The sequence below is a fragment of the Meles meles genome, chromosome 8 (assembly GCF_922984935.1).
Source record: "Meles meles chromosome 8, mMelMel3.1 paternal haplotype, whole genome shotgun sequence".
NCBI classification, from domain to species: domain Eukaryota; kingdom Metazoa; phylum Chordata; class Mammalia; order Carnivora; family Mustelidae; genus Meles; species Meles meles.
The window spans coordinates 80,487,508-80,559,596 of record NC_060073.1 but is presented as its reverse complement, the minus strand read 5'-3'; the positions used below and the strand labels follow the sequence as shown (position 1 = coordinate 80,559,596).

The 72,089-nt window shown below is 36.9% G+C and overlaps 1 pseudogene; it reads left to right on the top strand.

Moving 5' to 3' along the window:
* The first annotated feature begins 27,011 nt into the window (after positions 1-27,011).
* Positions 27,012-68,917, top strand: LOC123948806 (annotated as a pseudogene).
* Positions 68,918-72,089: the final 3,172 nt, after the last annotated feature.

Below are 72,089 nucleotides of genomic sequence, written 5' to 3'. Positions count from 1 at the left end.
CCAAGGCCCCCGCTTGTCTCTGCACCCCTATGCTGCTAAAGTCGTGAGTGATACTGGTCCAGGAAAGCCCGAACCCAGGTGGCTGCCATTGCTGGGACAGCTGTCTGGAGTCCAGGCTCACAGTGGGTGCACTTACACATGGCCCTTCACAGGTCACAGAAGCCTGTGTACCAAGGGACCCTGACCAGATTCCATGCTGGGTTCTCTCAGGCATGGGCTGGGTGTGTTCAGACCCCACAGTTGCACAGGTCACAGAAGGTTGCAGGCCTAGAGACCTCTAGCCAGCACCCACACAGAGCTCTCTCAGGCGCAAGTGGGAGTGCACCCAGCCTGAGTCATGGCAAGCAGTGGAAAGCCTTGGGATCAGGGACCAAGGACTAGAGGCCCTGCTGGACTCTCTCTGGCATGGGTGGTCACTGGCAGTAACTGTCCTGGGACCATGGGCTTAGGCCTGTGCCCATGACTGCCCAATTCCACCAGTTGCCGCTTAAGATCTTTTGCTGTTTATGTGTGCTTTTAACCAGACTCCAAGTTAATGCTGGTCCCCAATCACAGGGCACTTTTGTATTAGGGTATTACTTTCCAATGGGTTGATTCTGGTGGCTCCCTCCTTTTTCTGTTTATCTTCCAATATCAGTCCGACCGTTACTACACTGCTTTACTCACCACTGATGTTTTCTGCCCCTATAGAGGTCCAGAAGTGTATAAGCTTACACCTCAGGCTGAGTTCATGGGTGTTCAGACTGTTCTGGTTAGATATTTACCTCACTTTAGGGGACCAGTTGAAACGGGTCTCCTACTACTTTGCCAACTTTCCCCTCCCTCTGAAAATTTTCTCATCAGCATCCTTGCAGCCAAGTTAGAGTTAGAGTCATTTCAAAACTCATTGCCTGTTAGCTATTTGTATATCTTCTTAGGAGAAGTGTCTGCTCATGTTTTCTGACCATTTTTTGACTTGATTATCTCTTTTTTAGATGTTGAGTTTGAAAACTTCTTTCTAGATCTTGGCTACAAACCCTTTATCTGTAGTGTCATTTGCAAATATCTTCTCCCATTCTGTGGGTTCCCTTTTTGTTTTGTTGACTGTTTCCTTTGCTGTGCAACATCTTTTTATCTTGGTGAAGTCTCAAAAGTTCATTTTTGCTTTTGTTTCCCTTGCCTTTGGAGACATGTCTTGAAAGAAGCTGTTGTGGCCAGTGTTGAAGAGGTTAGTGTCTGTGTTCTCCCCTAGTATTGTAATGGATTCTGGTCTCACATTGAGGTCTTTCATCCATTTTGAGTTTATCTTTGTGAATGGTGTAAGAGAATGGTCCAGTTTCATTCTTCTGTATATACCTGTCCAATTTTCCAAACACCATTTATTGAAGAGAATGTCTTTCTTCCACTGGATATTTTTTTTTCCTGCTTTGTCAAAGATTAGTTGACTTTAGATTTGAGGGTCTATTACTGGGCTCTCTATTCTGTTCCATCGGTCTATGTGTCTCTTTTTGTGCCAGTACCATGTTGTCTTGGTGATCACACAATAGCTTGAAATAAGGCCACGTGATGCTCCCAGCTTTGTTTTTCCTTTTCAACAAGGCTGAAAGGCTATTAAGGGTCTCTTTTGGTTCCATACAAATTTTAGGATTGCTTGTTCTAGGATTTTGAAAAATGCCATTGATATTTTGATTGGGATGGCACTGGAAGTATAGATTTCTCTGGGCAGCAGAGTCATGTTAACAATGTTTATTCTTCTGATTCATAAACATGGAATGTTTGTCCATCTTTTGGGGTCTTCTATTTTTTTCATGAGTGTTTTGTAGTTCTTACAGTATAGATCCTTTACTTCTTTGGTTAGGTTTATTCCAAGGTATCTTGTGATTTTTAGTGCTATTGTGAAAGGAATTGATTCTCTAATTTCTTTTTCTACAGTTTCATTGTTAGTGTATAAGAAAGAAACTGATTTATGTGCATTGATTTTGTATCCTGCTATATTACCAAACTGATGTATGAGTTTTAGTAATTTAGAGATGGAGACTCTTGAGTTTTCCACATAAAGTATCATGCCATCTGTGAAGAGAGAGAGTTTGAGTTCTTCTTTGCCAATTTGAGTAACTTTATTTCTTTTTGTTGTCTGATTACTATTGTTAGGAGATATAGTACTATGTTGAATAATAATGGTGAGACTGGGCATCCATATTTGCAAATGTTGAACCACGCTTGCATTACAGGGATAAATCCAACCTGTTCATGATGGATAATATTTTAATATTTTATTAGCTAGGATCTTGTTGAGAATCTTGGCATCTATATTCATCAGGGATATTGGTCTGATATTCTCCTTTTTGATGGATTATTTGCCTGGTTTGGGGATCAAGGCAGTGTTAGTCTCATAGAATGAGTCTGGGTGTTTTCCTTCTGTTTCTATTTTTTGAAACAGCTTGAGGATAAAAAGTGTTATTTCTTCTTTGGATGTGTGGTAGAATTCCTCATGTAACCCATCAGGTTCTGGACTCTTGTTTTTTGGGAAGTTTTTGATCACTGCTTCAATCTCCTTACTATTGGTCTATTCAGATTGTCAGTTTTTCCTGTTTTAGTCTTGGTAGTTGATTGGTTTTCAGGAAGGCATCCATTTATTCCAGGTTGCTTAATTTATTGGTATATTGTTGTTGATAATAATTCCTGATAATTGGTTCTATTTCCTTGGGGTTAGTCATGATCTCTCCCCTTTCATTTATAAGTTTATTGATTTGGGTCCTCCCTTTTTTCTTTGGATAAGTCTAGCCAGTGGTTTATCAATCTTTTTAATTCTTTCAAACAACCACCTAGTACTCAAACCTAGGGGTATTAATATTCAACTCTGACTATTTTCAGCACTAACACAAATCATCTTTTTTTTTTAACCTATTATTCACTGCTTTATTGAGGAATACTGGACAAACAAAAAGCTGAATATATTTCAAGCATCACATCTGGTAAGTTTTCAGACATCATCCCAAAGTGTTTCTTCAGGACCCTTAGTAATCACTCTCACACATTCATTCCCAACGTCCCATCCCCAGCCAGCCATAGATTTGCTTTCTGTGACTATAGCTTAGTTTGTATTTATTGAGTTTTATATAAGTGGAATCATATGTATGTGTTCTTTCTTTACAATTTTTTTCCACTAAGCATAATTATCTTGAAACTCAACATTGTTGTTTGTATCAACATTTTATTCTTTTTTATTGTTGAGTAATATATTATTTTATGGACATACTGCAATTTGCTTATCCATTTACATGCTAATAGACATTGGAATTGTTTCCAGTGTTTGACTATTAAAAATAAAGTTGCTATGAACATTCATGAACAAATCTTTGTATGTAAATATGTTTTCATTTCTATTGGGCAAAATACTTGGCAGTGGAAAGACTCAATCATATGGCAGGTGTATAATCAGTATTTTTAATTATAGCCATTCTAATAGTATGGCTTAGCATTTCATTGTGATTTGGATTTTATCAGTGGTAATTTTGAACATCTTTTATGTGCTTATTGGCCATTACTATATCTTCTTTTGTGAAATATTTAAATCTTTACCCATTTCTCTATTTGGTTGTATATTTTATCATTATTGGCTTTTAAGATTTCTTTTTATATTCTAAACCTACATTTTTTATATCAGATATATGATTAATAAATAGTTTCTTCCAGTCTATGGCTTTTCTGTATATTTTTGAAAAAATAGTTTTTTATTTTAATAAAGTTTAATTTATAACTTTTTTTATTTTCTTGATCACACTTTTGGTGCCATATTTAAGAAATAGTTGTCTAATCCTAAGTCACAAATGTTTTCTCCTATCTTACTTTTAAAAGTTTTATGGTTTTGTATTTTACACTTAAAACTATGTATGATTCATGGGGCCTGTGTGGGTCAGTTGTTAAGTCTCTGCCTTCTGCTCCTGTCGTGATCCTAGGGTCCTGGTATTGAGCCCCTAGTTGGGCCCCCTGCTTGGCAGGAAGACTGCTTCTACCTCTACCCCCTGCTTTCTGTTCCCTCTCTTGCTGTGTCTTTCTCTGTCAAATAAATAAATAAAATCTTTTTTTAAAAGACTACGTGTGACTGCCTTCGGCTCGGGTCATGATTTCAGGGTCCTGGGATCGAGTCCCGCATCAGGCTCTCTGCTCAGCAGCGAGCCTGCTTCCCTCTCTCTCTCTGCCTGCCTCTCTGCCTACTTGTGATCTCTCTCTGTCAAATAAATAAATAAAATCTTAAAAAAAAAGACTACGTGTGATTCATTTTGAGTTAATTTTTTATCCAATACAAGTTATGAATCACAATTCATTTCTACAGTGCTATTCATTGTGTATGAGTGTTTTTCTAGATTCTCTATTCTGTTTCATAAGTCTATTTCTATATTTTTATGTCAATTATCACATTGTCTTGGTTACTGAAACTTTATAATAAATCTTGAAAATATGTAGTGTTCTTTTTTTTCAAAGTTATATTGACTATAATAAGTTCTGTGTATTTTCATATGAATTTTATAGTTAGCTTATTATTTTCTATAAAAAAAAGAAAGCCTGTTGAGATTTTGGTTGAAACTTTATTAAATCTATAGATCAATTTTGGGAGAACTGAAATATGAACAATATTGAGTCCAAACCATAAATATAATATATCTTTCTATTTATTTAGATCTTCTCTTAATGTTCTAATTTTTTATGAATGGATCCTTTATGATACATTTTCTCTACTTCTTATATGATTTTATTATTTTTTCACTTATTGCACTTGCTATAGACTCCAGTATAATGTTAAATAGAGTGGTGAAAGCAGACATCCTTGCCTGTTCCTGATTTTAGAGGAATAGCAGTCAGTCTTTATCATTAAGGTTTTTGTTTTATTTTGTTTTGTTTTCTTCTTCCTGAATTGACCCTTTCCCTCGTCTTATAACTAGCGAAAGGATTTTCTTCTTGCTTTTATTATCTGTGCCTATTGGCATTTTATTGGTTGCTCGCTTCTTTGGCACCCAGTTTGGGATATATGAGTCAGAAAGAAAAGCCAGGGAATTGACCATCATGTCATCCTTGGGTTTTAAGGTTTTGGATGCACCTTCTTTACTCCATATTTCAGAATCTTTTCTCAGTTATGTGTGTGTATATATATATATGTAGATATCTTTCCCTAATTCCTTCTACTAATTATATATATAATATATATATGTATATATATATACATATACATATATACATAATTATATATATACATATATATTATATGTATATATATTATATTATAATATAATATATATTATATATTATATAATAATATATATATAATTATATATATAATTAGTAGAAGGAATTAGGGAAAGATATCTACTCTATTTTTCTAGAAATAGAAGTCCCACTCAGGTATTTTTTTAGATATTTAAATGTTAACCCTAACCCATGACAGTCTGTGGACTCTGAGAAACAAACTGAGCGTTTTGGAGGGGAGGGGGATGGGAGGTTAGGTGAGCCTGGTGACGGGTACTAAAGGGGACACATATTGCATGCATATTTCATGGAGCATTGGGTGTGGTGCACAAGCAACAAATCTTGGAACACTGAAAAAATAAAATAAAATATTAAATTAAATTAAAATAAATGCTAAGAAATAAGCATGTATTTACTTGTTTAATGACCTTAGTATTTTCCTTTCCTTGTGTAGAAACATTTTTCCTCTGGCTTCTTTTTTTTTTTTTCCCTAAAATACTTGCATTAATATTTCTTGTTGTATGGATCTCCTAATTAATTCTTTCAGATTTCCAGGCCAATAAGAGGGATTATTCTACCTCTATTTCTAACGAGTTTTTTTAATGGGTGTTGAATTCTCATTTGAATTTTTTCTTTTATTACTCTAAATATGTCACTCCAGTGTCTTCTTACTTGCATTGTTTCCAACAAGAAATCTGACATCATCCATATTTTCTTTTTTGTTTATAACGTCTTTTTTTTTTTTTAATCTCTGGTTATGTGTAGGATTTTCTATTTATCACTAGTTGTTTTCATTATTTATTTATTTACTATGTTATTATTATTAGTTTCAGAAGTAGTATTTAGAGATTCACCAGTTGCATATAAACACAGTGCTCATTACAAGTGCCTTCCTTAATGCCCATCACGCCCCTTTGCCCCACTCATCTCCCCCCAGCAACCCTCAGTATGTTTCCTATAGTTCAACATCCCTTATGTTCTGCTTCATTCTCAGTTTTCATCTTATTTCATTTTTCCTTCCCTTTCCCTATGTTCATTTGTTTTATTTCTCAAATTCTATATATGAGTCATATCAACATGGTATTTATCTTTCTCTGACTGACTTATTTCAGGTAACATAATAGATCCTCTATTGCTCTATCCTCTAGCTCCATCTATGTCATTGCAAATGGCAAGATTTCATTCTTTTTGATGGCTGAGTAACATTTCATTATCTCTATCTATCTAATCTATCATCTATCTAATCTATCATCTCTCATCATCCACATAATCTGTTGTTTTCTGGATTTAAGCCATTCTGACTGGTGTGAGGTTTTGATTTTTATTTCCCTGATGACAAGTGATATTGAGCATTTTTTCATGTGTCTGTTGGCCATTTGTAAGTCTTTGGAGAAATGTCTGTATCTTCTGCCTATTTCTTGATTGGATTATTTGTTTTTTGGGGATGTTGAGTTTTATAAATTCTAGAAAGATTTTGGATACCAGCCTTTTATCTAATAAGACACTTGATATTATCTTCCCCCATTCCATAGGCTGCCTTTTACTTTTGTTGTTTCCTTTGCTGTGAAAAAGTTTTTATCTTCATGAAGTCCCGATAGTTCATTTTTGCTTTTGTTTTTCTTGCTTTTGGAGAATTATCTAGCAAGAATTTGCTGCAGCCAAGGTCAAAGTGGTGGCTGCCTAGGTTCTCCTCTAAGATTTTGATAAATTCCCATTTCCCATTTAGGTCTTTCATCCATTTTGAGTTTACCTTTGGATATGGTCTAAGAAAGTGATCTAGTTTAATTCCTCTGCATGTTGCTGTCCAATTTCCCTCAACACCATTTGTTGAAGATATTGTCTTTTTTTCCATTGGATATTCTTTCCAGCTTTGCCAAGAATTAGTTGACCATAGAGTTGAGTGTTCTCCATTCTGATCTGTTGATCTATGTGTCTTTTTTTTGTGCCAGTACCATACTGTCTTGATGATTATAGTTGTGGCAATACAGCTTGAAGTCTAGAATTTTTATGCCTCAAGGTTTGGTTTTCTTTTTCAACATTACTCTATTTGGAGTCTTTTGTGTGTTCCATACAGGTTTTAGGATTGTTTGTTCCAGCTCTGTGAAAAATGTTAATGGTATTTTCACAGGGATTATATTGAATAAACATTCAATTGCTTTGGCTAGCATATAGATTTTAACAATATGTCTTCTTCCATTCCATGAGCATGGAATGTTTTTCCATTTCTTTGTGTCCTCCTCAATTTCTTTCATGAGTGTTCTATAGTTGTCAGAGTACAGATGCTTTATCTATTTGGTTAGATTTATTCCTATGTATCTTGTGATTTTTGGTGCAATTATAAATGGAATCAATTCCTTGATTTCTCTTTCTTCTGCTTCATTGTTAGGGTATAGAATGCAACTGACTTCTGTGTGTTGATTTTATATCCTGTGATTTTGCTGAATTTCTGTATCAGTTCTAGCAGTTTCTGGGTGGAGTCTTTGGGTTTTCTACATAGAATATCATGCCACCTGTGGAGAGTGAATATTTGACTTCACCTTTGCCAATCTGGATGCCTTTTATTTTTGTTGTTTCTGTCTGATTGCTGAGGCTAGGACTTTCAGTACTATGTTGAACAACAGTGGTGAGAGTGGACATCCCTGTCATGCTCCTAACCTTAGTTTAAAAGCTCTGTTTTTCCCTTTTGAGGATATTTCCCGTGGGGGGGGTGGTTGTGTATACACACACACACACACACACCCTACTATATCTAGGATACTATAGCATCCTAATATATATATATATATATATTATATATAGTATATATTTTGTGATATTTATGTATATATTTTATGATATTGAGGTATGTTCCTTTTCTCACTACATTGTAGAGAGTTTTAATTAAGAAAGATGTGTGATGCATAAACAATGAATCTTGAAACACTGAAAAAATTTAATTATTTTTTTTTTAAAAAGGATGCAGTGTTTTGTCAATCATTGAGAGGATCCTATGGTTCTTGTCCTTTCTCTTATTAATGTTTTGTATCACATTGAGTGATTTGCATATGCTGAACCTGCTTTGCAGTCCAAGAATAAATCCCATTTCATCCTGTGAATACTACTTTTAATAATTAATCCTTTTACGAATTCATGTTCATTAATGATACTGGTCTGTGATTCTCCTTTTTGGTGGGATCTTTGGTTTTGGGATCAAGGTAATACTGGCCTCAGCACGAGTTTGAAAATTATTCCATTTCTATTTTTTGGAATAATTTCAGAAGAATATTATTAATTTTTTAAATGTTTGTTAGAATTCTTCTGGGAGACCAATTGGTCCTGGACTCTGTTTTCTGGGGAGATTTTTGATTAATGATTCAAGTTCTTAGTTGGTTATGAGTCTGTTTTGTTTTCTATTTCTTCTTAATTCAGTCTTGGTACTTTATATAAATTCATCTGTTCATAGATATATCAGACTATTTCATCATACAGCAACAGAACACACACTCTTCTCAGTTCACATGGAACTTTCTGCAGAATGGATCACATAGTGTGTCACAAATCAGGTCTCAACCAGTATCAAAGATTCGGATTATTCTCTGCACATTCACAGACCACAATTCTTTAAAAATTGAATTCAACCACAAGAAAAAATTTGGAAGGGATACAATACAGGGAGTTCAAAAAGCATCCTACTAAAGAATGAATGAAGGGCGCCTGGGTGGCTCAGTGGGTTAAAGCTTCTGCCTTTGGCTCAGGTCATGATCCCAGGATGCTGGGACCAAGCCCCCCATTGGGCTCTCTGCTCAGCAGGAAGTCTGCTTCCCCCACTCTCCCTGCCTGCCTCTCTGCCTACTTGTGATCTCCGTCTGTCAAATAAATAAATAAAATCTTTTTTGAAAAAGAATGAATGATTCTACCAGGAAATTAAGGAACTTAAAGAATAAATGGAACCAAATGAAAATGAAAACATTACAGTTCAGAACATTTTGGAGGCATCAAAAACAGTCCTAACATAGAAGTATATAGCAATATAGACCTTTCTCAAGAAACAAGAAAAGTCCCAATACACAACCTTACATCTAACGGAGCTGGGAAAAGAACACCAAATAAAGAAAGCCTAAATCCAGCAGAAAAAATAATAAAGATTAAAGCAGAAACTAATGACATAGAAATAAATAATTTTTTAGGTCACAGTAGATTAGATCAATGAAACCAGAAATCTGTTCTCTGAAATAATTAATAAGACCTATAAACCCCTAGCCAGACTTATCAAAAAGAAAAAAGGACCCAAATAAAATCATGAATGAAAGAGGAGAGATCACAGCCAACACCAAGGAAATAGAAATAACTTTAAGAGAATATTATGGGCAATTATATGACAACAGATTACATAATCTGGAAGAAATGGATGAATTCCTCTCACTAGTTTCCAGAGATTTGATTATGATATGACTTGCTCTCATTTTTATTATACTTTTGATCTTGGAGTTTATTAAGGTTCTTACAGTTTGAATCAGATATGGAAATTTTTTTCACCATTATTTCTTTGAAATTTTTTATGTCCCTTCCTCTTTCAGCGGTAGCAATAATATGATGTTAGACACTACCTTAGTCCCATAGCTCACTGATGATTTTTTAAATTCTTTTTTATCCTAATATTTAATTTTTTGATAATTTCTACTCCTATCTCTTCAACTTCAGGAATCTTTTCCTCTGCAAATTTCTAATCTACTACTTTCCCATCCAGTGTATTTTTCATTTCAGACATTGTGATTCTAATCTCTAGAGACTTGAGTTTGCTGTTTTTTCTATTTTCCATGTCACTGCTTAACTTCTTCAACATATGGGATACATTTATAATGACCATTTTTAATGTTCCTGTCTGCAACTTCTAACATCTCTGCCAGTTCTTGGTTGTTTTGATGGATTGGTTTTTCTTCTTCTTCATGACTCGTATCATCTTACATCTTTGCATTGCCAATTTTTATTAGATGCCTAGCATTCTTAATTTTGCCTGTCTGACTGCTAAATATGTTCTTATTGGTATAAATATTCTTGAGTTTTGCTCTGTGGTGTAGTTAAGTTACTTTGACCAGTTTGACCGTTTTTGGTCTTCCTTTCAAAAAAGTGTTAAATAGTATCAGAGCAGTAATTTATTTAGCCTAACTATCCTGCAGTTAGTAAGGAAGCCATTTCTGGTACTCTGTTCAATACTTCATGAATTAGAGAGTTTTCTAGTCTGGCTGACAGGAAAAACATTATAACAGTCCTTGTGTGAGTAATCAGCACTGTAACTTCTAATTATTTGCTTTAGGTAGTTTGCTAATATACATGACTTTATTAATACTCTGCTATATTCTCAAGGGGACCCTATTGAGCATTGAGAATTCCTTGTTCAGCTTTGTATTCTCCAGTATTCTGTTGTGCCAACTTCAGCTACCTTGATCCTTCTGGACTTTTGGGTTCATCTTCTCAACTCAAAGAATCTGTCATTCTCTGCCTAGTTTCCCCTACCCTCTGTTGTAGATACAACTATCTCCAAGATAGTAAGTTGAAGAATCTATTGAGCTCACCTCATTTGTTCCCATTCTCTTTCCTTTGTTGCCTGAAATTAAAAGCTTAACAATGTTATTTCACACATTGTGTCTAGTTTTTGGTTATTTAAGACATAGATATAACTCTAGTCCCTACTACACCATCTTGTCTAGAAATATAAGTCTCTTACTCTTTTTTTTTTTTTTGTATTTCAATTTTTTTTTGTTCTTTTTTTTCCCTTTTTATTAATTTTTTCAGCGTAACAGTATTCATTCTTTTTGCACAACACCCAGTGCTCCATGCAAAACGTGCCCCCCATCACCCACCACCTGTTCCCCCAACCTCCCACCCCTGACCCAGTCTCTTACTCTTTTACTGTTTATTTTTGTCAGGCAGAATTGAAGGGAAGAAAGAAAGAAAGAAAGATAGAAAGAAAAAGAAAGAAAACCTACATTTTCCAATTATTATATTCACAACATAACTTTCGGCCTGTAAGATTTTTATATGTTGGATAAAAAACAATTATGTCCTCTCCAATGCAGCAACTCCATTGTCTAATACAATTTCTAACAGATAAAATTCAATCTATAAATGATTGATTGAATAAATGAATAAATGAACAAACATATAAAATACTAGCTGTACTGGGGGCACCTGGGTGGCTCAGTGGGTTAAAGCCTCTGCCTTCCACTCGGGTTTTGATCCTGCAGTCCTGGGATCGAGCCCCACATCGGGCTCTTTGCTCAGTGGGGAGCCTGCTTCCCCTCCTCTCTCTTTCTCTGCCTGCCTCTCTGCCTGCTTGTGATCTCTGTCTGTCAAATACATAAATAAAAATATTAAAAAAATACTAGCTGTACTGGAGGAAAGTGATGCAAAGTGCATGTTTGGGTAACACATACTGATTTTAAATTTTTTTATACAAGAGAATTGAAATACAAATAAGGCAACGTGATGCCCGCAGTTTTGTTTTTCTTTTTTAACGTTTCCTTAGTGATTCAGGGTCTTTTCTGGTTCCATACAAATTTTAGGATTGTTTGTTTCAGCACTTGGAAGAATGCCCGTGGAATTTTGATTGGGATGGCATTGAAAGTATAGATTGGTTTGGGCAGTATAGACATTTTAACAATGTTTATTCTTCTGATCCATGAGCATAGAATGGTCTTCCCTCTTTTTGTGTCTTCTTCAATTTCTTTAATGAGTATTCTGTAGTTCCTTAAGTACAGGTTCTTTACCTCTTTGGTTAAGTTTATTCCCAGATTTCTTATGATTATTGGTGCTATAGTAAGTTAAATTGATTTTCTAATTTCACTTTCTCTATTTTCATTGTTAGTGTGTATAAGAAAGCAACTGATTACTGTTCATTGATTTTTTTTATATACTGCCACATTACTGAAATGCTGTATGAGTTCTAGAGGAACCCTCTTACACTGTTGGTGGAAATTCAAGTTGCTGCAGCCACTTTGGAAAAGTGTGGATATTCCTTAAGAAATTAAAAATAGAGCTACCTTATGACCCTGCAATTGCACTACTTGGTATCTACCCCAAAGATACAGATGTAGTGAAAAGAAGGGCCATATGTATCCCAACTTTCATAGAAGCAATGTCCACAATCGCCAAACTGTGGAAAGAGCTTAGTTGCCTTTCAACAGATTAATGGCTAAAGAAGATGTGGTCCATATATACAATGGAATATTACACAGTCATCAGAAAGGATGAATACCCAACTTTTGTATCAACATGGATGGGGCTGGAAGAGATTATGCTGAGAGAAATAAATCAAGCAGAGACAGTCAATTATCATATGGTTTCACTTACTTGTGGAGCATAAAGAATAACATGGAGTATATTAGGAGAAGGAAAGGAAAAGTGAATTGGGGTAAATCGGAGGGGGAGATGAAGCGTGAGAGACTGTGGACCCCAAAAAACAAACTGAGAGTTTTGGAAGGTTGTGGGGGGTGGATGGGTGATCCTTGTGGTGAGTATTAAGGAGGGCATGTGTTGCATGGAGTACTGGGCATGGTACATAAGCAATGAATCTTGGAGCACTGAAAAAAATTAAATTAAGTTGTTAAAAATTGAAATAGAAGTGGGAAAAAAAAGGAATGCAGGAAGGAAATGGAAGAATGATTTGCAGAAGTGATTAACTATTCCTTAAAATGAGGTGGGAACCCAGGCTTGCCAAAAATATGTACAACAGGATATAAGCCAAATTTTTAAGGATTGCCTCTTAGTCATTCCACATACTAAGGGGGGGGGGGGTGCATAGTGGCAAGTCCACCTCTTTTTTCAATTCTATCTTAGGTATGTCCTTCTTTCTCTCTCCCTCTTTTCCATGTCTGACATTATGTGTTTTATTTTTAGGGAACCTAAAACTCATTAGCCAACTATGTTGATATGGTTTGGTAGGGACTAGATACACTAAATACGAATATAACCAGAGCAGAGTGTATTATATGTAACTGAAAAAGCAGACAATTTTATATTTAAGTCCCTTCTATCTCTATGTTTCTCTTTATCTATGGGGATACAAAGGGAAAGTGAACAGTGCTCTGGATTACACTAGGGTATGTTATTTCATTTACAACTTACTATTCATAGCAGCATAATTTCACGAACTTTTCTTTTAATTTGATGTTACTCCAAGGGATTATTTTAAAATGTTAATTTTCTATGGCTGTAAATGGAGGCCTATAAATAAAGCTTGGGGCAAAGTAACATTACCAAAATACTAACTGTACATATGAAAGCTTGTGGTCTGTTTTAGTTCTCTCAATTAATATAACACTATTCCCAGAAAAAAAAAAATAAAGCAAACCACAAAGATCGTTACCTGTTTGGAGTTAATTCTTCCATGAAAACCATGATAGCTCAGGACACACTTGTGTATTTTTTATACCTGCCCATCTTGATATATGCCTAATATTTTTTCTTGCCTTTAAATCTGTAAACATTTTATCCCGAGTTAGTGCTTATTTTTGATGCAATCAAATCCATGGCACACCTGTCACTGTAGATGAAAATGAAGTGAGTCATTTGGGAAGAGGGCGGTCACATTAACTCTTGAAAGACACAAGGGATAATTTATGAAATTGAATTTTTGAAGACATAATATGATGCCCTCATGACTGAAAAGAATTCATGGATATCCTGGAAGAGGTCATCTCTTCATTCTCACCAAAGTGTTGCAGAGCCCCTTAAATGCCAAATTAAACTGTAAAGTTAATGCTGTACAGTTTAGTAAAGTCATTATAAATGGTTGAAATGAGTCTTTGTAAGAAATATCATTCAGAATACTTATTCTAATGCTGTTTCTATTTGGTTGAAATCAGCCTCATTGAACAAGTTTATACATTCTTATTCTGTTTCTCTTTGGAAATGCACTTTTTGCACTTTTATCTTTAATGTAAGTACTCTCTGTGTTTTAGGGATTTAAATCTGACTCTTACTCCATTGATTTTCTGTGGAAATGACAATCTTCATTTTGACACTGAATTCTTTCCTTAGCTATACACTGAAAGGAGAAAAGAATATAAAAATGAATCATAATAGTCAGCTCTCTGATGGAGCAGGGCAAAAATAACACAGTATCAGGAGGGCACTTCATAATGATTAGGAAAAAACAATTTTCTCCTCTAGGTGAGTACTTTATCCCCCTAGGGTGTCTAACATGAAGAAGGTAAATTATTTTTCATGGTAACACTTGGTATCCAAGAGGACATAATTGTCAAAACACGTTGTTGCTATGAAAATGGTTATACCTCTTGCTGGTTACAAGGAGAGATCTTGGTTCACAGTTGAGCTGATCCCTTCAAAAATCACTCAGTCCAAGGTGAGAGGTTTCAGAGCAAAAGAGGAAGTATACAAATAAATAGATGATTTTTTAGGGGTAAGTAGAAATAAGATTTTAAGCCCCTCCAGTGCTTATGATTTAACTGCATGGTTCCTTGGAAACTGAGATTTTTTTAATATAAAATGGTTAAAAGGAAAGTAAGCTTTTCTTATTGGTTTATCATATTACAATTTAATCTTACACATATCTCATAACTAGATGTTATAGAGATGACCTTCTCTTGCTTTCCTGAAATCCCACATGTAGAAAAGGAGTTTTGTCCAGTTGAAGGCCCTGAGACAAACCTACCACTTTTGAAAGAGTTGCTCAACTCATTCTAAAGCCACTGATAACAAGAGAGCATTTCATTTAAAAAAAGTAACTTTATTTGAACTCTTTGTGACTGAGGAAATAATTTATCATTGGCCTGGGAAATCATTACTTATCCTATATCTTTTAAGACAGAGTAACACTGTCTGTTAATATTCACTTAGACATCTTGAAGCAAGTGGTGACAATACGCAGAGTCATCCAAACTGCGTGTCTAAAGCTCAGCTTTGACAATCTATCTTTCATAAACTATCAAGACTGCACTTCCATTTTTTTACAAGGCATGTATTAAACTCAAGGTTAACAGGATAGTGTGTTATATGGAGAGCTGGAGGCTTCATCTTTCATTCACTAATTCATTTGTTCATTTACTAAATATTTATTAGGAACGTAACATGTGCTAGACATTGTGATAAATGCTGGGGTTAGAATATAAACAACACAAACACAATCCTAGTGCTAGTATCCTGGAACTTCTAATTTAGTTAGGGACATGGCATTGAGAAGGAAATGACACAAATAATTAGAATCGTAATAAGTTCAATAGAGGAAAGGTAGAAGGTGCTGTAAATATGTAGTAGGGGAACTTAATTCAGTTTGGTGGAATGTCAACAGAAGCTTCCCTTTTTAAACTGGGTCCAACGAATGAGTGCTGGTAACAGGATGAGGTAGGGAAGAGAAATACTGGTAGATAAATTACGCAGAGTGCTAAGAGAAGAACAAGTTTGAAGTAGTCAGGGAATTAAAGAGAAGTCAACATTGTTGAGAAAATAAAATAAGAGATGAACAGTTTATTTAATCATCCTGTTTGTTTAATAAGCATTCATATAGCATTTATTCTGTGGCAGGAACAACTGTAAGTGCCATATAAATATTTACTCAGTTAATCCTTATAAAAATCCGATAAGGTATTATCCCCATTTTATACATGTGAAAACTAAGAGACAGTTTTATTATGAGAGCAAGGAACATATGGGCAAGAGAAAAGACATGTGACATGTTTAAAAATTTCTCCTTAGAGCAATAGGAATTTTAGAATGATTTTAAGCAGAATCCACTTATCAATTTTTTATTTTAACAATGTATCTCTGTTCAATGCCTGAAGAATGACACCAAGAGGTAGAGAGCCTAATAACAGTGTTTTAGGAATGGAAGGATCAGGACTTGGAATAGATGTGATCTGCAATAGTGAGAGGGAAAAGTCAAGAATGATATTTCAGGTTCTCTCATAAATAAAGAGACAATATACTGGATTATGGAACACAAACATTGTTTCTTACATGTTTGGGTAGTAGTGACAGAGAAGAACCAGACATTTTATTTCAGCTGAAATAAGTTTGAAGTTCCTAAGCTATATTTACGTGGATATGTAGTGTATATTTGAACTCTGGAGAATGAAGCTCAGAAGAAAGTTTTTTTTTTCTTTTCAGTACTTAAATTTATTTATTTTTTCAGCATAACAGTATTCATTGTTTTTGCACAACACCCAGTGCTCCATGCAATACGTGCCCTCCCTATTACCCACCACCTGTTCCGCCAACCTCCCACTCCTGACCCTTCAAAACCCTCTGTTTTTTTTTTCAGAGTCCATAGTCTCTTATGGTTCGCCTCCCCTTCCAATTTTTTTTTATACACATATAATGTATTTTTATCCCCAGGGGTACAGGTCTGTGAATCGCCAGGTTTACACACTTCACAGAACTCAGGGTAGCACATACCCTCCCCAATGTCCATAACCCCCTCCCCCTCTCCCAACCCCACCTCTCCCCAGCAACCCCCAGTTTGTTTTGTGAGATTAAGAGTCATTTATGGTTTGTCTCCCTCCCAATCCCATCTTGTTTCATTTATTCTTCTCCTGTCCCCCTAACCCCTCATGTTGCATCTCCATGTCCTCATATCAGGGAGATCATATGATAGTTGTCTTTCTCCGATTGACTTATTTCACTAAGCATGATACCCTCTAGTTCCATCCATGTCGTCGCAAATGGCAAGATTTCATTTCTTTTGATGACTGCATAGTATTCCATTGTGTATATATACCACCTCTTCTTTATCCATTCATCTGTTGATGGACATCTAGGTTCTTTCCATAGTTTGGCTATTGTAGCCATTGCTGCTATAAATATTCGGGTACACGTGCCCTTTCGGATCACTGCGTTTGTATCTTTAGGATAAATACCCAGTAGTGCAATTGCTGGGTAATAGGGTAGTTCTATTTTCAACATTTTGAGGAATCTCCATGCTGTTTTCCAGAGTGGTTGCACCAGCTTGCATTCCCACCAACAGTGTAGGAGGGTTCCCCTTTCTCCACATCCTCGCCAGCATCTGTCATTTCCTGACTTGTTAATTTTAGCCATTCTGACTGGTGTGAGGTGGTATCAATCCAATCAAGAAATGGGCAGAGGACATGAACAGACATTTCTGCAAAGAAGACATCCAGATGGCCAACAGACACATGAAAAAGTGCTCCATGTCACTCGGCATCAGGGAAATACAAATCAAAACCACAATGAGATATCACCTCACACCAGTCAGAATGGCTAAAATTAACAAGTCAGGAAATGACAGATGCTGGCGAGGATGTGGAGAAAGGGGAACCCTCCTACACTGTTGGTGGGAATGCAAGCTGGTGCAACCACTCTGGAAAACAGCATGGAGGTTCCTCAAAATGTTGAAAATAGAACTACCCTATGACCCAGCAATTGCACTACTGGATATTTACCCTAAAGATACGATAGTTCATTTTTCTTTTGTTTCCCTTGCTTGTGATGATGTGTTTAGTAAGAAATTGCTACGGCCAAGGTCAAAAATGTTTCTGCCTCTGTTCTCCTCTAGGATTTTGATGGATTCCTGTCTCATATTTAGGTCTTTCATCCATTTTGAATTTATTTTTGTCTATGTTGTAATAAAGTGGTACAATTTAATTCTTCTGCATGTTGCTGTCCATTTTTTTGAACACCGTTTGTTGAAGAGACTTTTTTTTTTTCCATTGGATATTATTTCCCCTGCTTTGTTGAAAATTAGTTGACCATATAGTTGCGGGTCCTTTCTAGGTTCTCTATTTTGTTCCATTGATCTATGTATCTGTTTTTGTGCCGGTACAATAGTGTCTTGACAACAACAACTTTATAATATAGCTTGAAGTCTGGAATTGTGATACCTGAAGTTTTGCTTTTCCTTTCTCAAAGTTGCTTTGGCTATTCTGGGTCTTTTGTGATTCCACACAAATTTTAGGATTGCTTTCTCTAGCTCTGTGAAAAATTCTGGTGATATTCTGGTGGAGATTGCATTAAATGTGTAGATTGCTTTGGGTAGTACAGACATTTTAATAATGTTTGTTCTTCTGATCCATGAGCATGGAATGCTTTTCCATCTCCTTGTGTCTTCAATTTCTTTCATGTTTTCAGAGTATAGACCTTTTACTCCTCTAACTAGATTTATTCCTAGGAATCTTACCAGTTTTGGTGCAATTGCAAAAGAGATTGACTCCTTGATTTCTTTTTATCTGATGCTTCATTATTGGTGTGTGGAAATGCAGCAGATTTCTGAACATTGATTTTATATCTGGCAGCTTTGCTGGATCCATGTAGGAGTTTCAGCAATTTTGTTAGAGACTTTCATGTTATCTATGTATAGTATCATGTTTTCTGCAAATAGTGAAAGTTTGACTTCTTCACTGCCAATTTGGATGCCTTTTATTTCTTTTTGTTGCCTGATTCCTGAGGCTAAAACTTCCAGCACTATATTACATGGTAGTGGTGAGAGTGGAAATCCTTGTTTTGTTCAACTATAGGAAAAAGTCTCTCAGTTTTTCCCCATTAAGGATGATATTGTCAATGGTCTTTAGTATATGACCTTCATGATGTTGAGATATGTTCTGAAGCCAACAATACCTTGATTCTAAAATTAGACAAAGACCTCACTGAAAAGGGAAATTATAGGCCATGAAATTCTGATGAACATAGATGCAAAAATTCTCAAAAAAAAAACCCCAATAAAATGCTAGAAACTTAAATTCAACAGTACATTAAAAGATTTATTCATCACAGTCAAGTGAGATTTACTCCTGGGATTTAGTGTGGCCCAGTATTGTCAAGTCAATCAATGTGATACCCCATATTAATAAAATAAATGATAAGTGATCCTGTCAATAGATTCAGCAAATGCACTTGACAAAATACAACATCCTTTCCTGACATTTATTTCTAAACTTCTTACTTGCTTGTTTCTTATTTATTCACTAATGTAGATGCAAAGACCATAATTAAAATGTATCCATATAATGATATAGTCCATAAAATTAGTGAGAGTTTTGAGACCACAGAGACTTTGTACAAATGATAGTATTGGGGATGTTTATGCTGCCTTCGTATGACTGGATGAGAGGAAAACATGTGGGAGGAAATGAGGCTAGAGAGAGGCAAAGTGATGATCAACAAGTTCCTAGTCATCATTTCATGTTCTTTAATAGCAGAAATTGTTGTTAGCTTATATTTTGAGTTTTCAAACATTTTAACAACAGTGGGAAAGAACCCCTTGCATCCTTACCTTGAACCTGTGAAGAAAACAATCCCTAACACAATTCACCAAACCACCTACAAAAAGCTTTCTCCTAAAATCAAGATATAGAGAAAACTGATGTATCATTCAACATATATGTTTAATCTGTGTATATTTGTGATGCATTCTTTTACTGGACCATATTCTTTTTTTTTTCCATTTTATTTATTTTTTCAGCGTAACAGTATTCATTCTTTTTGCACAACACCCAGTGCTCCATGCAAAACGTGCCCTCCCCATTACCCACCACCTGTTCCCCCAACCTCCCACCCCTGATCCTTCAAAACCCTCAGGTTGTTTTTCAGAGTCCATAGTCTCTTATGGTTCGCCTCCCCTCCCCAATGTCCATAGCCCGCTCCCCCTCTCCCAATCCCACCTCCCCCCAGCAACCCCCAGTTTGTTTTGTGAGATTAAGAGTCATTTATGGTTTGTCTCCCTCCCAATCCCATCTTGTTTCATTTATTCTTCTCCTATCCCCCTACCCCCCCCATGTTGCTTCTCCATGTCCTCATATCAGGGAGATCATATGATAGTTGTCTTTCTCCGATTGACTTATTTCACTAAGCATGATACGCTCTAGTTCCATCCACATCGTCGCAAATGGCAAGATTTGGACCATATTCTATACTGAAGAGCACTTTAGGTCATTTTTTTGAAGAGTACTTTTTGAAGAGTACTTGAAATGACCTTTGAAAAGAGGTCATTTTGCCAAACTACAAAATGGAACATCAAATGAATGGATCCCTAAAAAATGTAATTTGACCAAATTTACAACTTAATGGCATCTACTAGCATTTTCTGAGCAGAGAACAAAATCTTTGGAAGTCATCTTCTTGCTTTATTACCTTCTCTTCATTTAATTTCCTCCTTCTTTTCTAGATCTTCCAATAATTTTGTTTTTTTTTTCTACATCTTGTCCCAAGCCTTTTTTTTTTTTGACCTTTGAAAAGAGGTCATTTTGCCAAACTACAAAATGGAACATCAAATGAATGGATCCCTAAAAAATGTAATTTGACCAAATTTACAACTTAATGGCATCTACTAGCATTTTCTGAGCAGAGAACAAAATCTTTGGAAGTCATCTTCTTGCTTTATTACCTTCTCTTCATTTAATTTCCTCCTTCTTTTCTAGATCTTCCAATAATTTTGTTTTTTTTTCTACATCTTGTCCCAAGCCTTTTTTTTTTTTTAATCTCATCTTTGTCAATTAGTGGGTGTGTGATATCTTACTGGCATTGAAATGGAAGAAATCTATGTTAAAAAAGAAAAGACGTCAAGACAGGAAACAACGTGTGTTGGAGAGGTTGTGGAGAAAGGGGAACCCTCTTACACTGTTGGTGGGAATGCAAGTTAGTGCAGCCACTCTGGAGAACATTGTGGAGATTCCTCAAGAAATTAAAAATAGAGCTTCCCTATGACCCTGCAATTGCACTGCTGGGTATTTACCCCAAAGATACAGATGTAGTGAAAAGAAGAGCCTTCTGTACCCCAATGTTTATTGCAGCAATGGCCACGGTCGCCAAACTGTGGAATGAACCAAGATGCCCTTCAATGGACGAATGGGTAAGGAAGATGTGGTCCATATACACAATGGAGTATTATGCCTCCATCAGAAAGGATGAATACCCAACTTTTGTAGCAACATGGATGGGACTGGAAGATTATGTTGAGTGAAATAAGTCAAGCAGAGAGAGTCAAGTATCATATGGTTTCACTTATTTGTGGAGCATAACAAAGAACATGGAGGACAAGGGGAGATGGAGAGAAGGGAGTTGTGGGAAATTGGAAGGGGAGATGAACCATGAGAGACTATGGACTCTGAAAAACCACCTGAGGGTTTTGAAGGGGCGGGGGGTGGGAGGTTGGGGAACCAGGTGGAGGGTAATAGAGAGGGCACGTATTGCATGGAGCACTGGGTGTGGTGCAAAAACAATGAGTACTGTTACGCTGAAATTAAATAAATAAATTTAAAAAAACTTAAAAAAAGAAAAGATGTGTACATGCCTACAAGTGTGCACATGTGTATGTATGTATATATATATATATATGTACGTGTATGTATATATATCTCTACATGCGTGTATATATGACTGTATCAAATTTATTTATGAAAACTAATAAATAATCTTTCATTCAATGAACTTTATTTTTCTACTCAAATGGAATCTGAAGGCAGATTCTCAGGGTCTTGAATATGTGTTTTGTGCTTTGCGAAGTGGGCAAATGGCTATGAAAGGAGTCAGTTATATTTTTGCTTATTTATTCATTTGTTGTCTTCAAAGTTTTCAACTTTTTTAAAAATTGGAGATATTTAATTTTTTTCATCACATGTGCCCTCCTTGATACCCATCACCCATCACCACCCTTCCCACCGCCCATTCCTTCTGTAACCATCAGTTTGGTTCCCAGAACCAGAGTCTCTCATGGCTTGTCTCCCTCTCTGATTTCTTCTCTTTCTGTTTTCCCTTCCTTCCCATGTGATCCTCTGCACTATTCCTTATGTTCCATATGAGTGAAACACATGATAATTGTCTTTCTCTGCTTGACTTATTTCACTTAGCATAATCCCCTTCAGTTCCATCCATGTTGATGTAAATGGTAGGCATTCATCATTTCTGATGGCTGAGGAATATTCCATGGTATATATGAACCACATCTTTTTTATCCATTCATCTGTTGAAGGGCATCTTGGATCCTTCCATTAGTTTGGTTATTGCGGATATTGCTGCTATGAACATTGGGGTGCATATACCCCTTCTTTTCACTATATCTGTAACTTTGGGGTAATACCTAGTAGTGCAATTACTGGGTCATAGTGTAGCTCTATTTTCAATGTCCTGAGGAAACTCCATACTGTTTTCCAGAGTGGCTGTCCCAGCTTGCATTCCCACCAACAGTGTAAGAGAGTTCCCCTTTCTCCACATCCCCACAAACACTTGTTGTTTCCTGTCTTATTCTCTTTTGCCATTCTAACTGCTTACGGTTGTATCTTATTGTGGTTTTGATTTGTATTTCCCTGAAGGTTAGCGATGTTGAACATTTTTTTTCCATGTGACTTTTAGCCATTTGTATGTCTTCTTTGGAGAAGTGTCTATTCATGTCTTCTGCCCATTTCTTAAATATATTATTTATTTTTGCAGTGTTGAATTTGAGAAACTCTTTATAGATCTTTCATACAAGCCCTTTATCTGTAATGTCATTTGCAAATAACTTCTCCCATTCCATGGGCTACCTCTTAGTTTTGTTTACTGTTTCCTTTGCTGTACAGAAATTTTTATTTTGATGAAGTCCTTAAAGTTCATTTTTTATTTTGTTTCTCTTGCCTTTAGAGACATGTCTTGAAAGAGGTTGCTGTGACCAGTATCAAAGATCACACTACAAAGATGTGATCAATGTCAAAAATTTCAATGGCCTATGTTCTCCTCTAGGACTTTAACAAATTCCTTCTCACATTCAGGTATTTCATCTATTTTGAGTTTATCCTTGGGTATGGTGCAAGACAATAGTCATTTCATTCTTCTGCGTGTGACTGTCGATTTTTCCCAGCACCATTTATGGAAGAGGCTGTATTTTTTCCATTGGATATTCTTTCCTGATTTGTCAAAAATTAGTTGTGAGTCTGTTTCTGGGTTCTCTATGCTGTTCTGTTGAGCTATGTGTCTGTTTTTGTGCAGATAGCTTGCTATCTTAATGATCACATCTTTATAATATAATTTGAAGTTAGACATTGTGATATCCCCGGCTTTGGTTTCCTTTTTCAATATTCCCCTTCGAATTTGAGGTCTTTTCTGGTTTCATACAAATTTTAAGATTTGGTATTCCAGCTCTGTGAAAAATGTCCATGGTATTTTGATAGGGATTGCTTTGAAGTATAGGTTGTTCTGGGCAACATAGACATTTTCACAATGTTTATTCTTCCAATCCATGAGCATGGAATGTTTTCCCATTTCTGTGTGTCTTCCTCAATTACTTTCATAAGTGTTCTGTAGATTCTAGAGTATAGATCCTTTACCTCTTTGGTTAGGATTATTCCTAGGTCCTGGTTTTGGTGCTATCCAAATGGAATCAATTCCTTAATTTCTTTCTTCAGTCACATTGCATAGAAATGCATCTGATCTGTGCATTGATTTTACATCCTGCCACATCACTGAATTGCTATATGAGTTCTAATAATTTGTATGTGGTCTTTTGGGTTTTCTATGTAAAGTATCATGTTTTCTATGTAAAGTATCATGCAAAAAGAAAGAATTTGACTTCCTTGACAATTTGAATGCCTTTTATTTCTTTTTGTTGTCTGATTGCCTCAACAATCAGTTATACTTTTGACTTCATCAGGTAACTTCTTGGGCCTCTATTTCCTCTATTTCCTCAGTGATTTGGATAAGAGGATCTGAAAATCTCCTTTTAAATCTAACATCCTATGATTATTTTTAGAGTAAAATTACTAGCTATGATAAAAGTAAAATGAAACCATCTTTTATAAAGGTATAACATCTTTGAAGATTTTCCCAGAGGGGCGCCTGGGTGGCTCAGTGGGTTAAGCCTCTGCCTTTGGCTCAGATCATGATCCCGGGGTCCTGGGATCGAGCCCCCACATCGGGCTCTCTGCTCATCAGGGAGCCTGCTTCCTCCTCTCTCTCTCTACCTGCCTCTCTGCCTACTTGTGTTCTCTCTCTCTCTCTGTCAAATAAATAAATAAAATCTTAAAAAAAAAGATTTTCCCCAAAAATTGCTAATATGAGGGTATGAGATAGAGAGTATCTTAGGGCAAAACTACTTGATTTTTTTTTTACAACAAAGCACATGGAAGATTCCCGCCCCCTTAAAATACACATGAAAGTCAAAAGGACTAGTTAGCATTTTTTAAATATCCTGTTGCTTTCTCACATTAAAAGATAATAATTTTTTTTAAAGATTTTATTTATTTATTTGACAGAGAGAGAGATCACAAGCAGGCAGAGAGGCAGGCAGAGAGAGGAAGAAGCAGGCTCCCCGCCGAGCAGAGAGCCCGATGCGGGGCTCGATCCCAGGACCCTGGGATCATGGCCCGAGCCGAAGGCAGAGGCTTCAACCCACTGAGCCACGATGGATAAGTGTTTCCTCATTTCAACATAATATATGTGCTGCCGAAGCGAGCACCTCACTTCAACATAATAAAGGACATATATGAAAAACCCACAGCAAACATCATACTCAGTGGTGAAAAACTGAGTGATTTTATTCTATGATCAGGAACAAGAAAAGAATGTCCACTTTTACCACATTTACTCAACTAGTACTGGAAGATCTAGTTATAGCAGTCACTTGAGAAAAGAAATAGAACACACCGATTTTGTTAAGGAAGAAGTAAAATTTTACTATTTGCAAATTATATGGCACTATATATAGAAAACTGTAAAACTTCCACACACACAAAACATGTCTAGAACTGATCAATAAATTCAGTAAAGTTGCAGGATACAAAATTAAATAGAGAAATGTATTGCATTTCTATACATTAATAATGAAGTAGCAGAAATAGAAATTAAGAAAGAATCTCATTTACAGTTGCACCAAAAATCATAAGATACCTAAGAATAAACTAAACTAAAAAGTAAAACATCTATAGTCTGAATGCTATAAAATATTGATTAAAGAAATTGAAGATGATGCAAAAAAATGGAAATATATTCCATGTTCATGAAATAAAATGATTGTTAAAATGTCCATATTACCGAATGCAATCCAAGATTTAATGCAGTACTTATCAAAATACCAACACTTTCACAGAACTAGAACAAATTCTCCTAAAATTTGTATGGCATGACAAAAGATCCCAAGTAACAAAAGCAATCGTTAGATAAAAGAAGAAGGCTGGAGGAATCACAATCCCAGATTTCAAGCTATACTACAAAACTGTACTAATCAAAAGAGTATGACACTAGCACAAAAATAGGAACATAGATAAGTGGAACAGAATAGAGAGCTCAGAAATAAATGCACCCTTCTTCAGTCAACTAATTTATGACAAAGGATGCTAGAATGTACAATAGGGAAAAGATTTTCTCTTCAATAGATGGTGTTGTGAAAACTGAGCAGCTACATGCAAAAGAAGGAAACTGGATCCCTTTCTTATGCCATACACAGAAATAAACTCAAAATGTATTAAAGACATAAATGTGAATCCTGAAACCATGAAACCCCTAGGAGAAAACATGGACAGTCATTTAACATCAACAGTATAATCAGCTGTATAAATATTTTTCTGGATATATCCCCTTTAACAAGGGAAACAAAAACAAAATTAAACAATTGGGACTATAGCAAATAAAAAGCTTTTGCATAGTGAGGAAACCCTCATCAAAACAAAAGTGCAACCTACTGAATGGAAGAAGATATTTGCAAATGATATATATATAATAACGGGTTAATATCCAAAACATATAAGGAATGTATTCAACTCAACACCCCAAAACCAAATAATCTGATTAAAAATGGGCAGAGGGGTGTGCCTGGGTGGCTCAGTGGTTTAAGCCTCTGCCTTCATGATCTCAGGGTCCAGGGATAGAGCCCCACATCAGGCTCTCTGCTCAGCAGGGAGCCTGCCTCCCTCCCCCACCTGCCTCTCTGCCTACTTGTGATTTCTGTCTGTCAAATAAATAAATAAATCTTTTAAAAAATAAATAAAAATGGGCAGAGGGCCTAAACAGACATTTTTCTAGTAAGTCATACAGATGACCAATGGACACATGAAATGATGCTTAAAACTACTAATCTCCAGGAAAATGCAAATTAAAACAATGAGATATAACTTTACTCCTGTCAGAATTGCTAAAATAATAAAACACAAGAAGTCACAAGTGTTGGTGAGGATATATAGAAGGGGAAACCTCGTGCACTGTTGGTGACAATGCAAATTAGTGCAGCTACTGTGGAGCGCACTTGTGATGAGCACTGAGTGTTGTATGTAAGTGTTGAATCACTATACTGTACACCTGAAAATAATATTGCACTGTATCTTAACTAACTGGAATTCAAATAATTTTTTAAAAAGGAAAAAATATATTAACCTTCTTGGTGCATTAGGCAAATTTGTAAATTTGTAAATTTCCTTACAGTAACTGCCACTGAAAGCTCCTGGTCCCAATCTGCTTTTCTTTTTTCTGTTTTTAAATTTTATTTTATTTTTTCAGTGTTCCAAGATTCATTGTTTAATATTAAATTTAGCTCTGGACTACAGAAAGTGATGAAAGAATTTTTAGTTCCTCCACAACTCCGCTATACTGACTTGTTTAAAAAATCCATAAAACATTTATTATATGCCAATTTTGTTCTGGACATGGTGTTATTTATCTCTGCATTCCCAGTGTCTAAGAGAGAGCTTTTGCCCTAGAGGAAATGACATTTTTGTGGTTTTTAGTTTTATGAAATCCAAAGAAGGTCAACAAGAGCTGGAAGAGTCTGGGAAAGAAAGCCTCGTGAATCAACTGAGGACTTCAGTGGACTGTGTAGGTTTTAGATGCACAAAGGAAATAGGGAAGGCGTGCTATATAATTAGCATAATATATAGGGAAGCATGGGGATGCAACTGGTAATTGAAGACAGTAAGTTGATTTTAGAAGAAGGTGAACACAATATTAAGAAGTAGCAATGAAAATGGTACAAATGCATGGGGCACTGGGTGTGGTGCAGAAACAATGAACTCTGTTATGTTGAAAATAAATAAATAAAATTTTTAAAAAAAGAAAATGGTACATATTAAAATCATATTCAGAAGGGTTTTTTAAGGTTTTATTTATTTGACATGGATATAGAGAGTACAAGTAGACAGAGCAAGAAGCAGAGGTAGTGGGAGAAGCAGGCTCTCCCCTAAGTAGGGAGTCTGATGTGGGGGTTGATCCCAGGACTCTGGGATCATGACCTGAGCCAAAGGCAGCCACTTAACCAATTGAGTCATCCAGGTGCCCCCAAAAGTATATTTTAATGAGTTCATATGGCACTAGACTATGTTCCAGGGAACTAGGATTATTTGCCTATTTAATACTTCCTAAACATTTTCTGTTTGCATTGCATTGTGACAGAGTTTTGGAAAGAGATAAACAAGACACAGTCCCTTCCATTAAATATCTTAGAGTTTAATGGTCATAATTCAAGTTCTTTCTAAATGCAATATGGAACACCCTTCCCCATCTGAAACACTATTTTGGAAAGGTGGCAGAAAAGGAATTGGTGGGAGCTACATATGGGATGAAGTACAATTGTCCACCTGGTGAGAAAAATTGCCCTAAGCCCATATTATGTCCAAGGCTATTCTAAGTATCACATAATAAACATAACACTCAACATATCTTGCATTTTGTTAGCATTCACACATTCACTCATTTTTAATTTAAAGTTACAATCCTATTATATGTTAGGTACTATGCCAGATTCTGGGGGTTTTGAAATGATCAATATAGATTTAGTCCATATAATTCTTGAGTTGATAATCATGAACAGAAGGTGTATGAAGTGTTACAGGAATATACATAACATAAGTTTAGGATGGCATGGGAGGGATAATCTGGGAGGGTTTCTTGAAAGAATATAAACAGAGGATAAATTAGAGTTTCCTATATAAAAAATTGTTTGAAAATTGTCCTAGAGCTAAGGAATGTCATGTAAGAAGATCTAAAGAGGAGGTAAGTTACTTTTGATTAAACTCAGAGAATTTCATTGTAATATGAATAATCTAGGTCTTTTGTCCTTAAGTGTAGTGATATATTCAAAACAAATAAAATGCTAATACCAAAAAAATTGGAATTATAGTAAGTCACACAACACATAGTAAAATTTCTAATAATCCATTTTTAGACATTAATTCTTCTCAGGTCGCTTAGAAACAGTGCCTGAGGCAGGGATTGGGGTACATGGGATACACGTAGGGATTCTTCAGGAAGAACCAGTAAAGGAAAGCAGGATAACAAGGCATACAGAGCTGAGCAAGGATGTGTTTTCAGGTAATATATAGCTTTGGCCTGATCCACTGGGAGAGAATTCTGTAGCAATAAGTCACACCACAGAGTTGCCTTCCTATTCCCTCAAGAAAAATTTCTCTTTTGTATGGATAACAGCCATTAGCAGAAGGCATAACGTTGGAAGGATAATTTCCTTGTTCTGTATTATATATATTCTTTCACTCCTTCCTAGGTTCTCCATTATCTTGACCACCCAATGGTTCCAGAGTTATGTAAGACAGAATTAAATAATTAAAACTAAATAATTAGAATGTTGAGAGGGAAATAAAACAAGGATACAACTTATGCTGTGATGTTTTTGTCAGTCTTGCTGGAGTGCATGGAGAAAAGAATAGCACCCAGGAAAAACTTAGGGCAAAGTGGTAAATAAGAACCTGATGATGGGAAACATACAAAAACATCCAACTGGACCCAGGATGAATTTAGTAAAACAAAGTTTCTCAGATGGAGCTCTGAAATGTGAACTACTCTGTCCCAGTGTGGTTCAGAAAATTTGACAGTTTGTGTTGGCTACTGATTCATCCAAGTGAATCATGGATTTCTGAGAGAACCATAAACTTGGTTCTGTAGTTCTCTAAAGGTTAGGGCAAAGGAGAATATTTTTATGTTCTCGTTATTTAGGCTGGAATGACATACTCCTCCAAGGATTTTGTAGGGTCATAAAAAGAGTGAAGGCTGCTTGGAAGTGTGTTCTCTACATGTCTCCCATATTTTTACCATCCCCTCAAATTTGACCTTTCAGAAAGAAATCACTTTATGTATGCTAATATTTGAATATCAATTTGGGTTTTATTTTCTAACCACACCAGTTAGATATCTTCTTTATGGTTTGGAAATTTACTCAAGATAATGAAGTCCTTTTATTTTTCCTTAGAGCTGATGTACTTTTTGTGATGATTGTTAATTAATAAGACATCACACTTTATGGTAGTACATGGAGAACATAATTATGCTGTTTAGTCACCCAACTCTTAAAAAGTAGTAGTGATTTATTCAGTTTCCTGATTTCAGAAGCATGCGGTCAGATAGTATGTTTATAAAACATTCTGCTTTTGATACTGTTCTTGATAGGAAGAACAACAATATCTTCCTACTTCGGAGGAAATAAGAAATCAGTGAGAATAAATGGAACAAAAGCAAGTTAAAAGTCCTTATTCAAGAAAAAAACTACAAAAACTTATAAACTTGAGGTTTGCTGTCACAAAAATCCCTTAATTCTTTGAGAGGCAAAACTCAGTGTTTCGGGGCGCCTGGGTGGCTCAGTGGGTTAAGCCTCTGCCTTCGGCTCAGGTCATGATCTCAGGGTCCTGGGATCGAGTCCCACATCAGGCTCTCTGCTCGGCAGGGAGCCTGCTTCCTCCTCTCTCTCTCTGCCTACTTCTCTGCCTACTTGTGGTTTCTCTCTGTCAAATAAATAAATAAAATCCTTAAAAAATTTAAAAAAAAACTCAGTGTTTCATTTAATGAAACTGAATGACTAAAAGTCTGTATGCTTAGTTTTATAAAACATTTGCCACTCAATATTCTTACAAAAGATTATTAAGTACCCCATAATATTCCAAACATACTGCAGTTGTTTGGAAATAGAACAGATGCAATGGCCATATACAGACAGTTGGCAAAATAGTGTGATGTGTGCTTGACATTTTCATTCAGGCTTCCCAAGCATGTATGGGCAGAAGAATTGGTCATTTGGCTTTAAAACTGCACATGGAACCCAAACAACATGATATTAAACAACTAATGAGTCAAGAAGTAAATCAAAGAAGAAATTTAAAAACTGTCTTCAAATGGATATGGAAACATAATAATCCAAAATTTATTGAAGGAAGCAAAAGCAGTTTTAAGAGGAGAGTTTATAGCAATATACACTTACCTCAATATAAGAAAAATCTCAAACAATCTAACCTTATATCTAAAGGAACTATAAAATTAACAAAGTCCAAAGTTACTAGAAGGGAGTAAATACTAACAGCAAAAATAAATAAAATAGAAACAAAAATGAGAAAAAAATCAATGAAACTAAGAGTCAGTTCTTTGTAAAGATAAATAAAATTGATAAATCTTCAGCCAAACTCATCAAGAAAAAAGGAAAGAAGTCCCAAATCAATAAAATTATAAATAAAACAGGAGAAATTACAACTGATGTCACAGAAATAGGATCATAAGACTATCATGAACAATTGTATGTTAACAAAGGGGAGAACCTAAAAGAAATGGATAGATTTCCAATGTTGAATAAAGAAGAAATAGAAAATCTGAACAGTCAAATTCCTAATAATGAAAAAAAAAAAAGAAATTGAATCAGTAATCAAAATACTCTCAACAAACAAAAGCCCAGAATAAGATGACTTCATGGGTAAATTCTACCAACCATTTAAACAAGTAGTAATACCTATTCTTCTCAAACTATTTCAAAAGTTGAAGAGAAAGGAATGCTTCTGAGTGCATCCTATAAGGGCAGTATTACTGTGATACCAAAACCAGGAAAAGACACCACAAAAAAAGAAAAGAAAAGAAAATTACAGGTCAGTATCTCTGATGAACATGGATTCAAAAATCCTTAACAAAATTTGGAAAGCCATTGTTGACATTGCTGTTATGAACATTGGGGTGCCTCTGTCCTTTATTTTCACTATGTTTGTATCTTTGGGGTAAATACCCAGTAGTGCAATTGCTGAGTCATAGGATAGCTCTATTTTTAATGTCTTGGCAAACCTCCATACAGATTTTCCAGAATGGATGTACCAGCTTGCATTCCCACCAACAGTGTAAGAGGGTTTCCCTTTCTGCACATCCTGGGCAACAGTTGTTGTTCCCTGTCTTGTTAATTTTAGCCATTCTTATTGGTGTAAGGTGATATCTCATTGTTGTTTTGATTTGTAATTCCCTGACGGCAAGTGATGTGGAACATTCTTTCATGTGTCTGTTGTAATGAGATCAGATATTTTTCAACAAATGAATGGATAAAGAACATGTGGTTCATATGTAAAATGGAATATTCCTCAGCCCATCAGAAAGGATGAATTTGCATTGACATTGGTGGAAATGGAGGGGATTATGCTAAGTGAAATAAGTCAACCAGAGAAACAATTATTGTATGGTTTCATTCATATGTGGAACACAAAGAATAATGCAGATGACAATAGTGGTGGAGGAACTGAATGGGAAGAAATCAGAGAGGGAGTCAAACCATATGAGACTCTCTTGACACTGGGAAACAAACTGAGAGTTGCAGAAAGGGAAGTGTATTGGGGAACAGGGTAACTGGGTGATGGGTATCAAAGAGTGCATATGGTATCATAAGCACTGGGTGATAAACTCAACTAATGAGTCATTGGACATTATATCAAAAGTTAATGATATCTTGGTTAATTGAATTTAAATTAAAAGAAAAGATGTTAGAAAGCCTAATTAAACAAACATTAGGGGCGCCTGGGTGGCTCAGTGGATTAGGCCGCTGCCTTCGGCTCAGGTCATGATCTCAGGGTCCTGGGATCGAGCCCCGCATCGGGCTCTCTGCTCTGCGGGGAGCCTGCTTCCTCCTCTCTCTCTGCCTGCCTCTCTGCCTACTTGTGATCTCTCTCTCTGTCAAATAAATAAATAAAATCTTTAAAAAAAAAACAACAAACATTAAAATGATCATACACCATGATCAAGCGGGACTTGTTCCAGGGATGAAAGGATGGTTCAGTAGTTACAAATCAATCAATACACTACAACACATTAACAAAAAGATGGATAAAAATTATTATCTTAATAGATGCAGAAAAAGCATTTGGTAAATTTCAACATCCATGTGTGATAAAAACCTCAACAAAGTTAGTATAGAAGGAACATACCTCAACATAATAAGGACCATAAATGACAGATTCACAGCTAACATCATACTCAACAGTGAGTATCTTATCTCTAAGATAAGGAACAAGATGAGGATGTTTATTTGGACATTTTTATTCAACATACTACTGGAAATCCTAGCCATAGAAATCAGACAAGAAAAAGAAATAAAAGGTATCTGAATTGGGAAAGAAGTAAAACTCTATTTGCAGACATGATACTACATATGGAAAATTCTAAAGATTCCACTAGAAAACTAATAGAATTAATACATGAATTGAGGTAAAGCTGCATAACACAAAATTAATATACAGACATCTATCATATTTCTACATTAATAGTGAACCATAAGATGGAGTAATTAAGAAAATTTCTTTAATAATTGCATCAAAGAGAATAAAATTAACCTAGAAATAAATTTAACCAAAAGATGAAAGACTGGCGCTCTGAACTATAAGATGTTGATGAAAGAAATTGAAGAAGACAGAAATGCAAATCATGTCCAAAAATATATTGTTAAGATAACTATACTACCCATTGAATCTACAGATTCAAAGAAATCCCCATGGAAAAAAAAAACAATGACATTTTTCATAGAACTGGAACAAAATACCCTAAAATTTGTATCAGGCCATAAAGACCTAGAATATCCAAAACAATCTTGAGGAATAAGAAAACAGGTGGTGGGGCGCCTGGGTGGCTCAGTGGGTTAAGCCACTGCTTACGGCCCAGGTCATGATCTCAGGGTCCTGGGATCGAGTCCCACATCGGGCTCTCTGCTCGGCAGGGAGCCTGCTTTCCCCTCTCTCTCTGCCTGCCTCTCTGTCTACTTGTGATCTCTCTGTCAAATAAATAAATAAAATCTTAAAAAAAAAAAAAAGAAAGCAGGAGGTATCATGCTGTCTAATTTCAAACTGCACTACAAAGCTACAAAGCAGTATGATCCTGGCACAGAAACAGACACTTAGATTAATGGAACAGAATACAGAGTTCAGAAATAATCCCACTTTTTATGGTCCATTAATCTATGATGAAGGAGGCAAGAATATGTAATGGGGGAAAAGACAGTCTTTCCATAAATGATGTTGGGAAAACAGGACAACTACATGCAAAAGGATGGAACTGTACTACTTCCTTATACCATATATAAAAATAAAGTCGAAATGGATCAAATACTTAAATGTAAGACTGGAAACCATAAAACTCCTGGAAGAAATCATAGACAGTAAGATCTTGGATATCACTCTTAACAGTATTTCAGGGGATCTGTCTTCTCGGGCTAATACAACAAAAACACAAATAAATGGAGCGCTGGGTGTGATGCATAAACAATGAATCTTGGAACACTGAAAAAATTTTAAAAAGTTTAAAAAGCACACAGCGGGGCACCTGGGTGTCTCAGTGGGTTAAAGCCTTGCTTTTGGCTCAGGTCATGATCCCAGGGTCCTGGGATGGAGCTCCGCATCCTGGCTCTCTGCTCAGCGGGGAGCCTGCTTCCTCCTCTCTCTCTGCCTGCCTCTCTGCTTACTTGTGATCTCTGTCTGTCAAATAAATAAATAAAATCTTTAAACACACACACACAAATAAACAAATGAGATTACATCAAACAAAAGGCCATTTTACAATGAAACCTTTCATTTGCAAATGAAAAGACAACCTACTGAACAGGAAAAGATATTTGCAAATGATATCTAATAAGGGGTTAATACCCATAATATTTAAATACACACAAAACTCAATATGAAAAAAAAGTCAATTGAAAAATGGGCAGAATACCTGGACAGACATATCTACAAAGAAGACACAGATATACAATGCATGAAAAGATCCTCAACTCACTAATAGAGAAATGCAAAATCAAAACCACAATGAGACATTATTCTATGCCAGTGAGAATATCTTCTATCAAAAAGATAAGAAACAACAAGTATTGGCGAGGATGTGAAGAAAAAGGAACCCTCTGCCCTGTTGGTCTGAATACAAAATGGTCCTGCTACTATGGAAAACAGTATGAAGTTTCTTCAAAAATTCAAAAACAACCACCATACAATTCAGCAATCCCACTTCTGAGTATTTATCCAAAGAAAATGAAAAAACTAATTCAAAAAGATATATTCACCCCTATGTTTATTGCAGTATTATTATAATAGCCATGATATTGAAGCAAACTAAGTAGTCATTGATAGATGAATGGATAAAAAAGATGATATATATATTTACACATACACACATGGATACACACACATAGAATGGAATATTACTCAGTCACAATGGAGAATAAATTTATTATTTGCAACAACATGGATGAACCTAATGGGTATTTTGCTAAGTGAAATAAGGCAGACAGAGAAAGACAAACACTGTGTGATCTCACTTATGTGTGGAAACTGAAAAAAAGCAAAAACCAAAACACAGCACAAACACAAATATAGAGAAAAATCTGGCTTTTGACAGAAGGGAAGGAGGGATTGGCAAAATTGGTGAAGGGGGTTAAAGGTACAAACTTTTAGTTTTAAATAAGAAATGAGGATTTAATGGACAGCATAGGGAATATGGTTAATGATATTATAACAACTTTGTACGGTGACAGATGGTAACTATGTTTATTGTAGTGATCACTTCATCGTGTAAATAAATGTTGAATCACTATATTGTACACCTGAAATTAATATAATATAGTATGTCGACCACAATAGGAAAAATAAGAAAGCAGTTGAAGGCAATTGATCTGTAATGATTATGAACTTTATTTTCATAGGAAAAATGAAAATGACCTATTCAGGAAAATCTCATTCCACTAGACAAGATCTTTAAAACTCCTGTTTATAAGAAGAAAATCAGAAACACCATGCATGGAGTATCTGTAAAAAACGAACTAGAAAAATATACGTAAAAGGCAAAGGATGACTATCCTTAATATACTGAATTCCTGTTTATTAACTAGGAGACGTAATAACCCTGTGGGAACATCAAGAAAATGTATGAATAAATAACTCACAGAAGAAATAACAAATGACCAAGAAATTGACCGTGCCAAGATGTTTCTGCCAAATTGATTTTCACTTGCTGTTTCCTCTGCTTGAAACACTATTGCCTACAGATACCCACATGACTAACCTCACTTCCTTCAGGTCTTTATTTTTTTTAAGATTTTATTTATTTATTTGAAAGAGAGAAAAAGAGCATGAAAGGGGGACAGTCAGAGGGAGAAGCAGACTCCCGCAAGCAGGGAGCCCTTATGCGTTACTCGATCCCTGGTATCCAGGATAATGATCTGAGCCAAAGGCAGCTGCTCGACCAACTGAGGCCCCCAGGTACCCCTCGGATCTCTATTTTAATGTAATCTAGTCAGAAAAACCTTCTATAGCTACCCTATATAAAACATTATGCTCCCCAAGGCACTCTCCACTCTCTATCTTCCATTCCCTATTTAATTGTGACTCAGGAAGTTTAAAAATATCTGACACATGTTTTTGTGATTTTTTTATTATCTGTTTACCTGTTTTTTTATTGTCTATTCCTTGTTTCCCCGGAATATAAATCCCATGAGAATAGGGATCCTGTTTGTTTTACTTGCCACACTATTCCCATCTGATAAGCTAGCCTAATAAAAGCACTTAAAAGAGGTCTTGCATATTGTAAATATTCCAAAAGGAGTTTTGATTTAATGAATAAAGCTGATCTAACAATTAAGGTAATATTAAAATGACAGTGTGGTATATTTTCCTTGCCATATTGGAAGTTTTTTCTTTAAGATTAATACTATCTAGGAGATGCACCAGGTAATGCCAAATTACCCTCTAAAAAAAGAAATCAATTATAAACCCATTAACAATATATTAAATTAAAATTCCTTATACCTTTCAATACAGCAAAAGAAAAAGCAGAGATTTTTTTTAATGTAATAGTAACAGCAAAAACTTAGAAATAAACAATGTACCAGTGAGAAAATAGGTAAATTATTACATCCATATGATGGTATGGATCATCTTCAAGTTATTTAAATAATGAGGTAAATGTATTTTAATAATAATAGAACATTCTCTGAGAAATATATGTGAAATCAGAAAATCAGAATAATAATTCTGTTTATGAAAAAATATGTTTATATATAATATTTCCATGAATTCTTAAGAAAAATTCAAGAATGATATACACTAAAACATTTATAGTACTCAGTTTTGGGGAGAGAAAGACTTTAGCAGGGCTGGGTGTGGGGTGCAGACTGTACTTGGAATTGTTTGTTTTATATACTTTTCTATTTTCAATACAATTAGAATATATGCATCGCATTACTTATCTGAGACATGAGGGAAATGGGATCAAATAAGTTAGTATAAAATCTTCAACTAATGAAGAACACCTTCTATGGTGTTTTTAAAATTTATTTTTTTAATTAAATATAATTAACATACAGTGTTATATTAGTTTCAGGTGTACAATTTAATGATTTACAATTGTACAAAAAATAATAAAATACGTAGGAATAAACTTACCCAAGGAAGTGAAAGACTTGTACACAAGAAACTATTTAAAAATACTAAAGAAAGAAATTGAAGATGACACAAACAGAAAGATATCCCATGTTCATAGATTGCAATAGCTAATATTGTTAAAATGTCCATACTGCCCATTGTAATGCCTGTGAAAATACCAAAAATATTTTTCACAGAACTAAAACAAATAATACTAAAAATTGTATGGAACAACAAAAGGTCCCAAATAGCCAAAACAATTTTGAAAAAGAATAAAACTGGAGGTATCACAATCCCAGACCTCAAAATATACTACAAAGCTATAGTGATCAAAACAGTATGGTACTGGTACAAGAATAGAAACATAGGTATATGGAATAGAACAGAGAACCCCAAAATAAACCCACATTTTTAATGTTAATTTGTGATAAAGGAGGCAAGAATATACAATGGGCAAAGGATAGTCTTTTGAACAAATGATGCTGGAAAACTGGACAACTACATTCAAAAGAAGGAAACTGGGTCATTTTCTTACACCATATACAAAAATAAACTCAAAATGGATTGATGACCTAAATGTGAATCATGAAACCATAAAACTCCTAGAACAAAAAATAGGCAGTGATCTCTTTATATCAGCCATAGAAACATTTTTCTAAATATGTCTCTGGAGACAAGGGAAACAAAAAAACTAAACCACTGGGATGACATTTTAAAAATTGCAAAGGGAAAGCAACCAATAAGGAAAAAGACAACCTGCTGAATAGGAGAAGGTATTTGCAAATAATATATCCAATAAAGGGTTAATATGTGAAAAATACATGAAGAATGCATATAAGTCAACACCCCAAAACCAAATGATCTCTTAAAAATGGTCAGAGGATTAAAGATATTTTTCCAAAGAACTCATACAGATGGACAACATGCACAAAAAATTTCCCAACACCAGTAATCATCATGGAAATGCAAATCAAAACCACAATGAGATATAAACTCACACCTGTCAGAATGGCTGAAGTTAAAAAAAAAATCAAGAAATAATTTTTTTTAAAGGATGAAGAGAAAAGGGAACCCTACACAATTTGGTGCAAATTGGGCAGCCACTGAGAAAACAAATGGATATGTTTTCTACAGCTTTTACCACCACACCTTCAGGGCATGGGACCAAAAAAAAAAAAAAAAAAAAGAGACTTCCATTTTGCTGCATCAAAGAAGGGTTACAAGATATAGTCACTTACTAATAACTAAGGGAAATTGCCTCTCTTCACTTTGATGTTTTGTGAGATATTTATGGACATTCACAGGAACTGCTGGGTCACTGTGTTCTGTTTCCTGTGAACTTCCCTGATCCTTGGTCACTTGAGCATCTCTGAGAGTCAGATTTTAATTATAGAGGAATTTATTTCTTGCCAGAGAAAAGATTCTCTAAGATAATTCTAGTCATGTGAGGTTAATATTAGTAGATTTTAGGGAATAGTCTTGGAAAAGAATCTCCTTTGAAAGAATTCTCTTTAGATAATATCTAGGAAGAAAAATCAGGATGAACATATATTATTTATTACAAAATCAAGTGAGTCTCAGGGTATGTACTTTTAGAAGCCATGATATTTACAAGTTGACCAGATTGTGAATTCCTCTAATAGGATGAATGAACAACTTTCTCATTTGCCTGGGCCTTAGGCTTTTCCTGGGATGTAAGTCTTTTAGTGAGAAACTAAGAAATTCTCCAGCAAATTGGCACAAGTTTATTACCCTACAGGGTAATACCCTACAGGGTGAAGAACAAGACTAATTGGCTCAAAACTTAATTCAACAAGTATTTATAATTCCCTAATACCTATTGTGCAGTGTGTTATAAAACAGGGATTACAGCACTGAACAAAACATGCACCTATACAGCTTCTGACCTTGTAGAGTTTAAAGTCCTTACTTGAAGAAATAAAAGAGTAACACTAATTATACCACACTGATTTTCCAACTTGTATATGTAGTTTTGTTAAGTACTATTGTCACTCAGGGAGATAGATATACAGTATCTGGTGAAGAATTTTATGGACAGGAAAGGGCTTGAGCAGGTTCTCACAGATTGCTGTTTCCATGAGCACACCATCTTCCATATATTCAATTCTCAACAGATGTTTGTTGAATTAAAGTGACACAAACTTTTTTTTTAATCAGAGAGAGAGAGTGAGCACAAGAAGTGGAGAGTGGCAGGCAGAGCGAGAAGCTAACTCCCCATTGAGCAAAGAGTCCCATGCTGGACTCAATCCCAGGACCTTAGGATCATAATCTGGTCCAAAGGCAGCTGCTTAACTGACTGAACCACAGGGCATCCCTGACACAAATTTTTGAGCAGACTTTTTATTTTTTTAATTTTTAAAAAATATTTTATTTATTTATTTGACAGACAGAGATCATGAGTAAGCAGAGACAGAGAGAGAAGGAAACGGGCTCCCCACTGAGCAGAGAACCCGATGCGGGGCTCAATCCCAGGACCCTGGGATCATGACCTAAGCTGAAGGCAGAGGCTTTAACCCACTGAGCAACCCAGGTGCCCCTTGAGCAGACTTTTTAAAAAAGATTTTTATTTAATTATTTGACAGACAGAGATCTCAAGCAGGCAGAAAGGCAGGCAGAGAGAGGTGGGGGGAAGCAGGCTCCCTGCTGAGCAGAGAGTCCAATATGGGGCTCAATCCCAGGACCCTGAGATCATGACCTGCACCGAAGGCAGAGGCTTAGCCCACTGAGCCACCCAGGCACCCCAAGCAGACTTTTTATTAATGGTTTGGAAACAAAGAGGAGTTTGGCTTCTCTTTGGGGCAGGTGCTAAAATCTTGCTGTAGTTAAATGCTCTGAAATCTTGCCCTCTGACACTCCAATTCAAAAAAATGGAATTTTACCGTTTGTTTACTGAGAGATATTCCACTCTGGAAAACTGATTCAAGATAATTTACATTTGAGTCTTAGGTAGGTTACTTATGTACAGTAATCATGTGTGACTTTGGATGAGAGCAGCTGTGTAAACTGATAAACAACCAAACAGGTAGAGAACAGAGCATGCCAGGTTGGAGATTTCAGTGGATATTTTTTTACCATGCTGTAAGGGCCTGATGATTTACTCTTCGTTCTGAGCACCAGTATTACCAAGTGGACAGAATGTTGATATCACTGGTCAGGATCAGTACTATAATGTAATATAAAAAGTACAATATTGAAATGTGCGGGCAAAAAGTTAATGGTAAAGAGACAATTTTTTAAGCTTTTCATTTATTTTTTAAATTTCTTTTTAGTGTTCCAGAAATCATTGTTCATGCACCACACCTAGGGTTCCATACAATACGTGCCCTCTATAATACCCACCACCAGGTTCACCCAATCTTCCACCTCCTTCCCCTCCAAAACTCAGAGTCTGCAGTGAGCTCCTCAGAGTCCACAATCTCTCATGGTTCAACTCTACCTCCAATTTCCCCCAACTCCCTTCTCCTCTCCAGCTCCCCACATCCTCTGCGTTGTTCCTTCTGCTCCACAAATAAATGAAACCATATGAAAACTGACTCTCTCTCCTCTTATTTCATTTAGCATAATCACTTCCAGTCCTGTCCATTTTGATACAAAAGTTGGGAATTCATCCTTTCTGATGGAGGCATAATACTCCATACTATAATATGGACCACATCTTCTTTATCCATTCATCTGTTGAAGGGCAGCTTGGTTCTTTTCATGGTTTGGCGACTGTGGCCAGTGCTGCTATGAACATTGGGGTACAGATGGCCCTTATTTTCACTACATCTGTAATTTGCAGTAAATACTCAGTAGTGCAATTACATGGTCATAGGGAAGCACTATTTTTAATTCCTTAAGGAATCTCCACACTGTTTTCCAAAGTGGCTGTACCAAGTTGCATTCCCACCCACAGTGTAAGAGGGTTCCCCTTTCTCCACATCCTCTCCAACACATGTTTTTACTGTCTTGTTAATTTTGGCCGTTCTAACTGCTGTAAGGTGGTATCTCAATGTGGTTTTAATTTGAATCTCCCTGATCACTAGCGATGATAAACATCTTTTTCATGTGTCTGTTAGCGATTTGTATGTCTTCATTGGTGAAGTGTCTGTTCATGTCTCTGCCCCTTTTTTGACATGGTTATCTGTTTTGTGTGTATTGAGTTTAAGGAGTTCTTTAGACATCAGCCCTTTGTCTGTACTGTCATTTGAAAATATCATCACCCATTCATTGGGTTGCTTCTTTTTTTTTTAATTTATTTATTTTTATTTGTTTATTTACAGCATAACAGTGTTCATTGTTTTGCCATCACACCCAGTGCTCCATGCAGTACGTGCCCTCCCTATTACCCACCACCTGGTTCCTCAACCTCCCACCCCCCACCCCCCCCGCTTCCCCTTCATAACCCTCTGGTTGTTTTTCAGAGTCCATAGTCTCTCATAGTTCATCTCCCCTTCCAGTTCCCCTCAACTCCCTCTCCTCTCCATCTCCCCATGTCCTCCATGTTATTTGTTATGCTCCACAAATAAGTGAGACCATATGATACTTGACTCTCTCTGCTTGACTTATTTCGCTCAGCATAATTTCTCCCAGTCCCGTCCATGTTGCTACAAAAGTTGGGCATTCGTCCTTTCTGATGGAGGCATAATACTCCATTGTGTATATGGACCACATCTTCCTTATCCATTCATCCGTTGAAGGGCATCTAGGTTCTTTCCACAGTTTGGCGACCGTAGCCATTGCTGCAATAAACATTGGGGTACAGATGGCCCTTCTTTTCACTACATCTGTATCTTTGGGGTAAATACCCAGCAGTGCAATTGCAGGGTCATAGGGAAGCTCTATTTTTAATTTCTTCAGGAATCTCCACACTGTTCTCCAAAGTGGCTGCACTAACTTGCATTCCCACCAACAGTGTAAGAGGGTTCCCCTTTCTCCACATCCTCTCCAACACACGTTGTTTCCTGTCTTGTTAATTTTGGCCATTCTAACTGGTGTTAGGTGGTATCTCAATGTTGTTTTAATTTGAATCTCCCTGATGGCTAGTGGTGATGAACATTTTTTCATGTGTCTGATAGCCATTTGTATGTCTTCGTTGGAGAAGTGTCTACTCATATCTTCTGCCCATTTTTTGTATGGAGCCAGAAGAGACCCGGAATTGCTAAGGAAATGTTGAAAAACAAAAACAAAACTGGCATCATCACGTTACCCGATTTTAAGCTTTACTACAAAGCTGTGATCACCAAGACAGCGTGGTACTTGCATAAAAACAGACACATAGACCAGTGGAACAGAGTGGAGAGCCCAGATATGGACCCTCAACTCTATGGTCAAATAATCTTCGACAAAACAGGAAAAAATATTCAATGGAAAAAAGACAGTCTCTTCAATAAATGGTGCTGGGAAAACTGGACAGCGATATGTAGAAGAATGAAACTCGACCATTCTCTTACACCGTACACAAAGATAAACTCAAAATGGATAAAAGACCTCAACGTGAGACAGGAATCTATCAGAATCCTAGAGGAGAACATAGGCAGTAACCTCTTCGATATCAGCCACAGCAACTTCTTTCAAGATATGTCTCCAAAGGCCAAGGAAACAAAAGTAAAAATGAACTTTTGGGACTTCATCAAGATCAAAAGCTTCTTCACAGCAAAGGAAACAGTCAACAAAACAAAGAGGCAACCCACGGAATGGGAGAAGATATTTGCAAATGACAGTACAGACAAAAGGTTGATATCCAGGATCTATAAAGAACTTCTCAAACTCAACACACACAATAATCATATCAAAAAATGGGTTGCTTCTTTGATTTGTTGACTGTTTCCTTTGCTGTGTAGAAGCTTTTGAAGTTGACGAAGTCCCAAAATTTCATTTTAATTTTTGCTTCCTTTGCCTTTGGAGACATATCTTGAAAGAAGTTGCTGTGGTCGATGTCAAAGAGGTTACTCCCTATGTTCTTTTCTAGAATTCTGATGGATTCCTGTCTCATGTTGAGGTATTTTGAGTTTATCTTTGTGTATTGTGTAAGAGAATGGTCACGTTTCATTCTTCTACAAATACTTGTCCAATTTTCCCAGCACCATTGGTTGAAGAGACTGTCTTTTTTTCAACTGGATATTTTTTCCTGCTTTGTCAAAAATTATTTGACCATAAAGTTAAAGGTCCATACCTGGGCCTTCTACTCTGTTCCCACTGCTTTATGTGTCTGTTTTTCTGCCAGTACCATGCTGTCTTGGTGATCACAGCTTTGTAGTAAAGCTTGAAATCAGGCAACAAGATGCCCCCAGTTTTGTTTTTCATTTTTAACATTTCCTTAGCAATTAGGGGTCTCTTCTAGTTCCATATAAATTTTAGGATTGTTTGTTCCAGTTCTTTGAAAAATGCTGGTGGAATTTTGATCGGAATGGCATTGAAAGTATAGATTTCTCTAGGATGTATAGAGATTTTAACACTGCTTATTCTTCCGATCCAGAGCATGGAATGGTCTTCCATCTTTTTGTGTCTTCTTCAATTTCACGCATGAGTGTTCTGTAGTTATTGAGTACAGATCCTTTACATCTTTGGTTATCTTTATTCCCAGGTAACTTATGGTTTTTTGTGCTATAGTAAATGGAATTAGTTCTCTCATTTCCCTTTCTGTATTTTCATTGTTAGTGTATAAGAAAGCAACTGATTTCAGTACATTGAATTTGTATCTTGCCACATTACTGAATTGCTGTGTGAGTTCTAGTAGTTTGGGGGTCGAGCTTTTAGTTTTCCATATATAGTGTCATGTCATCTGCAAAGAGAGAGAGTTTGACTTCTTCATTGCCAATTCGAATACTTTTTATTTTTCTTTGTTCTCTTATTGCTATTGCTAGGACCTCTAACACTATGTTGAACAAGAGTGGTGAGAGTGGGCAACCTTGCCATGTTCCTTATCTCAAAGGGAAGGCTGTCGCTTTTTCCCATTGAGGATGATATTCGCTATGGGTTTTTCATAAATAGATTTTATGAAGTTTAGGATAGTTCCCTCTATCCCTATACTTTGAATCATTTAATCAGGAACAGATGTTGTTTCTTGTCAAATGTTTTTTTTCTGCATCAATTGAGAGGACCATGAGGTTCTTCTCTCTTCTCTTTTGATTTATTCTAACACATTAATTTTTCTGTGAATATTGAACCACTCTTGCAACAGAGAGATAAATCCGACCTGGTCATGGAAGATTATCTTTTTAATATACTGTTGGATCCTATTAGCGAGGATCGTGTTGAGAATCTTAGCATTTATATTCATCAGGGATATTGGTCTGAAATTCTTCTTTTTGGTGGGGTCTTTGCCTGGTTTGGGGATCAGGGTAATGCTGGATGCATAAAAAGATTCTTGGAGTTTTTCTTCTGCTTAATTTTTTTAAAGCAGAATTTGTACCTTTTATTATTTTTTTTTATAAACATATAATGTATTTTTATCCCCAGGGGTACAGGTTTGTGAATCGGCAGGTTTACACACTTCACAGCACTCACGATAGCACATACCCTCCCCAATGTCCATAACCCCCTCCCCCTCTCCCAACCCCACCTTCCCCCAGCAAACCCCAGTTTGTTTTGTGAGATTAAGAGTCACTTATGCTATGTCTCCCTCCCAACCGCATCTTGTTTCATTTATTCTTCTCCTGTCCCCCTAACCCCCCATGTTGCATCTCCACGTCCTCATATCAGGGAGATCATATGATAGTTGTCTTTCTCCGATTGACTTATTTCACTAAGCATGATATGCTCTAGTTCCATCCACATTGTCACAAATGGCAAGATTTCATTTCTTTTGATGGCTGCATAGTATTCCATTGTGTATATATACCACATCTTCTTTATCCATTCATCTGTTGATGGACATCTAGGTTCTTTCCATAATTTGGCTATTGTAGACATTGCTGCTATAAACATTTGGGTGCACGTGCCCTTTCAGATCACTATGTTTGTATCTATAGGGTAAATACCCAGTAGTGCAATTGTTGGGTCATAGGATAGTTCTATTTTCAAAATTTTGAGGAACCTCCATGCTGTTTTCCAGAGTGGTTGCACCAGCTTGCATTCCCACCAGCAGTGGAGGAAGGTTCCCCTTTCTCTGCATCCTCGCCAGCATCTGTTATTTCCTGACATATTAATTTTAGCCATTCTGACTGGTGTGAGGTGGTATCTCATTGTGGTTTTGATTTGTATTTCCCTGATGCCAAGTGATGTGGAGCACTTTTTCATGTGTCTGTTGGCCATCTGGACGTCTTCATTGCAGAAATGTCTGTTCATGTCCTCTGCCCATTTCTTCATTGGATTGTTTGTTCTTTGGGTGTTGAGTTTGCTAAGTTCCTTATAGATTTTGGATACTAGCCCTTTATCTGATATGTCGTTTGCAAATATCTTCTGCCATTCTGTCAGTTGTCTTTTGGTTTTGTTAACTGTTTCCTTTGCTGTGCAAAAGCTTTGGATCTTGACTAAATCCCAATAGTTCATTTTTGCCCTTGCTTCCCTTGCCTTTGCTGATGTTCCTAGGAAGATGTTGCTGTGGCTGAGGTCAAAGAGGTTGCTGCCTGTGTTCTCCTCAAGGATTTTGATGGATTCCTTTCTCACTTTGAGGTCCTTAATCCATTTTGAGTCTATTTTGGTGTGTGCTGCAAGGAAGTGGTCCAATATCATTTTTCTGCATGTGGCTGTCCAATGTTCCCAACACCATTTATTGAAGAGGCTGTCTTTTTTCCATTGGACATTCTTTCCTGCTTTGTCGAAGATTAGTTGACCATAGAGTTGAGGGTCGATTTCTGGGCTCTCTATTCTGTTCCATTGATCTATGTGTCTGTTTTTGTGCCAGTACCATGCTGTCTCGATGATGATAGCTTTGTAATAGAGCTTGAAGTCCGGAATTGTGATGCCACCATCTTTGGCTTCCTTTTTCAACATTCCTCTGGCTATTCGAAGTCTTTTCTGGTTCCATATAAATTTTAGGATTATTTGTTCCATTTCTTTGAAAAAAATGGATGATATTTTGATATGGATTGCATTAAATGTGTAGATTGTTTAAGTAGCATCACATTTTCACAATATTTATTCTTCCAATCCAGAAGCATGGAACATTTTTCCATTTCTTTGTGTCTTCCTCAATTTCTTTCATGAGTACTTTCTAGTTTTCACATATACATTCTTAGCCTCTTTGCTTAGGTTTATTCCCAGGTATCTTATAGTTTTGGGTGCAATTGTAAATGGGATTGACTCCTTAATTTCTCTTTCTTCTGTCTTGTTGTTGGTGTACACAAATGCAACTGATTTCTGTACACTGATTTCATATCCTGACACTTTACTGAATTCATGGACAAGTTCTAGCAGTTTTGGAGTGGAGACTTTTCGGTTTTCCACATATAGTATCATATCATCTGTGAAGAGTGATAGTTTGACTTCTTCTTTGCCAATTTGGATGCATTTAACTTCTTTTTGTTGTCTGATTGCTGAGGCTAGGACGTCTAGTACTATGTTGAATAGCAGTCGTGATAATGGACATCCCTGCCATGTTCCTGACATTACCGCAAAAGCTTTCAGTTTTTCTCCATTGAGAATGATATTTGCAGAGGGTTTTTCAGAGATGGCTTTGATAATATTGAGGAATGTGCCCTCTATCCCTACACTTTGAAGAGTTTTGATCAGGAAGGGATGCTGTACTTTGTCAAATGCTTTTTCAGCATCTATTGACAGTATCATATGGTTCTTGTTCTTTCTTTTATTAATGTGTTGTATCACATTGATGGATTTGCGGAGTTGAACCAATCCTGCAGCCCTGGAATAAATCCCACTTGGTCATGGTGAATAATCCTTTTAATGTACTGTTGAATCCTATTGTCTAGTATTTTGGTGAGAATTTTTGCATCTGTGTTCATCAAGGATATTGGTCTGTAGTTCTCTTTTTTGGTGGGATCCTTGTCTGGTTTTTGGATCAAGGTGATGCTGGCCTCAAAAAATGAGTTTGGAAGTTTTCCTTCCATTTCTATTTTTTGGAACAGTTTCAGGAGAATAGGAATGAGTTCTTCTTTAAATGTTTGGTAGAATTCCCCTGGGAAGCCGTCTGGCCCTGGGCTTTTGTTTGTTTGGAGATTTTTGATGACTGTTTCAATCTCCTTACTGCTTATGGGCCTGTTCGCGTTTTCTATTTCTTCCTGGTTCAGTTGCGGTAGTTTATATGTCTCTAGGAATGCATCCATTTCTTCCAGATTGTCAAATTTGTTGGCGTAGAGTTGCTCATAGTATGTTCTTATAATTGTCTGTATTTCTTTGATGATCGTTGTGATCTCTCCTCTTTCATTCATGATTTTGTTAATTTGGGTCCTTTCTCTTTTCTTTTTGATAAGTCTGGCCAGGGGTTTATCAATCTTATTGATTCTTTCAAAGAACCAGCTCCTAGTTTCATTGATTTTTTTCTATTGTTTTTTTGGTTTCTATTTCATTGATTTCTGCTCTGATCTTTATGATTTCTCTACTCCTGCTGGGTTTAGGGTTTCTTTCTTGTTCTTTCTCCAGCTCCTTTAGGTGTAGAGTTAGGTTGTGTTTTTAAGACCTTTCTTGTTTCTTTTTTTTTTTTCTTAAAGATTTTATTTATTCATCTGACAGACAGAGATCACAAGTAGGCAGAGAAGCAAAAAGAGAGAGAGGAAGGGAAGCAGGCTCCCCGCTGAGCAGAGAGCCCAATGCGGGACTCGATCCCAGAACCCTGGGACCATGACCCGGGCTGAAGGCAGTGGCTTTAACCCACTGAGCCACCCAGGCGCCCCAAACTTTCTTGATTCTTTTTTTTTAATTTTTTTTATTTTATTTTTATTTTTTTTATTTCTATTTGTTTATTTACAGCATAACAGTGTTCATTGTTTTGGCATCACACCCAGTGCTCCATGCAGTACGTGCCCTCCTCATTACCCACCACCTGGTCCCTCAACCTCCCAACCCCCCCACTCCCCCGCCACCCCTTCATAACCCTCTAGTTGTTTTTCAGAGTCCATAGTCTCTCATGGTTCATCTCCCCTTCCAGTTTCCCTCAACTCCCTCTCCTCTCCATCTCCCCATGTCCTCCATGTTATTTGTTATGCTCCACAAATAAGTGAGACCATATGATACTTGACTCTCTCTGCTTGACTTATTTCGCTCAGCATAATTTCTTCCAGTCCCGTCCATGTTGCTACAAAAGTTGGGTATTCATCCTTTCTGATGGAGGCATAATACTCCATTGTGTATATGGACCACATCTTCCTTATCCATTCATCCGTTGAAGGGCATCTTGGTTCGTTCCACAGTTTGGCGACCGTAGCCATTGCTGCAATAAACATTGGGGTACAAATGGCCCTTCTTTTCACTACATCTGTATCTTTGGGGTAAATACCCAGCAGTGCAATTGCAGGGTCATAGGGAAGCTCTATTCTTAATTTCTTCAGGAATCTCCACACTGTTCTCCAAAGTGGCTGCACTAACTTGCATTCCCACCAACAGTGTAAGAGGGTTCCTCTTTCTCCACATCCTCTCCAACACACGTTGTTTCCTGTCTTGCTAATTTTGGCCATTCTAACTGGTGTCAGGTGGTATCTCAATGTGGTTTTAATTTGAATATCCCTGATGGCTAGTGATGATGAACATTTTTTCATGTGTCTGATAGCCATTTGTATGTCTTCGTTGGAGAAGTGTCTGTTCATATCTTCTGCCCATTTTTTGATATGATTATCTGTTTTGTGTGTGTTGAGTTTGAGAAGTTCTTTATAGATCCTGGATATCAACCTTTTGTCTGTACTGTCATTTGCAAATATCTTCTCCCATTCCGTGGGTTGCCTCTTTGTTTTGTTGACTATTTCCTTTGCTGTGCAGAAGCTTTTGATCTTGAGGAAGTCCCAAAAGTTCATTTTTGCTTTTGTTTCCTTGGCCTTTGCAGACATATCTTGAAAGAAGTTGCTGTGGCTGATATCGAAGAGGTTACTGCCTATGTTCTCCTCTAGGATTCTGATAGATTCTTGTCTCACGTTGAGGTCTTTTATCCATTTCGAGTTTATCTTTGTGTACGGTGTAAGAGAATGGTCGAGTTTCATTCTTCTACATATCGCTGTCCAGTTTTCCCAGCACCATTTATTGAAGAGACTGTCTTTTTTCCATTGAATATTTTTTCCTGTTTTGTCGAAGATTATTTGACCATAGAGTTGAGGGTCCATATCTGGGCTCTCCACTCTGTTCCACTGGTTTATGTGTCTGTTTTTATGCCAGTACCACGCTGTCTTGGTGATCACAGCTTTGTAGTAAAGCTTGAAATCGGGTAACGTGATGCCGCCAGTTTTGTTTTTGTTTTTCAACATTTCCTTAGCATTTCGGGGTCTCTTCTGGCTCCATACAAATTTTAGGATTATTTGCTCCAGCTCTTTGAAAAATATCGGTGGAATTTTGATCGGAATGGCATTAAAAGTATAGATTGCTCTAGGCAGTATAGACATTTTAACAATGTTTATTCTTCCAATCCAAGAGCATGGAACAGTCTTCCATCTTTTTGTGTCTTCTTCAATTTCTTTCATGAGTGTTCTGTAGTTCCTTGAGTATAGGTCCTTTACTTCTTTGGTTAGGTTTATGCCCAGGTATCTTATGGTTCTTGGTGCTATAGTAAATGGAATCGATTCTCTAATTTCCCTTTCTGTATTTTCATTGTTGGTGTATAAAAAAGCCACTGATTTCTGTACATTGACTTTGTATCCTGCCACGTTACTGAATTGCTGTATGAGTTCTAGTAGTTTGGGGGTGGAGTCTTTGGGGTTTTCCATATAAAGAATCATGTCATCTGCGAAGAGAGAGAGAGTTTGACTCCTTCCTTGCCAATTTGGATACCTTTTATTTCTCTTTGTTGTCTGATTGCTGTTGCTAGAACTTCTAATACTATGTTGAACAAGAGTGGTGAGAGTGGGCATCCTTGTCGTGTTCCTGATCTCAACGGGAAGGCTGCAAGCTTTTTCCCATTGAGGATGATATTTGCTGTGGGTCTTTCATAGATAGATTTTATGAAGTTCAGGAATGTTCCCTCTATCCCTATACTTTGAAGCGTTTTCATCAGGAACGGATGCTGGATTTTGTCAAATGCTTTTTCTGCATCAATTGAGAGGACCATGTGGTTCTTCTCTCTTCTCTTATTGATGTGTTCTATCACACTGATTGATTTGCGAATGTTGAACCAACCTTGGAACCCAGGGATGAATCCCACCTGGTCATGGTGGATAATCTTTTTAATGTGCTGCTGGATCCTGTTTGCTAGGATCTTGTTGAGAATCTTTGCATCCATATTCATCAGTGATATTGGTCTGAAATTCTCTTTTTTGGTAGGGTCTTTGCCTGGTTTGGGGATCAGGGTAATGCTGGCTTCATAAAAAGAGTCTGGAAGTTTTCCTTCTGCCTCAATTTTTTGGAACAGCTTCAGGAGAATTGGTGTTATTTCTTCTTTGAAAGTTTGGTAGAATTCCCCAGGGAATCCGTCAGGTCCTGGGCTCTTGTTGTTTGGGAGGTTTTTGATCACTGCTTCAATCTCATTGCTAGATATCGGTCTATTCAGGTTGTCAATTTCTTCCTGGTTCAATTTTGGGAGTTTGTAGCTTTCCAGGAATGCATTCATTTCATCTAGGTTGCTTAGCTTATTGGCATATAACTGTTGGTAATAATTTCTGATGATTGTTTCTATTTCCTTGGTGTTAGTTGTGATCTCTCCCTTTTCATTCATAATTTTATTAATTTGGGCTTTCTCTCTTTTCTTTTGGATTAGTGTGGCCAATGGTTTATCGATCTTATTGATTCTTTCAAAAAACCAGCTTCTAGTTTCATTGATATGTTCTACTGTATCTCTCGTTTCTACCTCATTGATCTCTGCTCTAATCTTGATTATTTCCCTTCTTGCATGTGCAGTTGGTTTGATTTGTTGTTGATTCTCCAGTTCTTTAAGGTGTAGAGACAGCTGGTGTATTCTGGATTTTTCAATGTTTTTGAGGGAGGCTTGGATGGCTATGTATTTCCCCCTTAGAACCGCCTTTGCTGTATCCCATAGGTTTTGGACCAAAGTGTCTTCACACTCATTGGTTTCCATGAATTGTTTAAGTTCATCTTTGATCTCCTGGTTGATCCAAGCATTCTTAAGCAAGGTGGTCTTTAGCTTCCAGGTGTTTGAGTTCCTTCTGAGCTTTTCCTTGTGATTGAGTTCCAGTTTCATAGCATTGTGATCGGAGAATACGCAGGGAATAATGTCAGTCTTTTGGTATCGGTTGAGTCCTGCTTTGTGACCCAGTATGTGGTCTATTCTGGAGAAGGTTCCATGTGCACTTCAGAAGAATGAGTATTCTGTTGTTTTAGGGTGGAATGTTCTATATACGTCGATGAGGTCCATCTGGTCCAATGTTTCATTCAATGCTCTTATTTCTTTATTAATTTTCTGCTTCGATGATCTGTCTATTTCTGAGAGAGGCGTATTAAGATATCCTACTATTATTGTATTCATATCAATATGACTCTTTATCTTGATTAATAGTTTTCTTATGTAATTGGGTGCTCCCATATTGGGGGCATAGATATTCACAATTGTTACATCGTCTTGTCGGATAGTCCCTTTAAGAATTATGTAGTGTCCTTTTGTATCTCTGACTACAGTCTTTAGTTTAAAATCTAATTTATCTGATATGAGAATCGCTACTCCGGCCTTCTTTTGAGGCCCATTGGCATGAAAGATGCTTCTCCATCCCTTCACTTTCAGTCTGGGTGTATCCTTAGGTTCAAAATGGGTCTCTTGTAGACAACATATGGATGGGTCCTGTCGTTTTATCCAATCTGCAACCCTCTGTCGTTTTATGGGCGCATTTAGGCCATTCACATTGAGAGTGATTATTGAGAGATAGGTTTTTATTGACATCGTGTTGCCTTTGAAGTCTTTCTGTCTATAGATTGTTTCTATATTTCTGTTCAATGATATTCTTAGGATTTTTTCTCTTTTATAGGACCCCCCTTAATATTTCCTGCAGTGTCGGTTTGGTGGTTGCATAGTCTTTTAAGCCTTGCCAGTCTTGGAAACTCTTTATCTCTCCTTCCATTTTAAATGTAAGTCTTGCTGGATAGAGTATTCTTGGTTGCATGTTCTTCTCATTTAGTACTCTGAGTATATTTTGCCAGCCCTTCCTGGCTTTCCAGGTCTCTGTGGAAAGGTCTGACATTATTCTAATGGGCTTTCCTCTGTATGTAAGAAGCTTCTTTGTCCTAGCTGCTTTTAAGAGGGTCTCTCTTGAAACATAATTCCCCATTTTAACGATAAGGTGCCGTGAGGACTTTCGAGAATCTAAAATCTTGGGAGGAAATCTTTCTGCCTCTAGTACATGAACGTTGTTTCCATTCGTGAGATTGGGAAAATTTTCATAGACAACTTCTTCCACTATATCTTCTAGACTTCTTTCTTTTTCTTCCCCTTCAGGGATTCCAATAATTCTGACATTGGAACGTTTCATGGCATCGTTTATTTCCCTGATTCTGTTTTTGTGGTTTCTGAGCTGTTTGTTCCAGGCTTCCTACTGATCCTTTCTCTCTATCTGTTTGTCCTCCAGATCACTAATTCTATCTTCTGTCTCAGTTACCCTAGCTTTTAGAGAATTTAGATTGGATTGGAACTCATTGAGAGCATTTTGAACATCATCCCTGGTGGCTTTCAGTTCTGCCCTAACATTGTGAACATCATCCCTGGTGGCTTTCAGTTCTGCCCTAATCAATTCTGTTTGGTCATCCATGGCTTTCTCCAACCTAGCTATTGCCTGGATAATTGTTAGTCTGAATTCCTTTTCTGATATATTGTCTATGTCGATAGCCATTAGCTCTGTTGCAGAAGGCCCATCCTCTGTATTTTTCTTCTGTTGGGTATTCCTCCTCCTAGTCATTTTGGTGAAAGATGACTGAACAGATGCAGCTGGACTTATTGATTGTGGTGCAGTCAATGTGCACCCTGGAACGCTTCTGTGCAATCAGGATTTCCCACCCAAATGAGAGAAAAAAGAAAAGAAAAAGAAATAGAGAAGAAGAAAGAAAAAAAAAGGGGAAAGAAAAGAGGGAAAAAAAGGAAAAAAAAGGAAAAAAAGAGAGAGAGAGAGAGAGGAAAAAAAGGGAAGATAAAAGAGAAGGCTCAGCCCAAATGGGCCACAAGGTAAGATTTGTGGAGTATACAAACAAAAACAGACAGACAAAAAGAGTGATAAAAGTATATGACAAGAGAAAAAAATATGTATATATAAGCAAAAAAAAGGGAAGAACCTCATCAGAAAGAACCCCAAGTATAAGGTTTATATATTATTAGGACAAACACAAATTCACAGAAACACTGACAGAAGGAAAAATTGGGAGAATGGTTATAGATTCTCAGTGTGGGTGAGGAAGGTTATTTTGATTCTTCCTGAAGGTATCTTGATGTTTTTGTTAAGGGACTCAACTTTCCTAAGTTACAGGGGGATTAGAAACTGGTTTGCTTATAGGGGTAGCATTGATTGGGGAAAGGGGATTACCTTGAAGTTTAACTCTATATGTATAGTAGAAAATAAAAATTAAAAAAGAATAAACTAGACTAAACTAAGTTAAAATTAAAAAGAATTAAAAAAATAGAAAAACAAAAGAAAAACACGGGTATATGTATCAAAAAGTTCAGGTTAGAAGGTTATTAAAGAATTTGATGTACTGGATATCTCAGTGTGATGGTAAATAGGTTAAAAAATTATAAAAAGTATAAAAAATAGGTTAAAAAATTTAAAAAGAACCAGAATATCGGTAAAGAGTTAAAAATAAAAGTTGTATTTATGAAGTAGTGGTGATTGTTCTCTTGTAGTCTTTTTTTTTTTTTTTCCTTCCTGGTTGGTTTTCTGGGGGAGGGGCCTGCCACGTGGGTTTTCAGACAATGATGTTCCCTGAGTTAGGTCCTCCCGCTCCCCTCAAGGAGGTGAGCTCTTTTTTTTTTCAGGAAACTGTTTTTTTTTCAGCCTTTTGTTCTCTGGGGGTTTTTATGTTCTTTCATCTGCTTTCTCTCGCCTTGACAGCTTTTGATGGTTTTTGGAGGTTTAGAGGAGAGCAAACAGCACCCCAACCTCCCTCAGAGAGAAGCCTCAGACTGTTTTGCAAAAGCTGCTGGCAGAGTCGGTTCTGAGTCACTGTCCCTGGGGATGCAGGAGCTCCTCGTTGTACCCAAAACCAGGGCAGCGGTGGCTGTCTAGGCAGCTCCAGACCGCCAGAGAGGTTCCGAGCAGAGATCGCGCACTGAGATTTTCCCGCTGTCCCGGGTTGGGAATGTCTGGTTTTTCTGGCTGCCAGAGCTCCAGGCTAGCGCCTATGAGCACCTTTCCCAAGGGAGGGTGTGGGACGCGCGCGTTTCAGGATTGCCGTCTGGCCAGGCTCCCAGCCCCTCACGGGAGCCAGACCCCACTCGTTCTCGGGCACGCTGGCGTTCAGGTGCGGTGGCCGCTCAAGGACAGAGACCTGATTTCTCCGCCGCACTCTCTCTGGCTCCGCACCAGGGGAGGCTGTCCTGGGTCCGGGGACTTAGGTCCCTGACCCTAACCGCCCAGGTTCCCACTATTACCCCCCCGCGATCCTTTGCTCTTTGTTTTTTGAGTGCTTTCAACCAGACTCCAAGTTAATGCTGGTCCCCAGATGCAGAGCACTCTCGTGTTGGGGTGTTACTTTCCGATAGGTCACCTCTGGTGGCTCCCTCCCCCTTTTGTTTATCTTTGGACGTTCCCAGTCTGCTTTACCTGCCACTGGCGTCTTCTGCTCCTGTAGAGATCCAGACGTGTATAATTCTGATCTCAGGCTGATTTCATGGGTGGTCGGAGTTCTTTGGTAGGTAATCAGCTCACTTTAGGGTACAGGTTGAAATGGTGCCTCCTCCTACTTCCACGCCATCTTGACTCATTAGTAGATATTGGTCTATTCAGGTTGTCAATTTCTTCCTGATTAAGTTTTGGAAGTTTATAGGTTTCCAGGAATGCATCCATTTCATCTAGGTTGCTTAACTTATTGGCATATAACTGTTGATAATAACTTCTGATGATTGTTCCTATTTCCTTGCTGTTGGACGTGTTCTCTCCCTTTTCATTCATAATTTTATTAATTTGGGCCTTCTTTCTTTTCTTTTGGATTAGTTTGGCCATTGGTTCATTGATCTTATCGATTCTTTGAAAAAAACCAGCATCTAATTTCATTGATGCATTCCTCTGTATCTCTAGTTTCTATCTCATTGGTCTCTGCTCTAATCTTGATTATTTCACTTCTTGTGCATGGGGTTGGCTTAATTTCTAGGTGATTCTCCAGTTCTTTAATGTGTAAAGATAGCTGGTGTGTTCTGATTTTTTCTATTTTTTTTTTTTTGAGGTAGGCTTAAATGGCTATGTATTTCCCCTTTAGGACAGCTTTTGCTGTATCCCATAGATTTTGGACCGAAGTGTCTTCATTCTCATTGGTTCCCATGAATTCTTGAAGTTCTTCTTTGATTTCCTGATTGATCTAAGTATTCTTAAGCAAGGTGCTCTTTGGCTTCCAAGTGTTTGAATTCCTTCCAAACTTTTCCTTCTAGCTGAGCTCATTTCAAAGCATTGTGATCTGAGAATATGCAGTGAATAATCTCAGTCTTTTGGTATTGGTTGAGTCCTGATTTATGCCCCAGTATCCAGTCTATTCTGGAGAAAGTTCCATTGGCCCTTGAAAAGAATGAGTATTCTGTTGTTTTAGGGTGGAATATTCTGTATTTATCTATGAGGTCCATCTGGTCCAATGTGTCATTCAATGCTCTTGTTTCTTTATTGATTTTCTGCTTGAATGATCTGTCAGGATAACACCCCTGCTATTAATGCATTCATATCAACATGACTCTTTATTTTGATTAACTGTTGTCTTATGTAGTTGTCTGCTCCCACATTGGGAGCATAAATATTTACAATTGTTCGTTCTTCTTGGTGGAGAGACCCTTTAAGAGTGATGTAGTGTCCTTCTGTATCTCTGACTACAATTTTCAGTTTAAAATCTAATTTATCTGATTTGTGAATCGCTACCCCAGCCTTCTTTTGAGGCCCATTGGCATGAAAAATGCTTCTCCATCCCTTCACTTTCAGTTTGGATGTATCCTTAGGTTCAAAATGGGTCTCTGGTAGACAACATATAGATGGGTCCTGTCATTTTATCCAATCTGCAACTCTGTGCTGTTTATGGGTGCGTTTAGCACATTCACGTTGAGAGTGATTATTGAGAGATACACTTTCATTGACATCATGTTACTTGTGAAGTCCTTGTTTCTATACATTGTCTCCATAAATTTTTTCAATGACACCCTTGCGTTCTTTCTTCTTTTACAGGACCCATCCCCCCCTTAATATTTTTTGTAGTGCTAGCTTGGTAGACACATACTCTTTTAAACCTTGCTGGTCTTGGAAACTCTATATCTCTCCATCCTCCTTGAATGTCATTCTTGCTGGATAAAGTATTCTTGGCTGCACGTTCTTCTCATTTAGTGCCCTGAATATATCTTGCCAGCTCTTTCTGGCTTCCAAGGTTTCTGGGGACAGGTCTGACATTGTTCTGATGGGCCTTTCTCTCTATGTAAGGAATCTCTTCCCCCTAGCTGCTTTCCAGAGCTCCTGTCTAAAATTACGATTCATCATTTTCACAATCCGGTATCTCAAAGTCTTTCTAGATTCTATGGTCTTTGAGGGGAGACCTTTTTCCCTCTAGGACATGAATGCTGGTTCCATTAGCCAAATTGGGAAAATTTTCATGGAGAATTTGTTCTACTATATCCTCTAGTCTTCTTTCCTTCTCCTCCCCCTCAGGGATTCCAATAATTCTGACTTTGGAACGTTTCACTACATCAGTTCTTTCCCTAATTCTGTTTTCATGACTTCTAAGCTGTTTGTTCCAGGCCTTCTCCTAATCCTTTTTCTCTATTAGTTTGTCCTCTAGATCATGAATTCTATATTCTGCCTCAGTTACCCTAGCTGTTAGAGAATTTAGATTGGATTGGAACTCATTGAGAGCATTGTTAACATCTTCTCTGGTGGCTTTCACTTCTGCCCTAATCAATTCCATTTTGTCATTAATGGTTTTCCCCAACCTAGCCATTGCCTGGATAATTGTTAGCCTGAACTTCCTTTCTGACATACTGTTTATGTCCATATCCAATAGCTCTGGTGAAGAGGGCAGAGTCTCTGAATTTTTCCTCTTTTGGGAATTTTTCCTCCTCTTCATTTTGATGAGAGATGGTTGAAGGTATGTGTAGCTGAATGTATCAACCATGGTGCAGGCAAGGTGCTATCTGGAACACTTCTGAACAATCAAGATTCCCCACCAAAAAGAAAGAAAAAGAAAGAGAGAGAGAGGGAAAAAAAACATAAAAGAGAAGACCCAGCCCAAATGGACTCCAAAGGTAAGATTTATAAAGTATACAAACAAAAAGACTGACAAAAGTAAATGAGAAGAAGAAAAAAAATGACAGAGAGAACCCATCCAAAATCAACTACAAGTATAAGATTTAGATACTAGCAGAACAAAAGAAAATACAGAGAAACACAGAGAAAAAAAAAATTGGGAGGGTGGTTATAAATTCTCAGTGTGGGAGAGGAAGGTTATTTTGTGTCTTCCTGGGTGTATCTTGAAATCTTTATTAAATGACTCAACTTTCCTGAGATGAAGGGGGATTAAAACTGGTTTATATATAGGGGTAGTATTGATTAGGAAAGATGATTACCTTGAAGCTTATCTCTATATGAATATTTAAAAAAATAGATAAGCAAAAAAAAGAAAAAACACAGATATATGTATCAAAAAAGTTCAAATTAAAAGATTATTATGGAATTTGTTGTACTGAACCTCTCATTGTGATGGTAAATAGGTTAAAATTATTTAAAAATTAAAAAGAATGAGAATAGTGGTGATGAATTAAAAATAAAATAAAAGTTGTAGCTATGAAGTATACAGGTTTTATGGCAATACTGGGATCTTAATATCTTCTTTCCCCCTGATATTGGGGTTTTACAGTTTTATGGGGACCCTATCATGGTTGTCCTCTTTTTTTTTTTTTTTTTTTTTTTTTTTTTTTGGTCAGAGTGATCAGGCCTTCTGTGGGTGGAGCCTGCTGTATGGTTTTTTAGTCAGTGTTGCTACAGTTGAGTTCTTCTGCCCCCTATCAAGGGGCTGGGCTCTTAGGACACCGGTTTTTCAGGCTTTTGTTCTCTGGAGGTTTTTTGTTTGTTTGTTTCCTCCTCTTTGCAGTTTTTGGTAGTTCTTCAGAGGTTTAGAGGAAAGCAAACTGCACCCAGACCTCTGTCTCACAGAGAAACCTCAGTTTGTTCCCCTCTGGGTGGTCCAGAGCACACAGACTCGCCTCTGCCATCTCCACTGGCAGAGCATATCCCCAGCCACAGTCTCAGGGGTCACAGGAGCTTCTGTTTGTTCTCTGGTGCTACCATGAGCAGTATTAGTCCAGAGAGCTGGCTTCCAGTGGCTACCCTTGCCACTGATGTCTGGGCAGGTCCAGACTGCTGGAGAGGTCCCAACCAGAGATAGCCAGCTGAGATTTCCCCATCGACTGACCAGGTTTGGAAGTGTTCAGACTCTCACCAGTCCTAGAGAGAACCAGCTAGAGCCCACACAGACATCTCTCGGGGAGGGTGTGGAGCGTGGCTCAGACCCCAGTCTCACAGCCCACATGCAGAATGCAAAAGGTTGTGGTTCTAGAGAGTGCTGGCTGGCATCCACACCAGACTCTCTTACACATGCCGCCACCCAGACACTCTCAGATGCTTGGCAGCTTAGGGACCAAGGCCTGGATGATTCACTGCACTCTCTCTGGCACTGTGCTGGTGGTGGTTGCCCTGGGTGTGTGGGCTTAATCCCATGCCCCTAGCCACCCAATTCCACCAATTTCCCCTTAAGATCTTTTGATCTTTTTGAGTGCTTTTAACCAGACTCCAAGTTAATGCTGGTCCCCAATCACAGGGCACTCTTGTATTGGGGTATTACTTTCCAATGGATGGCTCCCTCCCCCTTTTGTTTATCTTCAGATATCAGTCCAACATTCCCATTCTCTTTTACCTGTCCACTGGTGTCTTCTACCGTCATAGATCCAGAAGTGTATAATCCAACATCTCAGGCTGAATTCATGGGTGTACAGAGTATTCTGGTAGATAATCAGCTCACTTTAGGGGACCAGTTGAAAGAGCATCTCCTATTTCTCTGCCATCGTGCCCCACTCCTCATGATCTGGTTTCAGTAAAGAGACAATTTTAAAAGCAACAAGAGAAAAGAAAACAGTTTTATACAAGGGAAACCCCATAAGACTTTCAGCTGACTTTTCATCAGAAACATTAAAGCCCAGAGGAGAGTGGTATAATATATTTAACAGAATGAAGGGAAGGGAAAAAAAAAAACAACTTACAGCCATGACTACTCTATTCAGAAAAACTGTCATTTTAGAATAAGAGAAATAAAAACTTTCCCACAACAATAGTTAAAAGAGGTCAATACCAGCAAAACAGACTTACAAGAAACATTAAAGGCAATCATTTGTGTATGTGGGGGGAAGCCATATCAAAATTAAGAAAATTGTGAAAGGAAAAAAATTCACAGGTAAATACAAACATAATAAAAGTAGTAGGGGGTGCCTGGGGGGCTCAGTGAGTTAAGCCTCTGCCTTCAGCTCAGGTCATGATCTCAGGGTCCTGGGATAAAGCCCTGCATTGGGCTCTCTGCTCCATGGGGAGCCTGCTTCCTCCTCTCTCTCTGCCTGCCTCTCTGCCTGGTTGTGATTTCTCACTGTCAAATAAATAAAAATATTTTTTAAAAAGTAGTAGGTTAATCAGTATGGAGATTAGAGCATGTAAGAGGTAAAAATCTACTGTATCTATAAAAATTAATCAAGGGATTCATGAAATAAAAGGATGTATGACATGTAATTAAAATATGGGAAAGAAGAGCAAAAATTAGTGCTTCTAGAATGGGTTCAAACTTAAGCAGCCATCAACTAAATATAGATTGCTATAGACCGAAGATGTTATATATGAACTTAGTAGTATCCACAAATCAAAACCTGTAATACATAGAAAAAACTAAGATAAAGGAATTCAATAACACTAAGAAGAGCCATCAAACCACAAAGGAAAAGAGCAAAAGCAGAGGAAAGGAACAGACAACTACAAAAACAACCATAAGCAAGCAACAAAATTGCAATATGTAGTTAACAATAATTATTTTAAATGCTTTAATCAAAATACATGGTGTGACTGAATGATTAAAAAAAACAAAAAGCAAGACCCATCTACATAAGTCTACAAGACTTATATAAGTCTACATAAGTCTACTATAAGTCTACAAGAGTCTACAAGAAACTCACTTGAGACCTTAAGACACATGCAAACTGCAAGTGAAAGAATGGAAAAACATTAACCATGCAAATGAAAGTGAAAAGAAAGCCTGGATAGCAATAGTTATATTGGACAAAATAGACTTAAGAAAAAAAAAAAAAAAGACTGTAGCAAGAAACCAGGAAAGACACTACATAATGATAAAGGGAACAATCATTTTAAATATTTATTAACTCAACATAGGACCACCGAAATACATAAATCAACTATAAGAAGCATAAAGAAATAAATTGACAATAATCCAATAATAATAATAGGGGACTTTCACACCCCGCCTGCATCAATGGACAGATCATTCAGTCAGAAAATCAACAAGGAAGCAGTGACTTTGAATGTCACTTTGGATCAGATGAACCTAACAGATACATGTAGAACACTCCATCCAAAACACTGGAATATTATTCTTTTCAAGTGCCCCTGGAACATTCTCCAGAATAGCTCACACGTTAGGCCACAAAACAAATCTCAATAAATTTAAAAAGTTTGAAATCATATCATGCATTTTTCCAGCTACAATAGTATGAAACTAGAAATCAATCACAACGAAAAATCTGGAAATAACACAAATACATAGAGGCAAAATAACCTGCTACTATACAGTGAGTGGGTCAACCAAAATATCAAACAAGAAGTCAAAAAATACGTGAAGAAAAAGTGAAAGTACAATGGTACAAAATCTTTGGGATGCAGAAAAAGCTGTTCTAGGAGGGAAGATTGTAGCAATACAAGCCTACCTTAAGAAGAAAAGTCTCAAATAAACAACATAAACTTACACTGAAAGGAACTCGAAAGAGAAGAACAAAGTCCAAAGCCAGTAGAAGGAAGTAAATAATAAATATTAGAGAAAAAACAAATTAAAAAGAAACTAAACAACAACAATAACAACAAAACAATAGAACAGATCAACAAAATGAGGAGCTGTTCATTGAAAAGATCAACAAAATTTATTCAACCTTTAGCTGGGCTCATCAAAAAAGAAAAGGGATAACTCAAATAAATAAAATGAGAAATGAAAGTAGAGAAATAACAACCAACACAACAGAAATCCAATAAATTTTAAAAGAATATTATAAAAAATTACAAGCCAACATCATCTCCTAGGACAACCTAGGAGAAATGGGTAAATTCCTAGAAACAATAGTTTTCCAAAATTGAATCAGAAAGAAATGGAAAATTTGAACAGACTGATTACTAGCAATGATATCAAATGAGTCCTAGGAGAACTCCCAACAAACAAAAGTCTAGGACCAGATGGTTTCACAACTGAATCCTACTATACATTTAAAGAGGGGATGGGGTAACAAGGTGATGAGTACTAAGAAGAGCACATGTTGTGGTGAGAACTGGGTATTATACACAACTAATGAATCATTGAACACTACATCAAAAACTAATGATGTACTATACAATGGCTAACTGGACATAATAAAATAAGAAGAAAATTTTGAAAATAAAGAGTTAATACCTATTCTTCCCAATCATCCTACAAGGAGACACTTACCCTGATATTGAAACCAGATAAAGAAATTAGAAAAAATGAAACTACAGGACAGTATCTCTGATGTACACAGGTGAAAATATCCTCAAAAAAATATTAGCAAACTTAATCCCATAATATATTAAAAAACAACTCACCACAACCAAATGAGTTTATTCCAGTAATGAAGAATAGATATATATTTACAAATCAACCAATATATTGCATTACATTATCATGAAAAAAAGATAAAAATCATATCTTAATAGGTGCATAAAAAACAAAGTACAACATCTATTCATGATAAAATCTCAAAAACAAAGTAGGTTTAGAGGAAACATACCTCAACATAATATGATACATAGGAAAAACCCACAGCTAACATCCTACATGGTGAAAATCTATGGGCTCTTACTCTACAATGAAGAATAAGACAAGGATATCCACTCTCACCACTTTTATTCAACATACTGGAGGTCCTACCAATCAGACAAGAAAAGTAAACAAAAGGCATCTATTTTGGTAAAAGAGAAGTAAATTTTTCACTATTTTCAAATTATATAACCCTATACATAGAAAAGCCTAAAGATCCCACCAAAAATCTGCTAGAACTGATAAATGAACTCTGCAAACTCACAGAAAACAAAATTAACATACAGAAATCATTTGCATTTTACACATTAATAATGAAGTAGAAGAAAAAATTAGAAAACAACCCCCTTCACGATTGCACCAAAAATAATAAAATACCTAAGAATGAACTAAACCAAGGAGGTAAAGTACCCATTTTCTGAATACTATATAGTATTGACTAAAGAATTTGAAAATGACACCAACAAATGGAAAGATATTCCAAGCTCACGTATTGGAAGAACCAATATTGTTAAAATGTGGTATGCAAATAAATCTACAAATTTAATGCAATCCTTATAAAAATACCAACAGCATTTTTCACAGAACTAGAAAAAAATCCTAAAATTTGTATGGAACTGCAAAAGACCCCAATAGCCAAAGCAATCTTGAGAACAAAAACAAAGATGGAGGTATACAATCTCAGATTTCATATATAGTACAAAACTTTAGTAATCAAAACAATATGATACTGGCAGAAACCTAGATACACAGCTCAATGGAACAGAATAACAATGCTTATTCTTCCAATCCATTAGCATGACATGTGTTTCCATCTGTGTCTTCCTTAATTTCTTTCTTAAGTTTTCTGTAGATTCTAGAGTATAGGGCCTTAGGGCCTTTACCTCTTTGGTTAGGTTTATTCCTAGGTGTCTTATGGGTTTTGGTGGTATTATAAATGAAATCAATTCTTTAATTGCTCTTTCTTCTGTTACATTGTTAGTGTATAGAAATGCAACTGATTTCTGCCCATTGATTTTGTATCCTGTCACATTGCTGAATTACCATATGAGATCTAGTAATTTGGGGGAGGAGTCTTTTGGGTTTTCCATGTAAAGTATCATGTCATCTGTGAAGAGAGAGAATTTGACTTCTTCTTGCCAATTTGAGGGACTTTTATTTCTTTTCATTGTCTTATTGTTGAGGCGAAGACTTCTAGTACTAAGTTGAACAAAAGAGGTGAGAGTGGGCACCCCTCTCATGTTCCTAACCTTAAGGGAAAGCTCTCAGTTTTCCCCCATTGAGAATGATCTTTGCTCTGAGCTTTTCATAGATGGCTTTTATGATATTGAGGTATATTCCCTCTATCCCTATACTTTGAAGAGTTTTAATCAGGAAAGGATGCTGTATTTTGTCAAATACATTCTCTGTCAATTTAGAGGATCATATGATTCTTACCTCTTCTTTTATTTATGCAATTTATCACTTTGATTATTTGCAAATGTTGAACTGCACTTACATCCCAAGAAAAAATTCCACCTGGTCATGGTGACTAATCATTTTAATGGACTGTTGGGTCTTACTGCCTAGGATCTTGTTGAGTATTTAGGGATATTGGTTTATAATTCTTTTTGATGGGGTCTTTCTCTGGTTTTGGGATCAGAGTAATGCTGGCCTCATAAGATGAGACTGGAAGTTCTCCTTCAATTTCATTTTTTTTGAAACAGCTTCTGTAGAGTAGGTATTATTTCTTCTTTGAATATTTGGCAGAATTCCATTTGGAAGCCATCTGGCCTTGGACTCTTGGTTTTGGGGAGGTTTTGGTTGACTCCTTCTATTTCCTTGCTGGTTATTAGTATGTTGAGATTATCTATTCTTGTTTCAGTTTAGTAGTTTATAAGTTTCCAAGAATGCATCCATTTCTTCCAGGTTGCTTAATTTGTTGACATACAGTTCCTGGTAAAAATCTCTTAATTATTATTTCTATTTACTTGGTATTAGTCATGATCTCTCCCCTTTCATTCATGATTTTATTTATTTGGGTCCTTTCTCTTTTGGATAAGTCTGGCCAGTGCTTTTCTGATCTTATTAATTCTTTCAAAAAACTAGGTTCCACTTTCATTGATCTGTTCTACTGTTTTTCTGGTTTCCATCTCATTGATTTCTGTCCTAATCTTTATACTTTCACTTCTCCTGCTGAGTTTAAGCTTTATTTGTTATTCTTTCTCCAGGTCTTTTAAGTGTAAGTTTAGCTTGTGTATTTGGGATTTTTCTAATTTTTTTAGAGAGGCTTGGGTGGCTATGTATTTCCCTCTGAAGACCACCTTTGTAGTATCCCAGAGGTTTTGAACTGATGTGCTTTCATTCCCACTGGTTTAATGAATTGTTTAAGTTTTTCTTTAATTTCTTGGTTGACCCATTCATTCTTTAGAAAGATGTTCTTTAACTTCCAAGTGTTTGAGTTCCTCCCAAATTTCTTCATGTGGTTGAGTTCCAGTTTCACAGCACTCTGGTCTGAAAATATGCAGGGAATAATCTCAATCTTTTGGTGTCAGTTGAGACCTAATTTGTGACCCATTATGTGATCTATTCTGGGGAAAGTTCCATGTGCGTTCTAGAAGAATGTGTATCCTCTTTTTTTTTTTTTTTTTTTTTTTTTTTTTAGGAGGCAATGTTCTATATAGACATCTATGAAGTCCATCTGGTCCAAAGTGTCATTCAAAGCTCTAGTTTCTTTATTGATCTACTTAGATGATCTGTCCATTGCTGTGAGTGGAGTGTTGAGGTCTCCTACTATTAATGTGTTCTTATCAATGTGTTTCTTTATTTTGTTTATTAATTGGTTTATACAATTGACTCCTCCCATGTTGGGGCAGATATTTAAAGTTGTTGGATCTTCTTGTTGAATAGACCCTTTAAATATGATATAGTGTCCCTCTGCATCTCTTCCTACACTCTTTGGTTTAAAATCTAATTTGTCTTATATGAGGATTGCTACCCCAGCTTTCTTTTGATGTACATTAGTGTGGTAAATATTTCTCCATTCCCTTACTTTCAATCTGGAGGTGTCTTTATGTTCAAAATGATTCTCTTGAAGACAGCCTATGGATATATCCTGCTTTTTTATCCAATCTGACACCCTGTGTCTTTTGGTTGGAGCATTCAGCCCATTTATAGTCAGAATAACTATTGAAAGATTTGAATTTAGTGTTGTATTGCCTGTAAAGTCCCTGTTTCTGTTGTAAAGTCTCTGTTTCTTTCTGGCCTATGTGACTCTTGGGGTCTCTCTGTTTACAGGGTCTCCCTTAACATTTCTTGCAGGGCTGGCTTGGTGGTCACATATTCTTTCTATTTCTGCCTGTCCTGAAAGCTCTTTATCTATCCATCCATTCTGAATGACAACCTGGTTGGATAAAGTATTCCTGCTTGCATGTTCTTCTCATTTAGTACCCTGAATATGTTTGCCAGCCCTTTCTGGCCTTCCAGGTCTCTGTGGACAGGTCTGATGTTATTCTGATGTTCCACCCTCCCTATGAAAGGAAACTCCTCTCCCTGGTTACTCTTAGGGTAGTTTCTTTGGCTTTAATATTTGAAGTTCCACTATTATATTTCAGGGTGTTGATCTATTTTTATTGATTTAGAAGGATCCTCTCTGTCTCTTGGAGTTGAATGCTTGTATCCTTCCCCAGATTAGAGAAGCTCTCAGTTATGATGCTCAAATATACTTTCTAGCTCTCACTCTCTCTCTTTCCATCCCCTTGGGGATTCCAATAATTCTGACATTAGGATGTTTCTTGGCATCATTAATCCCTCTAAGCCTTTCTTCATGTGCTACCAGTAACCTATCACTGTTTTCCTCAACTTAAATCTTTTCCATCAGCTTATCTTCTAGATCACTAAGTCTCTCTTCTGCCTCATTTACCTTGACTGTTAGAGGGCCCAGTTTAGACTGCATCTCCTTCATAGCATTTTTAAGTTTGGCCTGAGTAGATGTCATTTCTGCTCTTAGAGATTTTATATTATCACTAATCCTCTTTTCATTTTTTAATATTTAATCATTACTTTTTAACATCTCAATTTAATTTTTTTTCAGTTTTCCAAGATAATTGTTTATACACCACACCCAGTGCTCCATGCAATATGCTCTTTTCAAATCTACCTATTGACTTTATGATTGCTATCCTGAATTCTAACTCTGATATCTTGCTTATATCCATATCCATTAGTTCTGTGGCAGAGGATATTGTCTCTGTTTCTTTTCTTTGTTGAAGATCCTCCTCCTAGTTATTCTGTTGAGGGATGGTTGATTGAATGAGCAGAGTCCAAAATATCAACCATGACCCAAGTAAGATGCACCCTAGCAAAATCCAGTGTGGTCAGAAGCCACCATGAGAAAAAAAGCCAAAATGAAACACAAGAATAAAATCTAACATTTTTTTTTAATTTAAAAAAAAAGGGTAGGGGAATGGGGACTATAATCTCCCAGTGTGGATAAAACAGGATGTTTCAGCTGTTCCTGGGTGTATTTTGGTCTGTTGTTAGAGAACATTACATCCCAAAATTACAAGGAAGGTAAGAATTGTATATATATAAAGGTAAAACTGAATTCAGTGAAAAAGTGACTACAATATATCATATCTATAAAAATATAGGTGTAAAAATACATGTTAAAAGTGACTATGAAATGTAAGTTGATATAATAAACATCTAGCTGAAGTGAGGAGAAGTTAAAGAAAAGAGAAAAAGCATAAGAAATAAAAAAAGAAAAGAAAAGGAGACTTTTATCTGAAAAATAAACAAGTCATGAGGCCACACCTAGAGCTCAATATACTGTTTTATCCTGGCATTGGGATTTTACAGGCTTACGTGATCCATAGGATTGTCATCCACTTGTTCTTCCAGCCTGTTTTCTGAGGGAAGGGCCTGCTGTGTTATTTCTCATGTAATCCTGCCTGGGCAGAGTTGCCCCACCCCTGTCGAGGGATGGGCTCAGTACATACTCATCCTTTCTGTAGCTTTTGTTCCCGGGAGACTTTCTTTGCCTTTTCAGAGGATCAGAGCAAAAATTGCCCAGCCAGTCTCTGGCTCAGAGCAGAAAATTCAGTCTTCCCTCTTTAATAAACCTTCCAGGACTAACAGTCTCCTCTGCTGTATGCACTGCCAAGGGCTGCAGTCTCCTGAATTGTGCACCCAGAGCAACTCTTTCAGAGGCAGTCCTAGGAGCCTGGGAGTGCCACTGGCAGTTGTGTCTAAAACTGTGAGCAACAGTGGACTCGTGTGATGTATCATGTTGATTGATTTGTGAATACCAAACCACCCTTTCAGCACAGGAATAAGTCACATTTGATTGTGGTGACCTCATGGAGACTGACATCTTGGAGTCATTGGAAGATCTAAGTTATAAAGGGTCCATTTTTGGAAGATGGTGCTCTGTCTCTCACAGTATCTTCTGGAATCAGTTTCCCTGAGTTTACCAAACTCTGTGCTTGGCTGGTGTCTGAATAAAGAGTGTTCTGTAAACTAGAGGAAAATGTGCAAACAACTAACAGCCTGAGTGAAGCTGAGGAATTCCAGCTAGGGGTGAGTGGGCTACTAGGCAAGATGAACTGTCCATATCTATTATTAATATCTGCAGATGTGACCAAGTGTCTTTTCCCTCAGAAGAACTGCCTCCTTTTGCTTACATACCTCATCTCAAAACTAAAAGCTGCCAGAATACTCTCTCTGAATATTCCTCCAAAAAAGCTCAAGAAGGAGGCAGTAGTGAGGTCTTTCAAGTGTTGAAAGGCATACGTATTGCTCTAGGAATGTCCAAACTTCCAGCCAATACAACTGTATTCCAATTCTTCAGCGGGATTGAAAAAAAAATTAAAGGAGACATAAACAAAATTTTCCTCCAACCATGTGGGAAAGACTTTATTGAAGAGGACAATGGGACTACCCACTGGGAAAAGATAGAAACAATTAACAAAGCCATCGCCAATGAATATGAAGTTCAGAGAAAGCTGCTAATAAAACATTTGCATGTCAGTGTCCAGTGTTTTGAATGGTCTGACAGAGATAATAGAATAATCAGCAAAGGTCTACCAGACAAAAGCTCAATTTTTTCTCCTAAAAGTACTACTTCTATTGCTCATCTTTTGGCTGCAAGCAAGACTTGTTGAATATTTTAAGGACAAGCAGTGGCTCTCTAAGAGAAAAGACTGCCTGTGCCATCAATAAGGTATTGATGGGCAGGGAACCTGACAGAGGAGGTAGACCTCCACCTCCAGAGATGTCATCATATTGGAACAGGCAAGATGGCCCCCAGCTGAAAGTAGGAGGCTAAGGAGGAGGGACAGGTGGTTATAAAAATTATAAAAATTCCTCATATTGAGATCAAGTATGTCATGAAAAAGGAGGAGAGAGAGGGATGTGGTGGCTATGACCATGGTAGCCATGGGGGAAGAAAATGAAATAAGCATCAAAGAGGCTGGGCAGGTGGAAGGAGTGGAGAAAGAGGTGACTACCAAGATGGTTGTTATTGAGATTTGGGTTTCCAGTCAGGCACTTATCATGGTGGCCACAGTGGTAGCTATCAAGGCGGTGGTTATGGTGGCTTCCAAACATATATATATGCAAAAAGTGGATACCAGTGTGGTGGATGCCAGTAGGACAATAGATACCAAGATGGTGGGCACCACAATGATCAAGGCAGTAGTCATGGAGGGAGAGGTGGTCACAGAGGCCAAGGTGGACGTGGAGGCCAGGGAGGAGGTTGGGGAGGAATGTAGAGCCAGAATTATCACCAAGGGGAACAATTTAAACAGTGTGTTCAGCATGGAGGTTTTTAGTATAATTATTCTGGATTTAGAGAGGAAAGAAATACAAATTGAGGCTACAGAACCTTACACTTTGCTAGAGCTCAAATAATAGAAACTTAGTTTCAGAATCCTGAGCCCAGCATCAATTTAGAATTAATGTGAGAACACAGGTGGAAGGCAGGTTCTTGCTTGGCATAAGTATTTGTAGGTCTTCACTCAATTCTGTTGTTGGGTTTATTTTTTTTAAGGACTTACATAACACAGTTTGATAAACTTACTTAACATCTCTCTTTTATATAAAGAACTTTCAGGGGCGCCTGGGTGGCTCAGTGGATTAAGCCGCTGCCTTCGGCTCAGGTCATGATCTCAGGGTTCTGGGATCGAGTCCTGCATCGGGCTCTCTGCTCTGCAGGGAGCCTGCTTCCTCCTCTCTCTCTGCCTGCCTCTCTGCCTACTTGTGATCTCTCTGTCTGTCAAATAAATAAATAAAATCTTAAAAAAAAAAGAACTTTCAAAAAGGCAATCAAAACTTCCTTTAATTGATCAGTAGATAAATTCCAGTCAGAATATGCTTTTTTTTTTTTTTTTGGAAGAAATTACTTGAATAAGTAGTTTTCAAAAAGAAGTTTTGGAAATGAGGGTTCACCTAGATTTTTTTTTAGATTTACAACTAGGAAACTTCCTCAAACAATCCATTTAAGTATGTTTTCCTTAAACTATTCTAATGCCTATTTTCCAAGCACAGTTCTGCCCTGACTGGCTTTTTATTCAGAGAGATTATGCCACATTTGTTTCATGATAGAGTTCAGGTCAATTCCTATTAAATGAGCTTTGCTGTAGATAGCACATTCAGTAGCTTTGTCCTTTTAATGGAATACTGTACCATATGCTCGACTCTGAAAACCTTGAACATGGCCAAAATCCATAAGGATTCTAAAAGCAAACTATTTCTTTTTTTTTTTTTAAAGATTTTTATTTATTTGACAGCGAGAGAGAGAGAGAGATCACAAGTAGGCAGAGAGGCAGGCAGAGAGAAAGAGTAAGGGAAGCAGGCTCCTGCCAAGTAGAGAGCAGAGAGCCTGATGTGGGACTCGATCCCAGGACCCTGAGATCATGACCTGAGCCGAAGGCAGCGGCTTAACCCACTGAGCCACCCAGGCGCCCAAGCAAACTATTTCTTGAATGTACAGTACCTGTAGGCATTTCTATAGTATAGCTACTCAAACTGACCTGTATCCACTCAAAACAAATTCCTCCTTAAACCTTATCTTTACTTGAAATCTGTTAGAAGAAACAGCAAATTGAAATTTGTTTTATTCATGAGTTGATGCCACAGGTTCATCAAATACAAGTTACTTTGCTTTGGCCAGAACACATTTTTGTAATGGAAGAAATGTACCACCAAGTAAGAGGATGGATTTTTGCTTAGATCAGGAGGCCCTTTATTATTGCTGGAAAAATCAAAAGCCCGGCTGAGTTGATGTTTTACATTTCCTTACTGAAATCTACATGAAGCTTCTTGGTGGGTTTTTGTATACATAAACATTGTCAAACTGTAAAAGAAAATAACTGGAAGTGTGTTTTGTGTGAAAGGTGAGCAGTAAAGTATTTGTATATCCTCTATAAGTGAATGAATGAATGAATGAATGAATGAATGAATATTTAGTAGAGTTCTCCTGTGAAGCCATCTAATCCTAGGTTGTTTTTGTTGGGAGATTTTTTATTCAAATTCATTGCTAGTAATTGTTCTGTTCAAATTTTTTCTATTTATTTTCTATAAAAAGCGATCCAGTTTCATTCTTCTGCATGTACTTGACCAGTTTCCCCAACACTATTTGTTGAAGAGACTGTCTTTTGTTTTTTTAAGATTTTGTTTATTTATTTGACGGACAGAGATCACAAGTAGGCAGAGAGGCAGGGAGAGAGAGAGAGAGGAGGAAGTAGGCTCCCAAGCAGAGAGCCCAATGTGGGGCTTGATCCCAGGACCCTGGGATCACGACCTGAGCTGAAGGCAGAGGATTTAACCCACTGAGCCACCCAGGTGCCCTGAGACTGTCTTTTTCCCATTGAATATTGTTTCTTTTTTTGTCAAAGATTAATTGATTATGTAACTGTGGGTTTCTTTCTGGGATTTTTTAATTGTGTTCCATTGATATATGTGTTTACTTTTTTGCCAGTACCATACTATTTTGATTACTACAGATTTGTAGTATAACTTGAAGTCTGGAATGCCTCCAACTTTGCTTTGCTTTTTCAATTACTGGCTATTTGAGATCTGGTGGGAATGTAAACTTATGCAACCACTGTGGAAAACAGTATCTAGGTTCCTCAAAAAGTTAAAAATAGTTACCCAGAAATACAAAAACACTAATTCAAAAGGATGCAGTCACCTCTATGTCTATTGTTGCATTTTTTATAATACACAAATTATGAAAGCAGCTCAAATGCCCATTGATAGATGAATGAATAAAGAGGAAGATATATATTATGTGTCTATATAATATACATATTATATAGATGTTTCTATATAATACACATATTATATAGACACATTATATATATATATATACTTTTTTCAACTATTAAAAAGAATGAAATCTTACCATTTACAACAACATGGATGGAGCTAAAGAGTGTAATGTTAAATAAGTCAGTCAGATAAAGACAAATACCATATGATTTCACTCATGTGTGGAATTTAGGAAACAAAACAAATGAGCAAAGGAACAAAGGGGGAGAGAAAGAGAGAAAGCCAAACCAAGAAACAGACTCTTAACTAAGGAGAACAAGCTGGACATTATGAGAGGGGAGGTGGGGGGAGTGAAATAGGTGTTGGAGATTAAAGAGTACATTTATCATGGTAAACACTTGGTAATGCACAGAATTGTTGAATCATTATATTGTGCATGGGAAACTAATATAATACTATGTGTTAACAATACTGGATTCATAATAAAAGCTTAAAAAGAAGAAAAGGCATTTAGAAGCAAATACTGTTACTTAGGATTTAGGTTAGATAAATCTTTCAAGAATGGATGTAATTGAAGTCCATATCAAAGTAAAACAGTTTCATGAATAAAAGGTCTGGAATGAGGGGCACTGATGAACTGTTAAAAGGAAAAGTTGCCAAACTGAGGGTTGCAGAAAAGGAAGTGAGTGGAGGTAGTGGGGTAACTCAGTGATGGGCATTAAGGAGGCCACATGATGTGATGAGCACCGGGTGTTACACTCAACTAATGAGCAA